Source organism: Haliotis rubra, unplaced genomic scaffold (genome assembly GCF_003918875.1).
Source record: "Haliotis rubra isolate DU_JTF1 unplaced genomic scaffold, ASM391887v1 Scf194, whole genome shotgun sequence".
Lineage (NCBI taxonomy): Eukaryota > Metazoa > Mollusca > Gastropoda > Lepetellida > Haliotidae > Haliotis > Haliotis rubra.
In genome coordinates this window covers 398,949-471,037 of record NW_025765936.1, presented here as the reverse complement: position 1 = coordinate 471,037, position 72,089 = coordinate 398,949, and the positions used below count along the sequence as shown (strand labels likewise).

The 72,089-nt window shown below is 41.0% G+C and overlaps 4 protein-coding genes and 2 long non-coding RNA genes across 6 annotated transcripts in view; all 6 read right to left on the bottom strand.

Moving 5' to 3' along the window:
* Window positions 1–494: 494 nt before the first annotated feature.
* On the bottom strand, window positions 495–6,044 carry LOC124274765. The gene is made up of 3 exons (XR_006898019.1): window positions 6,030–6,044; window positions 2,833–2,836; window positions 495–580 (listed from the first exon to the last, which is right to left on the bottom strand). It is a non-coding gene; the product is annotated as an uncharacterized LOC124274765 (long non-coding RNA).
* Window positions 6,045–6,122: 78 nt separating this feature from the next.
* Window positions 6,123–10,076, bottom strand: LOC124274741 (aminopeptidase N-like). Its single transcript, XM_046710112.1, has 5 exons — window positions 10,051–10,076; window positions 9,184–9,354; window positions 6,807–6,947; window positions 6,517–6,592; window positions 6,123–6,281 (listed from the first exon to the last, which is right to left on the bottom strand). Exons 1-5 carry the CDS (start codon window positions 10,074–10,076, stop codon window positions 6,123–6,125), a joined length of 573 nt encoding a protein of 190 aa, XP_046566068.1.
* Window positions 10,077–10,759: 683 nt separating this feature from the next.
* Window positions 10,760–21,634, bottom strand: LOC124274740 (thyrotropin-releasing hormone-degrading ectoenzyme-like). The gene is given in 16 exon segments (XM_046710111.1): window positions 10,760–10,771; window positions 11,155–11,302; window positions 11,762–11,817; window positions 12,271–12,416; window positions 12,995–13,104; window positions 13,601–13,779; window positions 14,133–14,198; window positions 15,030–15,095; window positions 15,826–15,960; window positions 16,503–16,586; window positions 17,899–18,050; window positions 19,815–19,935; window positions 20,842–20,858; window positions 20,860–20,954; window positions 21,042–21,209; window positions 21,427–21,634. Coding segments are annotated over 16 exon segments (1,617 nt in total). The 5' UTR covers window positions 21,489–21,634.
* An 11,094-nt stretch (window positions 21,635–32,728) lies between these two features.
* LOC124274739 (aminopeptidase N-like) lies at window positions 32,729–54,936 on the bottom strand. The gene is made up of 20 exons (XM_046710110.1): window positions 54,879–54,936; window positions 54,388–54,559; window positions 54,089–54,256; window positions 53,730–53,841; window positions 52,466–52,586; window positions 51,801–51,952; window positions 50,164–50,247; window positions 49,503–49,637; window positions 47,254–47,319; window positions 45,625–45,803; window positions 44,967–45,076; window positions 44,139–44,284; window positions 43,649–43,704; window positions 41,136–41,283; window positions 40,031–40,110; window positions 38,911–39,021; window positions 37,534–37,704; window positions 34,968–35,108; window positions 34,120–34,195; window positions 32,729–32,887 (listed from the first exon to the last, which is right to left on the bottom strand). The coding sequence occupies exons 1-20, from the start codon at window positions 54,934–54,936 to the stop codon at window positions 32,729–32,731; spliced, it is 2,445 nt and encodes an 814-aa protein (XP_046566066.1).
* Window positions 54,937–61,784: 6,848 nt separating this feature from the next.
* Window positions 61,785–62,601, bottom strand: LOC124274763. Its single transcript, XR_006898018.1, has 2 exons — window positions 62,544–62,601; window positions 61,785–62,370 (listed from the first exon to the last, which is right to left on the bottom strand). It is a non-coding gene; the product is annotated as an uncharacterized LOC124274763 (long non-coding RNA).
* A 9,393-nt stretch (window positions 62,602–71,994) lies between these two features.
* LOC124274737 (aminopeptidase N-like) overlaps window positions 71,995–72,089 on the bottom strand; it is a 51,101-nt gene continuing 51,006 nt past the window's right edge. The window contains exon 22 of the mRNA XM_046710109.1: window positions 71,995–72,089. This exon is cut by the window's right edge and continues 1,090 nt beyond it. The gene's annotated coding sequence lies outside the window, so the exon portion shown is untranslated.

Here is a 72,089-nt window from a genome sequence, read left to right as displayed (position 1 = left end):
CATACGTTTTTCACATCTTTTTAAAAGCAATCAAGGAAAACGCATTCCAAAGGTTAATCAATAATATGCATGTTACCCTAGCTATGGATTATGTGCGATAAGCCTGTGACCTTTCAGTATTTATCGATCAAATACAGATTGGATATTTGAGTTTGTGTGGTCATTTGCTGATTTCACAATTCTGTTCTGTGCAAACTGATCCGGTGGTTTCAACTTTGGAATCAACATCACCATTCACTGTTCCGATACCCTTTTCTATAGGTCAGCCACAACTGCTGTCAACAGGCACGTGACAACTGGGACAATCATTAACAGCTAGACTAATACGAAAAATAGCATTTTACTTCGCAGTTAAAGTGGTCTCTAGTTAGAATATTTAAACTTGGTCTGTATGCCAGAGGTCAAGCGGAAACTATTTGCGGGTCCAAAAAGGGATGCCTTTGATTCATCTAGGGCAGGGGCCTTGCTTCATAAAGCGATCGTAGAATCGTCAATGCTTAAGTATAAGGGCTACGATGTTCGTAGCGCTACGACTGTCGTAAGCCTGTGCTAAATTATACGGGTGACGATGTTCGTAGCGCTTCGACTGCAGGAAGCCTGTACTAAAGAATAGGGGTGACGATGTGCGTAGTGCTACGACTGTCATAAGCGATTGTGCTAAAGTATAGAGGTTACGATGTTCTTAGCGCTACGACTGTCAAAGCCTGTGCTAAAATATGTGGACTACGTAGTCCGTAGCGCTACGACTGTCGTAAGCCTGTGCTAAAGTATAGGGTGTTACGATGTACGTAGCGATACGACTGTCGTAAGCCTGTGCTAAAGTATAGGGGTTACGATGTTCGTAGCGCTACGACTGTCGTAAACCTGTGCTAAAGTATAGGGGTTACGATGTCCGTAGCGCTACGACTGTCGTAAGTCTGTGCTATAGTATAGGGGTTACGATGTACGCCTCTTTTAGCAATATTCCAGCAATATCACGGTGGCGGACACCAAAATGGGCTTTACACACTGTGCCCACGTGGGGAATCGAACCCGGGTCTTTGGCGTGACGAGCGAAAGACTTAACCACAAGGCTACCCCACCACCCTCAAAATAAAAATACATAAAGACAATATACTTCCCAACAGAAATACATCGTATGCTATGCATTAAAAATATTCTCATCTAGCTTTCTAGACAACCAACCTTACTGCGATTCTGTCGTCCAACTGCCAAAACACACTAAGAACAATCTTCATACCTCCTGAAACAAATCACGTGATCAAACCGAGGACATACGCATGGTTGAATGACTTGCGTTTTCAAACAGCAACTTAATATCAGGGGGGAATATTTACAAATATAAGCACATATGGGGGTTGGCTTAACGGGTATTTAGGCTGCCATTATAATGAGCGTCGTCTCGGGAGTATTCATTCTGTCTCTCATGTGAAGCACAGTGTTGTGGTCTGCTCCAAGTCAACAACATTCGGTGTAACTATAATTCAGTTATTTCATGCCCGATGTAATACAGGTATGAAGTGTTTACATGGACAGGAGGCTGACAATCACATTCTGGGGTTCGAATCCACAGTCATTGTTGCACGACATTAAAAGTGTTCTACGTTTATGTCTTATGTGTGGAACAAATACTGTTGTGAATGAACTACATGTATTAATGCATTGTCCCATGTACACAGATTTACGTCTTAACTTAGAATGGCCCGGATTATTCAAAACATTGTGAATAGCTAGCATACCTTAGTATAGGAAGGTAACAAATGTATGATTGGGCTGTCCTACTGCAAGCAGCTGCATTGGCCGATACAGATCAAAGGGGTTAGCACCACGAAGCATTAAGTAGAGCACTTACGTCCTAAGTATACACGTTCACGCTGAACTCAGAGTGAGATAAGTCTCACGGGTCTTATCGCCGTGCATGTGTAAGTGCGTTGTCATGTGCACATATTTACGTCTTAACTTAGAATGTCAGGTTCAGTTGGCATGTGATGCATAGGGAATGCTGTCTGATGTCCTCAGGTTCTGCTTTTTACTGTCTAATCAAAATGTTATAAATTATACTACTAAAACCCTCTACTTAATTTTAGGGGCGGTGGATTAGCCTAGAGTTAAAAAGTTGGCTCGTCACACCGAAGACCCGGGTTCGATTTCCCACATGGGTATAATGCGTGAAGCCCATTTCTGGTGTCCCCCGCCGTGATGTTGCTGGAATATTGCTAAAAGCGGCGTAAAACCATACTCACTCACTCACTCTACTCAATTTTAGAGCGAAGAAGATCGTTTTTATATTCATGCATGTTGTACAATTTGTATCCTTTTACTGTCATTTTTCAGTTTGCAATTTAGATTATCTCCTACAGTGTATCATAATTCTTTAAAGATTGACTAGGATTCTTTTTCTCTTTTACTCACATCATGCGTGTGTGTGTGTGTGTGTGTGTGTGTGCGCGCGTGCGTGCGGGCGTGTGCGTGAGTGTGTATTATGTACCCTTGGTGAGACTTAAATAACTGTCTGACTGACTTTCCACAGCGAATGGCTGAGCCTCAGACAACTGTGCTTTCTCTGCTGTCACAGAAGAGATTTGTGGACAAGCAAATCCCTACAGTGGAAAACCAACGCTTTTAATTCGAATTCGGCATTCAAACTGTCGGACATGACTGTCTCCTCTCAAACTCGCATGATAAGGCACAATGGTGGTTCACGAGTCTGCACCGAGATGTCGTTGTTGAAGTTGTTATTACCGTACATGTGTGACACGGCAAAATTTAGAATTACTGTCAGCGTTGTTCAACAACTTGCCTGTTTTTCGCCATATCATTCGCCTGTCAGACCTATCTCACTCCGAGTTCAACGTGGGCTTGTTTACGTAGCACGTAAGTGCTCTACTTATCGTTTAGTGGTGCAACTCCTTTGATCTATATCGGTCAATGCACCTGTTTGCAGTACTACAGCCCATTCATACATTTGTTACCTTCCTACACCCAGGTCTGTGAGCTATTCACACATTTCTGAATAACCCGGGTCAACGTTCGGGTGCCTATTTCGTATGGAGCCTTAGTCGTCATTTAAACACCGTGACACCGAGCCCCAACGAATTGCCTTTGAGACGATACAGCAGCGCTACACATATAGGGGTCCTTCTCACTTCAAGGTGACTAACGGGCTAGTATTGAAACACTCGCTAACCTAAGTTATTTCCCATAGAAGGGACACACAATGTGCTGAAGTGACACATCAAAATCAGAAAGTGTTTGCCTTAAAGCCACTTTCAACATATTTGAGTTATATATTAAGTAAAACAAATAAGGCAACGCATGATAGTGCGAACGTTCCTTTATTTTTGTACAGGTTTCTTTGCAAGCTTTGTATTGAACTGTGGAAAAAATAATGTGAGAATAGATGAGAACCATTGCGACGAAGTATTGTTTCCTTATTTGATTTCCTGAGTATATATCATGGTAAATCCGTGGATGTAGGAGGATTTAAGATGTTAGCCACTTTGAACAATATCCCAGTTATATACTGAGGGACACAAATAAGGGAACAGTGCTAGCTATTCCTTTACTCTTTTCCAGGTTTCATAGTTAGCTTTTTATTGCACTGTAGACGCTTAAGCCCAATAGCCCATATTGCTACAGTGAAATATTGAGGTTCATCCTTCCAATTGACATTAGTCTTGCGTTCGTGAGGGCGGTGGGGTTGTCCAGTGGCTGAAGCGTTCGCGTGTCTCACCGAAGACCCGTGTTCGATTCCCCACATGGGTAAAATGCGTGAAGCCCATTTGTGCTGTCAATGTTGCAAAACAGTTGTGTTGATGTGTTTTTTCACACTAAGAGTATTCTTGAGTAAGTTTTATAACAACAGTTCAAGGAGCTTGCATCTTGAGGTATTGGGCCCGTGAAGATCAGCAGCCAACGCTTGCCACAAAAGGCGACTATGCTTGTCGTAAGAGGCGACTAACGGGATCGGGTGGTCAGGCTCGCTGACTTGGTTGACATATGTCATCGGCTTCCAATTGCTCAGATCGATACTCATGCTGTTGATCACACTGGATTGCCTGGTCCAGACTCGATTATTTACAGACCGCCACCATATAGCTGGAATATTGCTGAGTGCGGCGTAAAACTAAACTCACTCGCTTACTCACTTGAGGTATTGTTACAATGGTAGTGTGATCGGGGATACCCTGTTGAAATAATGGCGTACACCAAAACAGAGCAGTGACAGGATTCTCACAAAAGAATCTCCAGGACTAGATTGTCCAGACCCAGTTATCTACAGCTGGAACATTGTTGAGAGAGGCGTTGAACAACAACCAAAGCAACATGTTTAACCACGTGCATTAAACCATGTTCCAAAATACAGAGCATAGAAGAGAGAGCATTAAACCATGTTCCAAAATACAGAGCATAGAGAGAGAGCATTAAACCATATTCCAAAATACAGAGCGTAGAGGAGAGAGCATTCAACCATGTTCCATGGTATCGAGTTTAGAGGAGACCTTCCAGTGTTTAACACCATGAACATCGATCCATGGGGTATGTTAGCAAGTCAGCGACCACAATACTGACAATGACCATCTGATCCACTGAGCCACCTCCTGCGACGTGGGAAAATATGGAATTGGCTAAGTAACATGTCACTGATTCCTTTTCAGTCAACAAGTGGGGGTTGAGGCTCAGAATTGTTCAGAAATTCCTTCCACTGTTCGTAAGGGGAACCGAGTGCACCTGTTCTGACACGAGAAAACGTGATTGCAACAGCGTTTACTTTTAATCATTTGATTGTCTGGTCTGGACACTGTCAGGTCTTATTACCTCTTCTTTACAGCTCACTTGCTGACAAAGGTCACTCCAAAACAACAATCATATGTAAAAAGAGTTTTTTAATTGCATAAATTACAAGAGCTGCTGCCCAAAAATGTTCTCATTATGATGTGGGTCACTGTTGTCAAAGGAGGACTGAGGAGATTAACAAAGGTTATGTAGCAGGAGGTAGATGAGAAGATTTGTTTGTATGTCTGGCAAATGATCATTGGCGCATTGAACACTGATCGCCTTACAAGTACCAGCCATTTGGCAAGGTTATTGCCACAAAACAGTTCATAGCAACAATGATTTTCACAGAAGATACAGTGGTGTAGGATTTTAGTTCCAATCCTTAAAAGTACATGGTTTTTAAGATCTAACTGAAAATATGTCCATTCTCACTACACTCTCTAAAGCTCATTAAAGCTTTGATCCTTAATGCCTTCAGAAAATATAAGCATGTTCAATAAAGTGTGACATCAAATGTATTTCACGTATATATGAAAGCAATTTCAGAAGATGCATTTTAACGGATTAACTAACAAGTTGCATATGTCTCTAGTTGTGGAGTAAGCAATAAGCAATGACTTTTCAGTATTTATATAAAAATAAAGACTGGATATATTCTTGTGTGGTCATTTAGAGATTTCACAATTCAGATCTGTAGGAACTGATTCCTACTTTGGAATCAACATCACTGATCCGATACCATTTTCAACCACATCAACCGCTGCCATCACGTACCTGGCAACTGGGACGGAAGTCAAGTCACTATTTGAGGGTCGTAGGCTGATGTCTCTAATTCATGTGAATCTCGAGCCAGCTTCACAAAGCGTTTATGATGTTCGTAGGGCTACTAACTGTGCTAAAGTATAGGTGTGACGATGTTCGTAGAGCTACGACTGTCGTTAGCCTGTGCTAAAGTATAGGGGGATACGATGTTCGTAGAGCTACGACTGTCGTGAGCCTGCGCTAAAGTATAGGGGTGACGATGTGCGTAGTGCTACGACTGTCGTTAGCCTGTGCTTAAGTATAGGGGTGGCGATGTGCGTAGCGCTACGACTGTCGTAAGCCTGTGCTAAAGTATAGGGGTTACGATGTGCGTAGCGCTACGGCTGTCGTTAGCCTGTCCTAAAGTATAGGGGTGACGATGTATGGAGCGCTACGACTGTCGTAAGTCTGTTCTTAAGTATAGGGGGTGACGATGTATGTAGCGCTACGACTGTCGTAAGCCTGTCCTAAAGTATAGGGGATACGATGTTCGTAGCGCTACGATCACTAACGACAGCGAAACCTATCACCTAAGTGGTCAGCTACGGTAGATATTCTGCGAAACCCTGTTCTGTGAGCCACTCTTTGATGTCGTCACCGTTGGTCTCCAGCCAATCCAAATTAGCCTGCGTTCCCTTAATGGCCTCCTGAAATGTTGTCTGATACTCCACTGCCATGGTGGTGTTGGCAAATGACTGCAGCTGAAATAAACAACAAAGATACCTTTTACAACAGCACTTGACTTAGGTCATGGGACATTTATAGACTTACAAATGAATCAGACTTGTCGAAAGTTGACCACTGGACATTGTTCCCAGAATTTATTTAGAAATACATTTTTGAAAAATGCATTTGAAATATGTAAGACAATTTCTGAACGTTTTGCCCCATGTACCTATGAAGCTTTCAGCATCAAACGAACTGCTACAAACCTACCTCGTTCAAAAGGTATTCCATGTTATAAGCAGATGCTATACTCCTTATCAGCGAACCTAGTCGGAGTTGGCCGTGTCTTCAATTAAAAGAAATATAATATTAGTTTACTGTAATACACATTTTGTGATATTGCTGGAATATTGACTTTTAGTTTGCTAAACGCGGCATAAAACCCAGCTCACTCACTCACTATTACCGCTGTGATTATGTGGTGGGCTAGAGACTTCATCAGTAAACATGAACTGGGATGTGCCGGATGCCACAGAAGGTGTCCTCAGTGTGGTACTTACTTGTCATGTAGAGTCAGGAAGTTGTTCTTAAGGAAGTTCCAGGTTATATCCCTGGCTGCCGCATTGCCGGAAACGCTGTATATGTTGAAAAACGCATCCGAGGAGTGGAAGGTAGTATTGTCCAATGACATGTCTAGCAGCCTGAAAAGAAACTTGCAAAGATGAACAAACCATCATCGCCGTTGTTGTCATCGTTATCATCATCATCATCATCATCATCATCATCATCATCATCATCATCGACAACAAACCATCGCCGTAGTCAACATCACAATCAACGTCATTATCATCATCATCATCAACAACAACAACAAAATCATCGCCGTCGTCATCATCATCAGCGCCACCACCACCACCATCATCATCATCATCAACAAAAACAACAACACAATCATCATCGTCATCATCAGCAATTACGATAACAACAGCAAAGTCAAATATGTTATGCTTGACTACGTGGACTTTGCAGTTGCAAGAGATTCGCATCATCAACCAGAAACCCGAGTGAGTTGAAATCTCGTAATCAACAAACTTTAGTTAGTGAGTGAGTTGATGTGGTATTATTTCAGCCATATCGTGACGAAAACCAATTTGTCATTTTCAAAAAAAACCTGTCGCCAAAGGACATTAAAACAACTAGAGTATCACAGTTAGAATTGAAACTATGTAATGTTAAAACTAATAGCACTATTCAGATAATAGGTGATATAAAAAAGGCTATAGATCGCAAACAAGTGAATCAACAAACTTGAAAGACTTTGGTCTGATTCATAAACTGTAAATATGTTTGCATACGACTATTTGGTTGTTGTTAAAATTGGATTTTGTTAAAATTGTAAATGATATTGTTATAACTCATGGTTTAAATTATGTGACCTGCATCCCGTCTAGCTTTCTTCCAACATTAAGAGTGAGTGAGTGAGTTAAGTTTTACGCCACACTCAGCTGTATTCGATCTATATGGCGGCTAGGGCTGCGCAATATAACCGGTTTACCGGTATTTACCGGTTCAGACATACATATACGTATTGCGATACGCTGATCGAAAACCGGTATTTTAACATGCGTTCGGAAAACTTCGTAACACTCGGAAATCTTCGGATATTTCCGGTTTTTTTCAAATCTTCCTTTCCTTTTTTTCCTTTTTTGTGCCTAATATTATTTACATTTTTATTTTGTCATGATTAAAACTTTTTATTAAAGCTTAATCCAGCATAATGATTATTGTGTGTTTTTGCTATATAAATCAAGCATTATTCGATTATAGTTTTTTGTTAAAAAAGAACTTCTTGCAATATATTGCAATACATATCGTAATATATGTTTTCGCATCGCAATATATCGCAATATGAAAATTCTCTGCAATACCCAACCCTAATGGCGGCGGTCTGTAAATAATCGAGTCTGGACCAGACAATCCAGTGATCAACAGCATGAGCATCGATCTACGTAACTGTCATACGATGACATGTGTCAACCAAGCCAGCGAGCCAGACCACCCGATCCCGTTAGTGGGCTCTTACTACAAGCATGGGTTACTGAACATCAACTCTAATCCGGATCTTCACGGGTCTCTCCAACATTATGAGGAGCGGTCGGGTGGCCTAGTGGTTAAAGCGTTAGTCTTCACGCCGAAGGCCCGGGTTCGATTCCCAACGTGAGTACAATGGGTGAACCTACTTTCTGGTGTCCCCCGCTATGATATTGCTGGAATATTGCTAAAAGTGGCGTAAAAGCATACCCACTCACTCACCCTTGACTATTTGAGTTTACTGTAAACAATTAACAGCCTCTTGGATAATAGTTATAAACAAGGCGTATGTAAACTCAAAACATATTCGATCCTTTCACCGAAGTACTTGAAATCCAAATGTTTGTCGTATTTTCGCACGCACGCACGCACGCACGCACGCACGCACGCACGCACGCACGCACGCACGCACGCACACACACACACACACCGTTCATGGATGGGGGCACGAGGTTTTTTCAGCAGGTTACAGAAAGGTGAAAGTGGTGACGAATGTGAAAGGGCAACGTATCTGCTTTCAAGTTACGCATGTGCGAGTGCTTATGAATGTGATAAGGGACGCATCATTTATCTTCTTCCAGATTACGGAAATGGAGAGTAGTGTGTGTGTGTGTGTGTGTGTGTGTGTGTGTGTGTGTGTGTGTGTGTGTGTGTGTGTGTGTGTGTGCGTGTGTGTGTACGTGTGTACGTGTGTGCGTGTGCGTGCGTGTGCGTGCGTGCGCGTGTGTGTGATGCCTCTTCTTGCAAGTTACGGAAAAGGCGATTGGAGACAAATGCGATAAGGCGACAAATCTCTTTGCAGGTTACGGAAAGGTGCGAGTGGTGAAGAATGTGTACGACCATCACCTTTGTAAAAGCCACGGCTGTGTCGTACAGGAGAGAGCGTTGAACCAGTAGAAGCTGTCGTCTCCTGTAGGATCCTCGGACTTGTATTGGTTGTAAGCAAAGTTCCATTCTGCCATTCCCCCGTATCGTATAGCGTTACAGGGGACAACTCTCTTGAGGTCAGGGTTGATCCTAAAACAGAGGGAGTGAATTAGTGAATATCTCCTTATTGTTTGTTTGTCTGCTTATCTGTGAGTGAGTTTAGTTTTACGCCGCACTCAGCAATATTCCAGCCATATGGCGGCGGTCTGCAAATAATAGAGTCTGGACCAGACAATCCAGTGATTGAAATTCTGAGCATCGATCCACGCTATCAATGTATGATGGCACACGTAAACTACGTCACCGCTCGATACCGTTAACGAGTGATTGATATTGCGAGCAGAGCCCAGCTGCAGGAACAGACAAATCAGCCATGTCGCACTCTCCGACTTGTTAAGGTATAATACACTTCATGCAAGATTATGGCCTGATAAAAATGTTCATCACATTAGCAGCTTAATGATAAAACCCATGTCATGCCGACATTATTTTATTCTCATCTATTTTAGTAATCTTTTGCTTAGTCTCTACATTCAAATTTCGGGCAAGTGAAATATTTTGTGGAGTAGTAACTTTTTGACATAACTGGCCCGACTGGCTAGCAAAATGTAGAAACGATTTCGCACACTGTTTCATTTATCATAATTCTAAATCCAATTTAACTGCACTGTACCCCCAATACATGATACATGTGTCTGTACCTCTTTGGGCCTGTGGCCTTTATAGCTGAACTCTTTACTCTTCTCATAGACGTTTAATTTATTTCTGTAAAATTGTTAAGTCTACCTGTTATTGACTGGGTCTTTCATCATCTCCCGATACAGCCTCAAAACATCGTCCGCGCATTCCTGCAGTCCATATCCGCAGGCATAGTTGAGACCGCGAGTTATCTGGAATCTGTACACGTGTGTATGTTGATACATAGTGATGAAGAGGTATTGTAACATGAAAATACTCGGAATTGTCAATTTTGAACTCACTTCTCAATTAAACTGCATATCGATTTATCATTGCGGAATAGCGAATACAGTCGACTACAGTTATTATAAACATAAATGGACCTCTATATGTTTTCTTTGTCGAAGCCATTACAACCATTTCAACTAAAATATACATCAATCGACCAGGACAAAATAGTTCCTTTCCATTTCTGTCAGTGCTGGAATGGGTACAATGTGTGAAGACCGGCGTAAAACGTTACTCACTCACTCTTCGACCAATTCAAACCGGAAAACCGCCCAACGTTGCTTAACTTCAAGTAATTTGTGACCTGAGCTCTATGCTGACGATGTGTACATAAACAGGCTACCATTCCATTTGTGGTTGCCATTTATGTGCGCCTATAAGGGGGTTAATTTAATACATATCTCTGACCACGGAGACACGACTGCTACTTACACGTCTATTGGAAGAGTATCAGCTTGTATGTTCATCCTGTAGTGGTTGTAGGTCTTGTTGGCGCTGACCTTCATGAATTCCTGAAATATAAACAGTTTTACATTATTATCTATCAACAATGAGTGAACACAACTGTACTATTACGCTTACGACCCGTGAAGATCCGGGTTAGAACTAATCTTTAAAGCCCAAGGGGCGATCTACGTGATCAGGTGGTTGATACATGTCATGGCATCCCAATAGGCCCCACCCCACCCACCAGACCCACCCCCAAATAACAAACAAACAAACAAACCAAAAATACAACAACAAAACAAGAAAACAAAACTGAAAAAACACTATAAAATTGAAACGGAATATCCCGAATAGATGCTACTTTAATTAAATGTCATTATATCAGTCAACATATCAGTACTCAGATCCGTGGACGGGTAGGGGAACACCTTTGACTTCTCGTCATACCAGTATTATACGGTATTTTAGTACACGTACCATATAGGCGCCGTAGTATTCACTACCTTGCAAAGCTCTGGCGAGGATGTAGGAATGTTGTGACAACGCATGCCAAGAGACATAGTCGACGTCGTTTTTGAGGAAATTCAAAGTACGAATGGCAATCCTCAGCTTCACGACACCGGCTCTGAAAGTTTAAAGAGATATTTATGTACACGTGCAGATTGTTAGGCGGTGGGCGGTCATGCGCCCGTAAGTAGGTCACGGCACTTCGCGAGACCTTAGTACTTCCGGTGACAAACAACATTTCATACCTTTTGGAATTGTCTCTTGGTTGTCAGTTGACTGTAAGGAACGGAGAATCCTTGCAGGAATAACACATGCACATGTTTTATCTAACCATTCCCAAATGAGCAAACTATTACGATTGTCAACAGTTGTGACAACCAAGCATGGCTGTACACTTGGCCCGGTCTAGTAAGGTCATATTTAGCGGTCGCGCAATTTGGAACCAGAATGGGTTCTTGAATATACGCTCGTCATCTGAAATCTGGCACCGGAAGTAAGCTGGGCCCCTTCTCACATATCACAAGTTGGTGCATGCAAAGGGAGCCAGGAACCAACTTAGTACCGGAATGTTACTTACTCTTGAAGTGTCCATGCATCGTTTATGATCTGTGCGCGGGTCGCTGGTGGAAACACCTGGGAATAAGATAATTGTAGAAATGAATTAGTTAGAAAAAAAACCCTGAAAACGAATGCAGCATGAACGATAGAAAGGTCGGAGCATATGCAGAAGAATAGAATACATTTCTCCCTTCCTGAAACATTTTTACAGCCATGAAACATTCTTCCAGCACCGAAACAAACTTCCTTCCCGAAAACATTTTTACAGCCTTTAGATATATATCCTGTCATTCTCCTAACATTCTTCTCAAGGCAACATTCCTACTGCTTTGAAATATTCTTCCAGACCTAATTACTCTTCCACCGCTGGAACTATTCTTCCAGACCTAATTACTCTTCCACCTCTGGAACTATTCTTCCAGACCTAATTACTCTTCCACCTCTGGAACTATTCTTCCAGGCCTCAAACTTTCTTGCTGTTCTCAAACAGTCCTCATGTTCACAGCGAGGTAAGACTGCAGCACATACCGTGTGGTCTGTCTCTAGTTGTTTAATTAGGGCCATCCAGTTTCTCTCCTCGTAGTTAACCCTGTAGAAACCGGACTGCTGCCCATTCACGACAACCCACGAGTTCTCCTGTGAAGGGTTGGGGATAATAGGGTCGCTGATGTCTTCTGTTGAGAAATACAACAAGAACAGTTTACCTCTCTGTATAGATACGATAACCAACGTTCCGGATGATTTGACTGACTAAGTTGTATTTTTTAGCATTATTCCAGCAATATCACGGCCGGGGACACCAGTAATGGGCTTCACACTTTGTACCCATGTGAAGAAACGAGCGGACGCTTTAACCTGTCTCACCTTACCGCCAATGTGCTGGTGTTTCAATGTGAGTTGAATCGTATGCCTACATTGTTGTCGCCTAATGGACAGTCACACCCCAATTGAAAGCCCAGCCCAGCCCAGCCCAGACCAGACCAGTCCAGACCAGAACTTTCCCGGCATTTCATCCGAAAGTGGGAGCCTAACCGGAAGTGACGTTGCAAAAGCTAAAATGAGGATGCTAAAACCGAAATGACGCGGCAAAGCCCGAACTGATGTGAACGATGCTTTCGTAAAGCCTGCCCTTCTCGGCTACCTGCATCGCCACAACTATGAAATATTTTACTACTCAAACCGGAAACGGCTAATGGACACAACTCATGACAAGATAATATGACATCATATATTCAGTATGGAATCTACTTACTCTCTTCTTCTGTCGTAGCCAACCATGCAATGTCGTTGTAGCTGTACACATTGTTGAGGTTGCTGTTGTTCTTGCTGGAGGCGATTGTGATAGGGATTGTCCATTTGTAGCTGTAAAGTAGAACATTCACGTGAGGGAAATATATTTATCTGCACTTGATGGCGGTCAGGAGGATGGTGACATTTGGCGTGAAGGTGTGCAGGTGGGCGGACATATACCCATATGAGTGAGTGAGTGACCGGAGTTCTGACAAACAGCACTGTTACAAATTGTGAGCCAGCGGAATGGAACTTTTCATACATCCAGAACCTATGTTCGGACGAGCCGATGGGGTACCCATGTGGTTAAAGCGATCCAACGCAGATAGCCCAAGTTCGATTCCTCAAAATAGGTACAATGTTTAAATATTGCTAAACGCAGCATAAATCTCAGTCACTATGCTCGTACCGACAACTCTCTTTTCTGGTTTTCTTACACCCAGAGGTATGTCTGCATCAAATACATCACAGTTTGTCTTGCCCAGATTGTTTACTTGTTGATGTAATGGAGTTTGGAATAAACAACATTGAACACAAACAGCTAAACAGAAAATACCACCATATTTACCCAAAGGGAGCGGTGTCCCCGGTAGTGTTGGAGCTCATGTTGTTGAGGAACCGTTCCTGGCGGACATTGATGGTTCCAGGACCTGTGACCTTGACAGTGACCAGAGGATAGTTCATCTGAGTGACCCAGGGTTCAAAGATCTCTGTCATGTTGATAGGGGTGCCTTCAGCTTCAGATTGCTGTGTATTCAAAAGACCAAATACAATATAGAACAAACTTTATGGATAACAACTTCTTTTTATTCGTGAGTGCGACGTTCGATACAGATTCTTGTACCGTTGTCAAGCATAATGGAACATGAAGAAGGGGGAAGTGTATATATACTGGATGTAACAATGTAACAAAGAAAACAACATAATTGGCTAGGCAGAAAGCTGATGAAGCCAGAGAGTAGACAAAGGACAGGTCAACCAAGTCAGTGAGTCTGACCACCCGATCCCGTTAGTCGCCCCTCACGACAAGCATGGGTTGTTGAAGACCAATTCTAATCCGGATCTTCATAATTATCGAAGAGCTTGTTACGCTGACGTACCTCTGTCAGAGCGTTGAATAGGTCCTTATGCTCTGCAACGCCGTACTGATGTCTCTTCAAATACCGCTGAAACAGAAATGAGTAATTTTCTTGTGAAAGAAAAGGGTGGATCATTTCTTGCACCATTTTTGATTGTACGTGTATCATATTGCCAATCCAAACTAACACATAGCCTGGTCGTAAGATGATCGTAACTCCTAGTGAACTACGACTGACGTAAAGTTACGAACGATTGTGTCGCCACAACATTAAATGTGTTCCGAACTGAGATTGGCGACCTTTTCTTCTCGGAACTACGGAACTGCTTATTGTGCGTATGGGAACATGCTGTTTATGTACCTTTATATTTATATTTTACCTGTGTATATGAGTAAACTTGGTGGGGCGGCGGGGAAGGGTAGCCTAGTGGATAAAGTGTTCGCACGTCACACCAAATACCCGATTTCCCATATGGGTACAGTCTGTGAAGTCCAGTTCTGGTGTCCCCTGCCGTGATATTGTTGGAATATTGTATTTATATTTCATCTTGGTGGGTCGGTTAGATTTTTAAAATATTGTTTTTTGAGATGACCCCCGACTCGAAATGCTTTACAGTACTTATACATCATGATAATGTATATGTACTGTGCAGCGTTTCGAGTCGGGGGTAATCTCAATGTTTTATATATATTTTTTAAATCTTTAATCCTCGCAAGGACACAAGGGCCTGTGGGGGCGGGGGGTAGCCTAGTGGTTAAAGAGTTCGTCCAATTCCCCAAAAGGTTCTGGTGTCCCCTGCCGTGATATTGTTGGAATATTGCTAGCAGCGACGTAAAACCATAGTCACTCACTCACTCACTATAAACTTGGTCTCGTTGTTACATTTTAAATCACTCACTCCATTTAAGTCATACTTACATTGAGCCCTCTGATGAAAAGATCGTGTCCCATGACGAAGTGCATCATTCGAACCACACAAGCTCCCTGCAAGTTAAAGAAAAACGTTTTATTTGCAATTTACATAATCAGTAAGTCCGTTGTAGTTCTTTGTATGTATTTGAATGAAAATTAGCATCGTCAGCTTTATGTAATAATATTGGTTAGTATACGACATCAAACAAAATGGCACTTGGGGCTAGTCAAACCAAACCGCACACGCACGCAAACACACAAGAACACACACGATTTATCCAGTAAACTAGGCCCAGAACTCCGATCTACAAAGCTTTCATAACGTTACAACCTCTCTCTATACTAATAAAGTAACTCTATACTTTAGATAGGCTTAAGAATGGTGTAGTGCTACGAACGGTTGTCGCAGATCAAGCACAGTGGCACTTGGGACAAGTCAAAACAAACCGCACACGCACGCTAACACACACGAACACGCTAACGGTGCAAACTAGGTTTATTACGAACACGCCTAAAACGAACTATCTATTGGTCCAGGGTCCCGACCCACAAAGCGTTAGTCACGTTACGACATATCGTAACTACTTCATCATAGGCTTGAGAATAACGGACGCTTTGTGGATCGAGACCCTGGCAACTTGCTGTGTATTTTAGTCGAAACTCGTATTACGAACTATCTTTAGTGATCCCTTAGAGTTCGAGATAACCGTAGCTTACTGTAACTTGATGTGATCTTGAACGCGACGTTAAACCTCACTTCAACCTTCGCATCCTGCTCACTCTCTCACTCACTAACTCGTACCTTGCGGTATGTAATTGTGTCGAAAGAGCGCTCCACTTCAGCGTTACTCTCGACGTCGTTCGTCATTGGGTGCGACGTCTGCATACCGTCTATGTACATCGCAAAATACATCGACTGCACTATAAACTGCTCCATCTGAAGAGAGGAAGAAAATGTTGCAAGCTTGTTGGTTCTTTTGTTTTTGTTTTTACCATACTCATTTTTTCTTTGTTAGTTGTTTAACACCGCACTCAGCAATATTCCAGCTGTATGATGGCGGTCTGTAATTAATCAAGTTTGGACCAGACAATCCAGTGATCAACAGCATGAGCCTCGATCTACACAATTGGGATACGATGACATGTGTTAACCAAGTCAGCGCGTCTGGCCACTCGATCCCGTTAGTCGACTCTTACGACAAGCATTGGTTACTGAAGATCAGTTCTAAACCAGATCTCCATGGGTTTATATTGTAGTTGTATGACAATGGCTTGTACATAATCACGTCTCGACCAGACAGGCCTGTGATGGAAAGTGTCAACAACGAACCAACCACCTGACTTCTATGTGTTCAGCTGTCTTTTACGATCTGCATAGGAGTAATATTCTTACCTTGAATCAGAAAGGGTACAAATTAAAAGGACCAATGTGATTATTGAGAAACTCACCGACCTTCTAGCTGGATAGACTGTGCCCACCACAAACATGTCCCAGAAGGAGGCAAAACCCTCGTTTAGCCAGAGCCAGGACCACCACTTGGGTGACACAATGTTGCCGAACCACTGCAACACACCGACACTTTAATGCTAGTACGATACACGGTGATACACTCTACCTTACCAGTCAACAGTCAGTTATTGCAACATTCAGACAGCAATGTTCAGTTATTGCAACATTCAGATATATTCAAGGATAGCACATGAATAAACACGATACACTATACCGTACCAGTCAACAGTCAGTTATTGCAACATTCAGACAGCAATTTTCTTGCATAGTCCATGAGTAAACACGATACACTATACCTTACCAGTCAACAGTCAGTTATTGCAACATTCAGACGGCAATGTTCTAGTATACCACATGAATAAACACGATACACTCTACCTTACCAGTCAACAGTCAGTTATTGCAACATTCAGACATCATTGTTCAAGTATACCACATGAATAAATACGATACACTATACCTTACCAGTCAGCAGTCAGTTATTGCAACATTCAGACAGCAATGTTCAAGTATACCACATGAATAAACACAATACACTCTACCTTACCAGTCAACAGTCAGTTATTGCAACATTCAGACATCATTGTTCTAGTATACTAGTTAAACAAAACATTGTAGCTCAACCAGTGTGTATATTCTAGCAGTTCTATTTTTATTTGTTGGGTGTTTTCTTTGTGGATTGGGGTTTGGGGCCCAAGTATATTTTTTTTATCTTATTCGCTGATTAATAGATGATGCCCAGAGTTGCACCTGCTCATGATCAGAATATTTTAAAAAATTCAATCCCTGAATCACGAAGCCGCTCAACAGACTTTTAACTCATCATGGATATGGTTTAACACGATTGTCCTCTCCGGAAGATTCCCGATGCCAACTGCCATCGATCCCAACCAAGAGAAGCACGTGCATCTACTTTTTTCCCGCGAGTGGATGAGCTTGCGGTCGTTAGGCCAGATCATTTTTCGCTTTTAGCAATGTCCCAGCAATATCAGGGCGGGGGACACCGCAAATTGGCTACACACTTTGTACCCTTGTGGGGAATCGAACCCTGGTCTTCGGTTTGACTAGCGAACGCTTTAACAACTAGGCTACCCCACCGTCCCCATATTATTGCTGAGAAAATATAGTTGTGTACCAAATTGTATTACGTTATTATCCCTTTTTATCAATTCTCGATTGCTCTGTTCAAAAATTAAAAACGACACATCATCGCAAATGTTGATTGGGCTTGGAAAGCGTTATCATTCACTTTTGACAAACCTGTTATTTCACATTTTCCAAAACATAACGATCTAAACAAATTAAAAAACCCCCATTACAATAAGTTTTTAAAAAGCATTTTAATACTTTCGAGGAAATTGTTACCTGGTGAGATATCTCATGCGAGATCACCTCGGCAACCCAGCTGTCTTGAGACGCGGTGGACACGCCCTCTTCGTAAAGAAGGCGTTCCCTGTACGTGACGAGGCCCCAGTTTTCCATGGCGCCGGACACGAAATTGGGGATGGCGATGTTATCTGTACAGACGCTGTAACTTTTATCGATGCTTGAATACATATATGTGTTATGAATTTTGTAATGTTACATATTGGTCAATAGAAACATGTATGGACAAAACACCTGACAAAAATATATCAAAATATATTTAATACTCAAAACTCAATGATAAGTCAAAACTCATAAATTCAACAGGAATTAGTACATACAAATGAAACAAGACACACAATGAACAAAGACGAAAGTCAGTAAAGATACATAAATACACCAACACACATCTATTCACATACACAGATGCTTAGCGACAAACAACAGCAAGGACACACAAACTCACTAAAACACACAAATACAGAAAGAAGCCAAACATTCTTAATGACACAAATCTATCATGATACACAAATGCAGACAAATGCAGAAAAAGCTGGAATCCATAATAACAACACGTGCACAGAAACAGCAATCCATAAGTCACACATAAGCGCAAAAACGGTAATAATTATGAAAAAAAACCCCAGAAATCCATAATAAAACCAATATGCCCCAAAACAGAAATTCATAGAACAACAAATGCACAGAAACGGTAATTACGCACCAAAACAGAAATCTATAACAGCAATAAAATGCTCCAGAACACAAATCCATGAGACACACATATGCACAAAAACAGAAATCCGTAAGACACATAAATCCAAAAGAGGCGGATGAACAAATGCCCAAAGCAGAAATACACAAACACAAAAATCCTCAAAGACACAGACCCACCCACAAAGACAAATCCTCAAAGACACAGACCCACCCACAAAGACAAATCCTCAAAGACACAGACCCACCCACAAACACAAATCCTCAAAGACACAGAAACACATACCCACAAAGACACAGACCCACCCACAAACACAAATCCTCAAAGACACAGACCCACCCACAAAGACAAATCCTCAAGGACACAAAAAAGCACATAGACACAAAGCGTTACAAACTCACGACAATACCTTCACATGGAATTGACCTCTTTTCGATACGTATCTGAGATAATGACGAAATCCTTTAAGTTGGAAGCAGGTTCCTCAAAAGACTTCACATGTTTAAACTTAGAAAAACGGGGTTACAATCCAATTGTCACTATATATATGAGAATACCAGTTTCTCAACACAAGACGATGAATGTTTGCCTCAAAATAAACCATACGATTTTCAAAAAACGTTAAACTTACTTACGAAAACAATAACAAGCCTGGTGTATCGAGATCATTTAAAAAAAAACGACTAACGACTAAAGGTGAGGTGAAATTGGGTTTTACGTCGTGCTTGAGAATATTTCGCTCATATGACGACGTGCATGCGTGTGTATATGTATGTGCCGCTGCTTGTACTAGCCCAGACTTAAGCTGGTTCTATAATGCTAGGCCACTGAGATACCATGCCGCAGTGAAGCATGAATACCCCACTCAGACACACTTGTTATACTGACTCCGAGCCGACCAGCACTTGTTGTACCCATTAATGCTGAGCGCCAGGCAGGGACCAACAAGTACCATATTTTAACGTCTTTTGGTTTGACGCGGTCGGGGATCGAACCCGCGACCTTCCGCTCTCCGGGCGGACGCTCTAACCACAACACCACGGAGGCGGTCCTAACGACTAAAGAGTTTTGATGTTGACTTATAAAATACTATAGATACCGTACTCAAATGCAACGTCATCATCAACTCACGTAAATCCACATTAAGGACTCTTATTGTTTCTTTATGGAATACATGGCATGAGTGAACTCGTCTACATACCAAGTTTGGTGATGGGATAGTCAGGGTCGAAGGTCTTCTCGTACCAGTCGAACAAATCCATGCCATACTCCTGGGCCCGACCGGCGTGTTGTATTGCATTAGGACGTGCCAGCGTCCGGTACTGCAACGACATAGAATACAGCATCATCATCAGCATTATCAGCAACATCATTGTCGTCGTCAGTATTATCTTCATCCTCATCATCATCTTCATCATCATCATCAACAACAACAACAACAACAACAATCATATCATATCATTATCACTTACGACGTCATCGTCGTTGTCATCACGGTTGTTGCTCCTGTTATTTGCTAGTACTACATACCATTATAATCATGTTTTGTTTCCATCGTCATTGTTGTTGTTATCATCTTCGCCATCATCAACAACGTCCCGATCATCAACATTGTCGTGATAACAAAATTTACATTTCATACTTGCAAAGCGGGTAAATATTTGTAAATTTACAAGAATTTTTCAAGTTAATTCAATTTCTCCTTTTCCTATGTATCCCCGATTTAATTTCTCCGATGTCTCAACTATTTCAGGCATTTCTTCTTCTATTTGCATCACCTCACAAAACCGCAATCGACACTCATCAACGCATGACTAATGTCTATAGGAAGTAGCCCTCAGTATCACACTGTGGCAAAATGGGCTGTTGAGCTTAAGCGTGTACAGTGCAACACAAAGCTTGCTAAGAAACCTTTAAAAGAATACAGGAATCACTCGCACTTCTATGTGTGTTCATAACATACGGTACAAACTGTTTTGTGCTAACCGTGTCTGCCAAGATGCATTAAGGTTGTCGTAATGTCAGAGTAGATATAAACTACGTCTTGACAAACTCTTAAAGGGGTGCTACGACGGATAGTCAAAGGCTGGACACCGGATCCTTAACAGGTTACAGTAGAACTCTCTTCATCACATATTACACGAAGTAATGTTAAAACATCCAGATGCCTGTTTAAAATCCCATCGACGATTGTGTAATTATAAATAGACAAAAACTCGTGACTGTACCGTTATGTTTGAGGTTGTGTTTTTCCAGCTGGTCGAAGTCACAAATGATGAAGGCGAGGAGGTATGTGGACATTACCGGCGTCGTTGCAAAGGTATCAGCTGTATAGTTGCCCCTGTAATGGAAAACATGCAAAAGTTTATGCAAACGTTCAAAACGACGACGTCACGACGGATAATATGCCTATGATAAGAGAGCTCACCTGATCTCATTGGACACGACTTCTGTATTAGACAGTGTCCGGTAGTTCCGTCCAGTGGTCGTCTTCCTGACCAGGGTAATGTCAAAGGTCGCCTTCAGAGCCGGTTCATCAAAGCACGGGAACGCATTCCTCGCATGAGGTGCCTCGAACTGGGTGGATGCTAAGTAACTGTGAGATAAAGAAATATTATCATTACAAATCCCAGGAGGGACAATTGAGATCAACACAACATGAGATCACAAATTATGACATTTTCAAGAATATATATATTACACAGCACTAAAAAACAGGATTCAGCGATAATTTTCAAAGCAATTTTAAATTCTTATTTCACTTATTTGGCAAAAAGAATGACTAAGAACTCAGTTTAGCATTTCTTTCTTACATGGTTTCATTCGTGTCCGTCTTGTAGGAACTGAGATACAGACCCTTCCCGTCGGTTCTCATTTTGGCGTGAAAACTCATCCCGACTACATATGATCTTCCGGGTTGAAGGTCATTATCAAGGTGAAGGACGTAAAATTCCCTGACCTCATCGTAACTTGTGCTGACAATAGACGGACCCCTGTCGCTCTGGTTGTCAATAGGCCGCAGGGATAAAGAATCATTATTGATCATGAGATCTTTCTTGTGCAAGGTCACGTTAGACGCTGCTTGCGTTACATTGATGACGATAGAAACTGTCCCGCTAAAAGTGAATAGAGACGAGTTATCGCCGTATATCTCAGGTTGGAGTTCAAGGACGTAGTGGAAAGGTTTGACAGCTGTAGGGAGGCGGTAGTTGATGACGGGGGCTGGTGTTGTAATTGTTGTGGTTGCTGTAGTTGTCATCGTTGCTGTTGTAGTGGCTGTTGCTGCTGTTGTTTTCTTTGAGCATGCACCACCTGATTGAAGTCATGCAGATATTAGTACCTCCAATGTGGTTATGAACTTCATATTTTTCAAATTCATGTTCCCAGTTTTCAGAAGAAAAATACAATCAGTAACATCTGCAAAATTTCAACAAATATTTATATTATCTTAGAAATACACGTTTTGCTATTAGATAATCTCATAATATTAGCGCAAGATTACATGTCTTTAATCTTTACCTAAACAAAACCAAGAACAACTTACAAACTTTACGATCACCGTATCCTGCTAGCTCCATACAGCGTGCCCGGAGCTCCTCCCGGCCGAGTGGAGGAGTCGCCAGTGTGGGCGTTTCACACTTGCAGACAACCTGACCTGGTGATACCAGGTGCACGACGAGCCCTACCAACACGGCCAGACAGACAGCAAGAAGGACCAGGACGAACGCCGCCCCATGGCTAATGTGAACTCCGCCGCTGCGCTTCTCCCCTGGCATTGCAGCGGTACCGTTGAGATCGGACAGTTTATATTCCCCCCATGGCCGCAGGGTTTTAGCTGGGGACAAACAGCAAAGCCTGATTAAAAAATAGTAAATGTCGAACACTGGTTCGAACACTCGAACACCAACGGATCTTTGTTAAACTTCAGTATGTCTAAATTGTATTAGATATGCTGAAGTACAGTAAGATGATACAAACTACAGATATATCGCACACGGAATAACCGGATAACTTGAACTTTTGTAAGCATAACCAACTCGGATATTTGATCCTACATTTACGGATATGTCGAACTCTTATTAGAATATACACTTCAGATTTCTTTAAAAAAATTGATGATAAAATTTACAATTTTGTAAAATTCATATTTACTTTTAAAAAAATTACATATTTTGTCAAGTTCATCTTTACAAAGTTTGTAAATGTTTGTAAATTAAGAAGGATTTCACCACTACTTCCACTTTCTCCATGAACCCTCTGTTTTGATCTCTCTGATATCAATGTCAGGAGGAGAGTGTAGACTTAACTATTTCAAGCATCTCTTGCTCTGTTTGCGTGGAAATACAAAACCAAGTTGATATCATATTGCAGAAATACATATTGCTTCTTGCAATGTGATTTGACACTGCCTGTGAAATGAACTATGTTATATTATAGTATGGCTAGCATGTTCCACACTACCGTTGCATGTGTGCATTATAGTTGTTATCCCCTAAACCACACGTCACCAGTCACAGTCATCAACATCAGCATACCATACATCGATACAATATATACCAGTCAAGATGTCATTTAAATATATACCTGTCAAGATGTCATGTAAATATATACCTGTCAAGATGTCATGTAAATACATACCAGTCAAGATGTCATTTAAATATATACCTGTCAAGATGTCAACTAAATATATACCAGACAAGAAGTCATGTAAATATACACCAATCAAGAAGTCATGTAACAATATACCAGTCAAGATGTCATGTAAATATATACTATTTAAGAAGTCATGTAAATACATACCAGTCAAGATATCATGTAAATATATACCTGTCAAGATGTCATGTAAATATATACCTGTCAAGATGTCATGTAAATACATACCAGTCAAGATGTCATTTAAATATATACCTGTCAAGATGTCAACTAAATATATACCAGACAAGAAGTCATGTAAATATACACCAATCAAGAAGTCATGTAACAATATACCAGTCAAGATGTCATGTAAATATATACTATTTAAGAAGTCATGTAAATACATACCAGTCAAGATATCATGTAAATATATACCAGTCAAGAAGTCATGTAAATATACACCAATCAAGGAGTCATGTAAATATATACCAGTCAAGAAGTCATGGAAATATATACTAGTCAAGAAGTCATGTAATTATATACCTGTGAAGAAGTCATGTAAATATATACCAGTCAAGAAGACATGTCAATATGTACTAGTGAAAATAACATGTCAATATGTACCAGTCAAGAAGTCATGGAAATATATACCAGTCAAGAAGTCATGGAAATATATACCAGTCAAGAAGTCATGTAATTATATACATGTCAGGAAGTCATGGAAATATATACCAGTCAAGAAGTCATGTAAATATGTACTAGTGAAAATAACATGTAAATATGTACCAGTCAAGAGGTCATGGAAATATGTACTAGTGAAGATAACATGTAAATATACACCAGTCAAGAAGTCATGTAAATAAATAATAGTCAAGAAGTCATGTAAATATATACTAGTCACGAAGCCATGTAAATATATACTAGTCAAGATGTCATGTAAATTGGAAGCGTTCACATAACGTTGAAATGCAGAAATAGACATCGTGGTTCAGGCCATTGAAACCACCTGTTTTCACAACATTCAACGCCATTTCAATGAGGAATGAACCAGTTGCACTGTTTGACAGACACAGAATTGGGTCAAATGTTCTTGCACCTCTGAAAGGGCGACTGGGGTAGTCCTGTAGCTCACGTCATATAGAAGACCAGTTGGATTCTCCAGCCGGATTATTTTTAAAGTTTACACATTTTGAAATTGTCATAAATGACATTTGTTACAAATAAACATCACTTAAAGCAGATTTGTTTCTGACTGGGTATCTCGCCAGAAAGGAACTTCACTCATTGTGCCCATGTAGGGAACTGAACCCGGGTCTTCGGCGTGACGATCCAACGCCTTCACCACTAGGCTACCCCGCCACCCCTTAAAATAAAAATACATACAGACAATATACTTCTCAACCGAAATACATCGTAAGCTATGCATTAAAATATTCTCTTCTAGCCTTCTAGACAACCAACCTTACTGCGATTCTGTCGTCCAACTGCCCAAATACACCACGAACAATCTTCATACCTCCCTATACAACTCACGTGATCAAATCCTGGGCATGCGCATGGTTTTATGACTTGTGCTTTTCAAACAGCAACATAATAACGGGTGAATTTCCTTTAAGACGTTTATACGTCGTGACCAATATATGCGCATATGGGATGGTTTACGGGTATTGAGGCTGTCGGTATGAGGAACGTCGACTCGGGAGCATTCATTCTGTGTCTTGTGTGAAGCACAGTCTCCTGGTCTGCTCCAGGTAAACAACATTCGGTGTAACTATAATGAACCGCAAAAGAAACGTCACACCGAGAGAGGTTTCTTAAAGCACACACTTTTATTCGCTCTGATTAACAATCAAAACGGAGGATTAAGATCAAACTTGACAATTATGGTCAACACATTTTCGGGAATCATATTTAGAGTTCACACAAACAAAATCACCAAACATGGTACCATTGAGATGCCTAAAAGTCAGTATTGTGTGTGAGCTCCATGGGCTTCGATGACGGCGTTGCGTCGTCTGTACATGGAATGAATTAGCCGGTCGATGAAGGCAATAGGCACTTCGGCTCATACTCTGCGAAATGCCTGATCGAGTACAGCCGTAGTTGTCCGCCTTGCTTGGAGGCCATTAAGTCTTCTTTGAATCTCGTCCCAAAGGTGTTTTATTGGACTTAAATCCGGACTGAGTGCAGGCCATTGTAAGGTTTGGATGCCATGTTGTCTTAGGGATTGTGGCCACGAGCTTTGACTTACTGGGAGATGTGATTTCTGTGACGTCCAAAATGTGTCTTATGACTTATGAGTGGGCTGTCACGCCATTTCCTCGTAGCGGGCCGAGATTCTGGAACACCACGGGGCCAACTCTCTGGTTCAGACAGATGATGCTTGGCCCACCCCACGAGTCTCTCTCAACAATACACTCATTGGAAAACCGTTCCCCACGACTCTGAGATCGGCTGTCGAAACACAATATCGGCTTTCATCAGAATAAAGCACAGTTCTCTCGTCACGCCGAGCACCCGGGTTCGACTCCCCACATGGGTATAAAATGTGAAGCTCATTTCTGTCGTCCCCCGCGTGATATTGTTGAATATTGCTAAAAGCGGTGTAAAACTAAACTCACTCACTCACTCGCTAACTACATACTGTGTACCCTTGGTGAGATTTAAACTGACTGACTTTTCACAGTGAATGGCGAAATGCTCTGTCGTCAAAGAAAAGATCTGAGGAAAAGCAAGTATAAATGTTAGCCATCCCCAAAGTCGGGATCATCCCTACAGTCGAAAGGCAACGCAAATAATTCGTGAAGGTCCGGGTTAGAATTGATCTTCAGTAACCCATGCTTGTCGTAAGTGGTGACTAACGGGATCGGGTGGTCAGGCTCGCTGACTTGGTTGACACATGTCATCGTATCACAGCTGTGTAGATCGATGCTCATGCCGTTGATCACACGGTTGCCTGGCCCGGACTCTGTTATTTACAGACCGCCGCCATATAGCAGGAATATATTGCTGAGTGCAGCGTAAAACTAAACTCACTCACTTACTCGTGAGTCTGCACCACGATGTCGCTGTTGAAGTTATTACCGTGCATGCGTGACACAGCAATATTTTGACACTGACATTTGTATATTATTACACATATATTAACTGTCAGTGTTGTGAAACAACTTGCCTGATTTTCGCCATCTCATTCACCTGTCAGACCTGAGTTCAACGTGGGTTTGTTTACGAGGCACGTAAATGCTCTACTTATCCCATATTGAAGCAAATCCTTTGATCTGTATCGGCCAATGTGCCTGCTTGCAGTAGGACAGCCCATTCATACATTTGTTACCTTCCTATACTCAGGCCTGCTAGCTATTCACACCGTTTTGAATAATCCGGGTCAATGTTCGGGTGTCTATTTCGTATGCGACGTAATCGTCATTTAACCACCCTGCCACCCGACACACACAATTTGCCTTCGAGAACACGCCTGTGCTGTCCTACACGAGTTGGTGGCCTCTCTTTCCCCATTGATACAATATGCTATTAAACTGACATTCAGAGACTCATTCGTCGGCTTTGAGAAGACACAGTAGCGCTATACATATAGGAGACCTCTCTCACTTCAAGGGGACTAACAGGCAAGTATCGAGACACTCGCTAACCTTAGTTCCCAATAGAAGGTACAGACAAAGTACACGTGTGATACAGCAAAATCAGAATGTGCCTGCTTTAAAACCACATTGAGCTGTATTTTAGTTACACACTGAGGGAAATAATAAGGCCACAGTGTAAAATTGAGGGGCACCCTCAGGGTTTTACACAGACTTTTATAAATGGGAGTCAATGTGACTCACAATATTTATTTTTGGGAGTCATTTTCAATATTTGGGAGTAATGAAAATTTAATATTTCTTTGTGTTAATCATTCTCAGTATGTAACTGTGTATGTCACACCACCAAATGAAACTACAGCATTGTTCAATTCAAACAGCCAGGATTACTGTCTCCTCTGAGTTCTCTGGAACAATCTGACAGCTCTGTAAAAGTCAAACTATCATCGAACAATATCATTTTTTGCTTATAAAATCGATTTTATTGAACTGAATGGTGAGGGCCAGCCATAACACTTGCATCAAGCTTGACTCATATGATAATATTTTGAGAGTCATTTACAAAATTGTTGCGTCAAATACGCAGGAATTGCGCGTTATGTAAAACCCTGACCCTTCCCATAGACACGACTCTCGCGTTCGTGAGGGCAGTGGGGTAGCCTCGTGGTTAAAGCGTTCACTCGTCACGCCAAAAAACCCGGGTTCGATTCCCCATGGGTATAAAATGTGAAGCCCATTTCTTGTGTCAATGTTAGAAAACATTTGGGTTGATAGTGTTTTTTCACACTACGAGTATTCTTGGGTAAGTTTTATAGCAACAGTTCATGCACCTTGCATCCTAAGGTATTGTTACAATGGTAGTGTGATCAGAGGAACCCTGTTGAAATACTTGCGAACACCAAAACAGAGCAGTGATAGGACTTCTCACAAAAGAGTCAACGCAACCAACATTCTTGACCACATGAGTGAATGAGTGAGTGAGTTTAGTTTTTTTAGCAATATTCCAGCAATGTCAGTTATGCCTTGTGATGGTCAAGCAGGACATTATTGTAAGGACCCTTGACTGTTTTCACAATGACGTATTGTGATGATACACTTCCAGAAATACATCTACTGCTACTTCCACAAAGGGGAAAGGTCTATGAGTAAGTGAGGTGTTTGTAGTTTAGGCAATATCGTTTAGCAATACATATATTCCAGCAATATCACGGCAGGGACACCAGAAATGGGCTTCACACTTTGTACCCATATGGGGAATCGAACCCGGATCTGAAGCGTGACGAGCGAAAGCTTCAACCACCAGGCGCCCCAAATCGGATCTCTACGGTGTATCATATGGGTTTTGACCAAATGTAAAATAAGTTTGTGTCCCAGTGTCTAGGATTGGGGTTCGTAGCTGAAAGAGGTTTATGTCTCGTGATATGTATGGATGGCAGCGTGGAATGTAACATATATTAAACAGAAAGAATATATACAGTGCCTCATAGGAATGTGTGAGAACATATTGTTATTCCTTGGTTAAGCATATTGACCAAACAAAGCATGTATGAATTATTATCCTCCTCTCACGCATGCGCGCCCACTTGAAGTCTGTCAACATCATCTAGAACATTTCGTCGACTTGCTTCCATCAAATTAATTTTGAAACTGAAACACCATTCAATCGACTGCGGTATTGTGACTGCTTCTCTTAGTTAATATTATATTTTAATATAGATAATATCAATACAAATGCATATGTCACAATGTCATCGTATTATCCAAATTGGATGCTGATGGTGCCAATGACTAGATTGTCAAGACCCAGTTATCGACAGACTGTCCCTGCAGCTGGAACATTGTTGAGAGAGGCGTTGAACAACAACCAAAGGCGCATGTTTAACCACGTGCATTAAACCATGTTCCAAAATACAGAGGCGACGTGATGGACCGAGTGCAGCCGTTCTGGCACAAGAACACGTGATTACAACAGCACGTATGCTTAATCATTGGATTGTCTGGTCTGGACACTGTCTGGTCTTATTACCTCTTCTTTACACCTCATTTACTGACAAAGGTCACTCCAACAACAATCATATATAAAAAAGAGTTTATTACTTACATAAATTACAACTCCTTTCCAGGAGCTGCTGGCAAACATTTTTCTCATTATTAAGTCACTGTTGTCAAAGGTGGACGAGGAGTTTAACAGAGGTTATAGGTCACATAAACCCTAGGGGGTACATATACATAAATCACCAACTGGCATCGTTATAAATGAAACCCCGTCATTAAAACTACTCATTTCGACCTTTAATTGACTTAAATCGACCTTTTTGACAACAGTGCACAATTCTCACCCGCGAACGAAATTTCAACCAATCAGAGCGGCGCGCCTCTGTGACGTCATATGAGGAATAGCTTTGAGAGCCGATGCAGAATTCATCTACATTTTAGGGGGTAAATTATCGTGTTTACAGGCTTGTATAAACCTGAAATCGTGACAATTGTTGTGGAAAATGAAAGCTATATGTTCTCACAATCTACTGTCATTTAATTTTGTCTCCTGCTTTGCCTAGTTTCCGAGTTACAACTTGTTTTCATAGACGATTCTGTCAAAATCGATTGGTGTCGTTAGGCCCTATTTGTATAATGACTGATCCAAATTGATCCCATTTCTGTGTTGTTTTACCTCGATATTTAATCATGTCATGTAAAAATCTGTTTGTATTCTCAAAACAGTGTCGGCCCATAAGTTTTCACATGCAATACAGCAATTAATACTCCCTCGTTGTAACCCGTGTTAGGTGGTATAAACCTACACATGTTATTTGTCATCATTCACTTGATGGTCAGTTAATGAATTTATAACAGGTATAATTAGTGGTAACACACTTAGATTACCCGACAAAGGTTCCCATTTGGCATTTCTTGTGTCTGGAGTAAATATTCAACATTATAAACATCGATCAAAGGATTAACCGATAACACGCTGATTGATTAATTACTTTTATCTTACACAGGGGAATTGTCAAAAGGTAGTGTTTATGTATGTAGATTTACTAATCTATACTGAATACACTCTGTCGTGTCGGTGTCTGCGTAAAAAACAACGTCCTTCTTTCATAGGATTAACCGGCAATACACGTACATTGATTGATTGCCCATTATTGGCTAACTAAATTACTGTTTTTAAAGAAAGGCGGACATTATGCAATTAGTTGCCAGGTGTGCTATCTTGGGTGACCAATGAGACTATACACCAATACCTGAAAAGATTTATCACTTTTTCGTATATTAAACTGTTAAAAGACACATCATTTGGAACAGTTTTGTGGATATTGATGGATACATTCCTCGAACAAGGTAATGGCCTGATATTGTTCCTATAACTTTAATCAGTTTTAATTTTAATATTTGCATTTTGTTTTTATTCATTTGTCGTAGCATTCAACAGAATCATTGTTTTCGCCGTGACGTGTAATGAGACAGACAACATGCACTAGGGTGTGTGTGCGAATTATGATTCACATTGGCAAACTATAAAATGTCTAGATATTACAGTTCTGTTATAAATTCACTATACGTATCAGCAGATCGTCAGCTTTTTATTTAGTTTCAAAATGCATACAAGTGTGATAATAAACTAATTAGGATTATAAGACCAAATATAAAGACGCACATTGACTAGTATCTACATACTGGTGAGTGGACATTAAACATGGGAATGTAGCAAGAAATTTATCGCGCAGTATTGTGACTTCGACCCCCACCTCGCTTCCGTGGAAGAAATCGTTATGTTATAAGTTGTGTCATGCAAAATCCGTTTGGTTATGATTCCAATACATATTTAACAACGAGTAGAAAGTAGTCTTGATTTTCTAACTTGATGAAAAAAACCTATAATCTCATTAATTCTAACAGATTTTTTTATTTTTAAAATGGCGGCGACTCTGTCGGGAACATCCGCCAGTCTGAGGATAAATGGTATTTAGGTTTGTTTTCACCGAGTTATTAAAATCAAAAACTACTTTTTTACTGGTAGTAAATATGTATTTTATTGATGGCCAATAGGATTTTGCATGACATAGCGTATATCATAACAATTTCTCTCGTGGCAGCGAGGTGGGTGTCAATATAATACTACTTACAATATTATTGTTACTTCGACCACAACCTCACTTCCGAGGAAGAAATCGTTATGTTACAAGTTGTGTCATAGAAAATCTTTATGGTCATCAATCATATGCATATTTTACTACAACTAGTAAGTAGTTTTGATTCTTTAACTTCCGTGAAGCGATCTGAACACAAGTAAGATATCGTTTCAGGCTTCCACAACGCTCGCTTCGCACTCACAAACATAACCCATTTAGCACGAACTGCGGGGTCCTGTGGAAATCTGTGCATGGGGACACCATCGCCCGACCTCTAGAAGCAATTGACGACAAAGCAACGATTCGGCATGTCGTCCTTGATGTCGAGAAATCATCAAAATGATGAGCGTGCTACACATTTTCTATACAACTAACTGAAAATCGTTCCTCATATGACGTCACTGCAGTGCTCTGGCGACAGAGTTACGTAGCCTGTCTGTGGTTTCGTTGGCGGGCGAGAGGGAAGCAGGCGACTTTTTGGCCACTTTTAATCGCTCGGTATTAATTAACCACAAGTTTTTTAAAGAATAAATTTGGTGTTCCGCATAAGACTAACCACAAATCTTTCATATGTAATGGTTAAAAGAGTAACAAAAAACAAAGTGGTTCTTTATGTAGCAGGAAGATGAGAAGATTTGTTTGTATGTCTGGCAAATGATCATTGGCGCATTGAACATTGATCACCCTACATATACCAGTCATTTGTCAAGGTTATTGCCACAAAACAGTTCATAGTAACAATGATTTTCACAGAAGATACAATGGTTTAGGCTTTTGGTTTCGAGTCTAGCTGAAAATACATCCATTCTCACTACACTCTCTACAACTCAACACAGAATTGATCCCTAATGCCTTCCGAATATATCAGCATGTTCAATAAAGTGTGACATCAAATGTATTTCACGTATATATGAAAGCAATTTCAGAAGATGCATTTTAACGGATTAACTAACAAGTTGCACATTTCTCCAGCTGTGGAATATGTACAATAAGCCGGTGACTTTTCTGTATCTTGTGTGGTCATTTAGAGATTTCACAATTCAGATCTGTAGGAGCTGATTCCTATTCTGAAATCAACATCACTGATCCGATACCATTTTCCACAGTTCAGCCACATCAACCGCTGCCAACTGTGAAGAAGTCAAGTCAATATCTGACTGATGTCTCTAATTCACGTGAATCTCGGCCCAACTTCACAAAGCGATTATAATGATCGTAGCGCTACTTCTGTCGTAAGCCTGCGCTAAAGTAAAGGAGTTACGATGTTCGTAGAGCTACGACTGTCGTAAGCCTGTGCTAAGGTATAGGGGTTACGATGTTCGTAGTGCAACGACTGTCGTAAACCTGTGCAAAAGCATAGGGGTTACGATGTTCGTAGGGCTACGACTGTCGTAAGCCTGCGCTAGAATATGGGGTTACGATGCACGTAGCGCTACGACTGTCGTAAGCCTGTGCTAAAATATAGGGTTACGATGTTCGTAGCGCTACGACTGTCGTAAGCCTGTGCTAAAGTATAGGGGTTACGATGTTCGTAGCGCTACGACTGTCATAAGCCTGACAGTGTGCTAAAGTAAAGCGGTTACTATGTGCGTAGCGCTACAACTGTCGTAAGCCTGTGCTAAAGTATAGGGTTACGATGTTCTTAGCGCTACGACTGTCGTAAACCTGCGCTAAAGTATAGGGGTTACGATTTGCGTAGCACTGCGATCACTAACGGCAGCGAAACCTATCGCCTAAGTGATCAATTACGGCAGGTATTCTGCGAAACCCTGTTCTGTGAGCCACTCTTTGATGTCGTCACCATTGGTCTCCAGCCAATCCAAATTAGCCTGCGTTGCCTTAATGGCCTCCTGAAATGTAGTCTGATACTCCTCTGCTATGGTGGTGTTGGCAAATGACTGTAGCTGAAATAAGAAACATAGATACTGTTTACAACAGCACTTAAATTAGGTCATGGGACATTTATAGACTTACAAATGAATCAGATTCATCCAGACTAAAATTTGTCAACAGCCTGTAAAAGTTTTTCTGTTCAAGCATCAAAGGCTATGCAATCTGTATCCAGTTATTGAAAAAAACTGCTTGTACCATCTTTGATTGTAAGATTTTACCGATTCCTTTATGTGGGTCCGAAATTTGGGGAACTAAATATTTTCACTCTATAGAAAAGGTTCATGCATCATATTTTAAATGCTTCCTAAATTTGGGAAAGTATGCTTCAAATAGGGCTGTATCAGGGGAAACTGGGCGTTGCAATATATTTGTACTCACCAGATTAAGAGTAATAAAATTGTGGATGAAATTATTAAAAATGGATTCTTATAGGTACCCTAGGCAAAGCTATTTTCCCCTAAAGCTACAAGATGATATTGGCAAGCTTAATTGGGCATCAGAGGTTAGACAGTTACTTTTTTCGACTGGAGTTTCTCATGTGTGGATTTCACAAACGGTTGGAAATGAATGTAATTTTTTATATGTTTTTAAGCAACATCTTCAGGACATTTTCTTCCAAGAATGGTCTATGTCTATAAATAATTGAAGTTTTTTAGAAGACTATTCTTCTCAAAAATCTTTGCTAGAACCGGAGTTTTATATTATGAATCTACAAGACAAAACGTTAATACGGGCGTTGTGTCAATTTAGAATTGGCTTTCATGATTTTAGAATTCACTATTTACGCAAACCCAATAGAGCTTTCAGTGATACAAATGAATCTATCTGTAAAAATTGTACAGGTTATATTGAAAGTGAATTGTTCACGTATTATTTGTGTGTACCAAGTATTCAGATTTACGAAGTAAGTATTTATCATTTATATCAGCATCTGTAAGAGATAAACAAATATTGTCCAGTCTGTTAAATTCTAAAAATATTGATATTATCAAATCTATAATATTATTTGAATGCAAGAAATGTCACCACCACCACGTGCATTTAATCATAGCAAGTGTATTTGTACTATAGGCCTTTAGTCCCGAAATACTGAATAAAAATGAATCTGAATCAGATTTGTGGAAAGTTGACCACTGAACGATGCTCAGAATTATTTAGAAATATATATGTACTTCCAAACATTAAAGATTAGCCCCATGTACCTATGAAGCTTTGAGCATCAAACGTACTAGTACACACCTACCTCGTTCAAAAGGTATCCCATGTTATAAGCAGATGCTATACTCCTTATCAGTGAACCTAGTCGGAAACGGCCGTGTCTTCAATGAAAAGAAATATAATATTAGTTTACTGTAATACACAGTTTTGTGACACACATGTAGACATATAGATACAGTGTCAGCTCAAAGATGATTGAGAGTCGAGGTACACAAAAAACAGGTGGGACATACTGATCATTAATACGGTCACAATAAAGACTTATCTGGGATTCGAACCCGCGATCAACTCGGGAATTCGTCACAGTGACGGGAATTCGTCAGAGGTGAAGGATCCGGGTTACAGTTGATCTTCAGCAACCTGAACTAAAGGCATCGTGTGGTCAGGCTTGCTGACATGGTTGATACATGTCATCGTATCCCAATTGCGTAGATCGATGCTCATGCTGTTGATCAGTGGATTGTCTGGTCGAGACTCGGATTATTTACAATGATGCGACGATAAGCAACAAATAACAACAACAACATTTTCAAATTTGACGCATCACTGACAAAACTTACGTTCGATGTTATTACCTTTTATGGGGCGGTGAGGTAGACTAGAAGGTTAAAGCATTCGCTCGTTACACCGAAGGCCCTGGTTCGATTCCCACATGGGTACAATGTGTGAAGCCCATTTCTGGTGTCCTCCGTCGTGATATTGCTGGAATATTGCTAAACGCAGCATAAAACCCAGCTCACTCACTCATTATTACCACCGTGATTCTTTTTCCTATGTTCCCATGATTATTAGTTGGGCAAGTGACTATATCAATATATACATGAGCTGGGATGTGCCGGATGCCACAGAAGGTTTACTCAGTGTGGTACTTACTTGTCATGTAGAGTCAGGAAGTTGTTCTTAAGGAAGTTCCAGGTTATATCCCTGGCTGCCGCATTGCCGGAAACGATGTATATGATGAAAAACGCATCCAGAGAGCGGAAGGTAGTATTGTCCAATGACATGTCTAGCAACCTGAAAAGAAACTTGTAAAGATGGACAAACCATCATCGCCGTTGTCATCGTTATCATCAACGTCGTCGTCGTCGCTATCATTATCATCATCATCGACAACAAAATGTTCGCAGTCGTCATCATCATCAACGACATCATCAACAACAAAACCATCGTTGTAGTCAACATCATCATCAACGCCATTATCATCATCATAATCATCATCATCATCAACAACAACAACAAAATCATCGCCGTCGTCATCATCATCAGCGCCAACACCACCACCACCATCATCATCATCATCATCATCATCAACAAGAACACAAACATCATCATCGTCATCATCAACAACAACAGCAAAGTTAAATATGTTATGCTTGACTGTGTGGACTTGCAAGAGGTTCGCATCATCAACCAGAAACCCGATTGAGTTGAAATCTCGTAATCAACAAACTTTAGTTAGTAAGTTGATGCGGTAATATTTCAGCTATATCGTGACGAAAACCAATTTGTCATTGATAAGGAATGCGTGTAAACTAAAAAAAAGGACATTAAAACAACTAGAGTGTCACAGTTCGAATTGAAACTATGTAATGTTAAAACTAATAGCACTATTCAGATAATACGTGATATAAAAAAGGCTATAGATCGCCAACAAGTGAGTCAAGAAACTTGAAAGACATTGGTCTGATTCATAAACTGTAAATATGTTTGTATACTACTATTTAGTTGTTTTTAAAATATGGCTTTTGCTTAAATTGTAAATGATATTGTTATAACTCATGGTTTAAATTATATGACCTGCATCCCGTCTAGCTTCTTTTTGAGTTTACTGTACTCAATTAGCAGCATCTGGGATAACAGTTATAAGGTTATATTTATATAAGGTTATATTTACACAGAAGAAATAGTTCAATAAATACTTTATTGATTCAGGAGAAAAACACATATTTATTGACTATTATGAAATTTGAAAGTAATTTTAGTTTGAACATATTTTATTATTATTTATGAAAATGAATTGGGATTGGTGAAGTATTACTGCTCATGTTAACACCGCTCCCATGCATCATAAAATATAAAGCGAAATGGAGGATGTGACGTCATCGATATTGATAAATATATTTTTAAATACATATAAATATATACAGATTACATCAAATGCAACTATTCTCTAAGTAGTCATAATTAGAGACTTACAGTTGTGTGTGTCTAACAAGCTATTTTAGGAATATAAATCAATCACGAGAAAGTTGTTGAGTAAATTTAAGCATTTCCCTGAGAAAATTTGAGGCGCTGTATCTTGATGATATAATCGTGGACGGATTCAAATATATTCTGGTTTACACAAGGAGTAAATTCTTTGTTTCCGTTCAAAATATCATCCAGGTTATAACGGGTAGTTGATATCCACAAGAGCAACGCACACTGTTTATTAAATGTCTGTTATACTTATCGGCGACTGGGTCGCTAGATGCGAGCCTGAGGCGGCAGTGAACGATTTGACAAAAACAAGAGCCATAATTAAGATCAATATAAATCTTTTTTCGGTTTTTGTAATTAGGTTTTAAAATTCTTTGAGACTGCATGACTCTTTGGAATTTGGCGGGGCATTCTATAAATTTATTGTGTCGGGTAGAAAGGGTTGGCATGAGAGGCAGTTCGACTGGAAAAAATTCTTGTATTTCAGAGTTATTTCTTTACTATAGCTTGTAGTTTCGGAGACGGAGTAAATCTGAGTAGGTAAATTAATTTCTCTTTGATCACGAAGTTACCTACACAAAGTGTTTAATTATTAAAGACATTTACATGAGTATGTTAATCAATTTATCTTATAAAGTTTCATGAAGTAACCTCCACAAGATTCAGTTACATAGCAAATCAGTAATTAGCTAGGGTGAATCCATTCTATCAGACAGGGGAGTATGGTGTGTTTTCGTTGTTAATTACCTTCTCCACTGTCTCATAACTGGGAGTCTCACAACTGGGAGTTATCACAACTGGGAGTAGACCGTTTGCACGAGTTTTTTTGCAGGTTACGGGACAGGTGCGGAGTGGTGACGAATGTTATAGGGGAACGCATCTGCATGCAAGTTACGCAAGTGCGATTGCTTACGAATTTGATAAAGGACGCATCATCTATCTTCTTCCAGGTTACGGAAAGGCAGAGAGTAGTGTGTGTGTGTATGTGTGCGTGCCCGCGTGAGTGCGTGTGTGTGATGCGTCTTCTTGCAAGTTACGGCAAAGGCGATTGGAGACAAATGCGAAAAGGGAGCAAATCTCTTTGCAGGTTACGGAAAGGTGCGAGTGGTGAAGAATGCGATAGGGGACGAATCTGCTTGCAGATTACAGACGTGCGATTGTAGACAAATGCGATAAGGCGACAAATCTCTTTGCGGGTTACGGCAAGGTGCGAGTGGTGAAGAATGCGTACGGCCATCACCTTTGTAAAAGCCACGGCTGTGTCGTGCAGGAGAGAGCGTTGAACCATTCGAAGCTGTCATCTCCTGCAGTATCCTCGGCCTTGTATCGGTTGTAAGCATAGTTCCATTCTGCCATTCCCCCGTATCGTATAGCGTTACAGGGCACAAATCTCATGAGGTCGGGGTTGATCCTAAAACAGAGAGAGTGAATTAGTGAATATCTCCTTATTGTTTGTTTGTCTGTTTATCAGTGAGTGAGTGAGTTTAGTTTTACGCCGCACTCAGCAATATTCCAGCCATATGGCGGCGGTCTGCAAATAGTAGAGTCTGGACCAGACAATCCAGTGATTGACAGTCTGAGCATCAATCCACGCTATCGGTGTATGATGGCACACGTCAACTACGTCACCGCTCGATGCTGTTATTCACCCTAACGAATGACTGATATTGTGAGCAGATCCCCACTGCAGGAACAGACAAATCACATATGTCACAGAATCTGATCATCAGTGTGCGAAATAGTTTCCAAATTTTTCAAGCCAGTCGGGATAGCCATGCCTGAAAGTTACTAGCCCACAGAATAATTCACTTGTCCGAAATTCAAATGTTGACACGGATTTCATCATTAAGCTGCTGATATGATGAACATGTTTATCAAGCCATAATCGTGCATTATTCAAAAGTATATTATAACTTAACAAGTCGGAGAGAGTGAAATATGAAATGCAATCTAAGTATCACCGATTGTGGTAGTTTAGCGACTTCAGCGTACACGTTGTGCGGAAAGCACCCAGTTCGATGCCCACTCACTCAGAGGCCTTTGCTGGAATTGTTCTTCTCGCATCGTAAATCATTCCACTGGCTCGATTGCCTGTGGCTAGTAAAAATCCAGTCGGACCAGTAAATCTCCACAGTCACTGGCCTGACTGGCTAGTGAATTTTCATGGGGTCATTTTGTACATATATCACTCTCTCCGACTTGTTAAGTTATAATACACTTTTAAATCATGCAAGATTATGGCCTGATAAAAATGTTCATCATATTAGTAGCTTAATGACGAAGCCCGTGTCATGCCGACATTATTTTATTCTCATCTATTTTTGTAATCTTTTGCTTAGTTCTACATTCAAATTTCGGGCAAGTGAAATATTTTGTGGGTTGGTAACTTTCAGGCATAACTGGCCCGACTGGGTAGCAAAATGTAGAAACGATTTCGCACACTGTTAAATCTATCATAATTCTAAATCCAATTTAACTGCACTGTCCACCTCTTAAATCTGCACCCCCAATACCTGATACATGTGTATGTACCTCTTTGGGCCTGTGGCCTTTATAGCTGAACTCTTTACTCTTCTCATAGACGTTTAATTTATTTCTGTAAAATTGTTCAGACTACCTGTTATTGACTGGGTCCGTCATCATCTCCCGATACAGCCTCAGAGCATCGTCCGCGCATTCCTGGAGTCCATATTCGCAGGCATAGTTGACACCGCGAGTTATCTGGAATCTGTACACGTGTGTATGTTGATATATAGTGATGAAGAGATATTGTAACATGAAAATACTCGGAATTGTCAATTTTGAACTCACTTCTCAATTAAACTGCATATCGATTAATCATTGCGGAATAGCGAATACAGTCGACTGCAGTTATTATAAACATAAATGGACCTCTATATGTTTTCTTTGTCGAAGCCATTACAACCATTTCAACTAAAATATACATCAATCGACCAGGACAAAATAGTTCCTTTCCATTTCTGTCAGTGCTGGAATGGGTACAATGTGTGAAGACCGGCGTAAAACGTTACTCACTCACTCTTCGACCAATTCAAACCGGAAAACCGCCCAACGTTGCTTAACTTCAAGTAATTTGTGACCTGAGCTCTATGCTGACGATGTGTACATAAACAGGCTACCATTCCATTTGTGGTTACCATTATGTTCCAATTATGTGAGGCAAACATTTTGGACAGATAATGTTAACTAATGTTCCCTTGACCTTGACCTACAATAAAACTACAAGATTAAATAACGATACTTCTGATACTGTATGGATTAACGAGTTTGCTTGGTCAGCTGGCGGAGGAGAGGGGCAATTATACTCATTACAATTCTGGGACAAATATCAGGTTGTTGACATCGCATGTACTGAAGGTGAGCGAATGGTGACCTTTGGCCTGTTCATATAACTGTAATTCCTGGCTGATGGAAAATATTGTAAGTATTGTCAACTGGGTTTCAACTGCACTACAACACCTAAAATTCAAGTGAGTGAATATCGTTTTACGCCGCTTTTAGCAATATTTCATCAATGTCACGGCGGGGGACACTAGAAATGGTCTTCACACATTGTACCTATGTTGGGAATCGAACCCGGGTCTTCGGCTGTACTAGAGAACGCTTTAACCACTAAGCCACCCCACCGAGCCCTTTAAATTCAAGAAACAATATGCTCCTATAAAGGGGTTAATTCAATACATATTTCTGACCACGGAGACACAGCTGCTACTTACACGTCTATTGGAAGAGTATCAGCTTGTATGTTCATCCTGTAGTGGTTGTAGGTCTTGTTGGCGCTGACCTTCATGAATTCCTGAAATATAAACAGTTTTACATTATTATCTATCAACAATGAGTGAACACAACTGTACTATTACGCTTAATAAAGCTACGATCCGTGAAGATCCGGGTAGAACTAATCTTCAGTAACCCATGCTTGTCGTAAGAGGCGACTGACGTGATCGAGGTATGTCAACGTAACAAGCTCTTCGATAATTATGAAGATCCGGGTTAGAATTGGTCTTCAACAACCCATGCTTGTCGTGAGGGGCGACTAACGGGATCGGGTGGTCAGGCTCGCTGACTTGGTTGACACATGCCATGGTATCCCAATCCCTCCTCCTCCTCTCCCCCCCAAAAAAAAACAAACAAAACAACAACAACAACAACAAACAAACAAACCCCCAAAACTGGCCATCGCATTGCAGGAAGCGTGGGGGAAAACTCCATAGGAGAGACTTCTTCGAGACGGTGCCGAACAGTAATTGCTGCCAATGCTGGTCATACGAGGTACTAATGTGTTGGGGAACTCTTTGTCTGTAGACGTGTGAATTTTCACCTCTTTACCATTGAAATTACATGTAATAATTGCTCTTTAGCTAACGCAATCAATTCTTCTGGGATAGCACATGCGTTTCATTTGTTTAATAGTGTAACATGGACTTGTATGTTTGTGTTGACTTGGCGTCGTCACTATAGGGCTGAAGTAATGCCGATTTCACGTTATATTATCACTCACTCACCATAGTTTGTTCGGGGACTGACGTCACCATTCTTATCCCTCCTATGAGAAACGTTGAACAGATTCACTCTCGCTCGTGTGTGTAGTTCTATTGCACGACAATTTTTAGAGTAAGCCTGGGTAGACTCAAACAGAAGCTACTATGGTGGTCCAGTTTATGGTTCACTATAAAATTAACACGGAATATCCTGAATAGATGCTACGTTAATTAAATGTAATTATATCAGTCAACATATTAGTACTCAGATCAGTGGACGGGTAGGGGAACACCTTTGACTTCTCGTCATACGAGAATTATACGGTATTTTAGAACTTACCATATAGGCGCCGTAGTATTCACTACCTTGCAAAGCACTGGCGAGGATGTTGGAATGTTGTGACAACGCATGCCAAGAGACATAGTCGACGTCGTTTTTGAGGAAATTCAAAGTACGAATGGCAATCCTCAGCTTCACGACACCGGCTCTGAAAGTTTGAAGAGATATTTATGTACACGTGCAGATTGTTAGGCGGTGGTCGGTCATGATACAGGGCCCGTAAGTAGGTCACGGCACTTCGCGAGACCTTAGTACTTCCGGTGACAAACAACGTTTCATACCTTTTGGAATGCTCTCATGGTTGTCAGTTGACTGTAAGGAACGGAGAATCCTTGCAGGAATAACACATGCTTTGTCTAACCATTCCCAAATGAGCAAACTATTACGACTGTCAACAGCTGTGACAGCCAAGCATGGCTGTACACTTGGTCCGGTCTAGTAGGGTCATATTTAGCGGTCGCGCAATTTGGAACCAGAAGTGGTTCTTGAATATACGCTCGTCATCTGAAATCTGGCACCGGAAGTAAGCTGGGCCCCGTCTCACATATCACAAGTTGGTGCACGCAAAGGGAGCCAGGAACCAACTTAGTACCGGAAGTAGCGCCTCGCGAGACTTACAGGACCTATACTTACATGTATGCCGCGACCATATGGTAGTATATACACGATGCTCTAGAACAAGAGTGAACACATTCATGTATTGACCACCCAATGACCACCACATACCCAGGTAAGGAGTGACCATCCTATCAGCACCTAACGAGTGGTCATCAAATCATCATGTCAGAAGTAACCACCCCATTCCCAGGTAAACAATGACCCATTCCCAGGTAAACAATGACCCATTCCCAGGTAAACAATGACCCATTCCCAGGTTAAAACAATAACCCATTCCCTAGGTAAACAATAACCCATTCCCAGGTAAACAATGACCCATTCCCAGGTAAACAATGACCCATTCCCAGGTAAACAATGACCCATTCCCAGGTAAACAATGACCCATTCCCAGTTAACAATGACCCATTCACAGGTAAACAATGACCCATTCACAGGTAAACAATGACCCATTCCTAGGTATACAATGACCCATTCTCAGGTAAACAATGACCCATACCCAGGTAAACAATGACCCATTCCCAGGTAAATAATGACCCATTCCCAGGTAAACAATGACCCATTCCCAGGTAAACAATGACCCATACCAAGGTAAACAATGACCCATTCACAAGTAAACAATGACCCATATCCAGGTAAACAATAACCCATTCCCAGGTAAACAATGACCCATTCCCAGGTAAACAATGACCCATTCCCAGGTAAACAATGACCCATTCCCAGTTAACAATGACCCATTCACAGGTAAACAATGACCCATTGCCAGGTAAACAATGACCCATTCCCAGGTATACAATGACCCATTCTCAGGTAAACAATGACCAATACCCAGGTAAACAATGACCCATTCCCAGGTAAACAATGACCCATTCCCAGGTAAACAATGACCCATACCAAGGTAAACAATGACCCATTCACAAGTAAACAATGACCCATATCCAGGTAAACAATAACCCATTCCCAGGTAAACAATGACCCATTCCCAGGTAAACAATGACCCATTCCCAGGTAAACAATGACCCATTCCCAGGTAAACAATGACCCATTCCCAGTTAACAATGACCCATTCACAGGTAAACAATGACCCATTCACAGGTAAACAATGACCCATTCTCAGGTAAACAATGACCCATTACCCAGGTAAACAATGACCCATACCCAGGTAAACAATGACCCATTCCCAGGTAAACAATGACCCATTCCCAGATAAACAATGACCCATTCCCAGGTAAACAATGACCCATTCCCAGGTAAACAATGACCCATTCCCAGGTAAACAATGACCCATACCCAGGTAAACAATGACCCATTGCCAGGTAAACAATGACCCATACCCAGGTAAGGTGTGACCATCCAATCGCCCCGTAACAAGTGGCCATACCCAGGTATGAGGATTGAACATACTGGTTGGTTTGTTGTTTAAAGGCCACACTGAGCCATATTCCACCATTATGGCGGCGGTCTGTAAATAATCGAGTCTGGACCAGACAATCCAGTGATCGACTGCATAGCATAGGAATTTCTTCATAAACACATTTTAAGCCACCAAAATCCAAAGGTATGCCACTTCAATGGGAAACAGCAATAACGCAGCAATATTGCAGCGGTCTGTACTAGACAATCCAGCCATCAACAGCATGAGCATCGATCTACGCATGTGTCAACCAAGTCAACGATGACATGTGTCACCCAAGCCAGCGAGCCTGACCACCCGATCCCGTTAGTCGCCTCTTATGACAAGCATGGGGGGTGATTAATTCTAACCCGCTGTCAACAGGTAAGGAGTCACCATCCCATCCAAAGGTAAGGAGTGACCATCCTACCACCATTTAAGGAGCATCAAATCCCTAAGTACAGATTTACCGTCCCTCCAGTTCCGTCAAATGATAGTTACTTACTCTTGAAGTGTCCATGCATCGTTTATGATCTGTGCGCGGGTCGCTGGTGGAAACACCTGGGAATAAGATAAATTATAGTAGAAATGAATTAGTTGGAAAAAAAGCTGATAACGAATGCAGCATGAACGATAGAAAGGTCGGAGCATATGCAGAAGAGTAGAATACATTCCCCTCCTCCCTGAAACATTCTTCAGGGTCTGGAGCATTCTTACGGCCCTGAAACATGTTTACAGCCATGAAACATTCTTCCAGCGCCGAAACAAACTTCCTGTCCTAAAACATTTTTACAGCCTTTAGATATATATCCTGTCCTGAAACATGCTTCCCGTCTACAACATTCTTATCGCCCTCTGACATTCTTACTGCCTTGAAATATTCTTCCAGACCTAATTACTCTTCCATCTCTGGAACTATTCTTCCAGGCCTCAAACTTTCTTGCTGTTCTCAAACAGTCCTCATGTTCACAGCGAGGAAAGACTGCAGCACATACCGTGTGGTCTGTCTCTAGTTGTTTAATTAGGGCCATCCAGTTTCTCTCCTCGTAATTAACCCTGTAGAAACCGGACTGCTGTCCATTCACGACGACCCACGCGTTCTCCTGTGAAGGGTCGGGGATAATTGGGTCGCTGATGTCTTCTGTTGAGAAATACAACGGAAGAGTTATTTTCCCCCTCTCTGTACAGATACGATGACCAACGTTCCGGATTATTTGAAATGTACTCTGTTTCACCTTCCTGCCAATGTGCTGGTGTTTCAATGCGAGTTGAATCGAATGCCTACATTGTTGTCGCCTAATGGAGCATCACACCCAATTGAAAGCCCAGCCCAGCCCAGCCCAGCCCGGACCGGACCGGACCGGACCGGACCTCGTGACCATTCCCAGTAAGTATTGACCAAACGACACCACAACATGCCAGCTTCAATTAGAGTTACATGTTTTCCAGTTTGAAGAATACCACGAACATGGTTACGGATCTGACAACTATATTTCTAAACTTTCACGTCATTTCATCCGAAAGTGGCAGCCTAACCGGAAGTGACGTTGCAAAAGCTAAAATGAGGATGCTAAAACCGAAATGACGCGACAAAGCCCGAACTGATGTGAACGATGCTTTCGTAAAGCCTGCCTTTCCCGGCATACCTGCATCGCCACAACTATGAAGTTATATTTTATTTCTACCACTAACGCTTTCTACGCTTTCTACGCTTCGAGAGAATATATCCAGGAATATTTTACTACTCAAACCGGAAACGGTTAAGGGACACAACTCATGACCAGATAATATGACATCATATATTCAGTATGGATTCTACTTACTCTCTTCTTCTGTCGTAGCCAACCATGCAATGTCGTTGTAGCTGTACACATTGTTGAGGTTGCTGTTGTTCTTGCTGGAGGCGATTGTGATAGGGATTGTCCATTTGTAGCTGTAAAGTAGAGCATTCACGTGAGGGAAACATATTAGTCTTCACTTGATGGATCCTGAAACGTGCCCCCCAGGCAGGCGGTCAGGAGGATGATGACGTTTGGCGTGTACGTGGGCATGATAGTGGGCGTGAAGGTGTGCAGGTGGGCGGACATATAAATCCTATGAGTGAGTGAGTGACCGGAGTTCTGACAAGCAGCACTGTTACAATCTGTGAGACAGCGGAATGGAACTTTTCAAACATCCCAAAACCTATGTTCGGACGAGCCGCTGGGGTACCCATGTGGTTAAAGCGATCCCACGCAGATAGCCCAGGTTCGATTCCTCAAAATAGGTACAATGTTTAAATGTTGCTAAACGCAGTATAAATCTCAGTCACTATGCTCGGACCGACAACTCTCTTTTCTGGTTTTCTTACACCCAGAGGTACGTCTACATCATATGCAGTTTGACTTGCCCAGATTAGACGGTTTACTTGTTGATGTAATGGAGTTTGGAATAAACAACATTGAACAATAAACAGTTAACAGAAAATACCACCATATTTACCCAAAGGGAGCGGTGTCCCCGGTAGTGTTGGAGCTCATATTGTTGAGGAAACGTTCCTGGCGGACGTTGATGGTTCCAGGACCTGTGACCTTGACAGTGACCAGAGGATAGTTCATCTGAGTGACCCAGGGTTCAAAGATCTCTGTCATGTTGATAGGGGTGCCTTCAGCTACAGATTGCTGTGGATTAAAAAGATCCAATGCATTATATATTTGATAAGTCATGATATTTTGGCGATTCACTTTATGTGGCCCGCCTCCGTGGTGTGCGGGTTCGATGCCCGGCCGCGTCATACCAAAAGACATTAAAATATGGTACTTGTTGGCCCCTGTCTGGCACACGGCATAAATGGGTACAACAAGGACTGGTTGTATAATGTTGAGTCAGTATAATGTGTCTGACTGGGGTATTCATGCTTCACTGCGGCATGGTATCTCAGTGGGCTAGCACTATAAAACCAGCTTCAGACTGGGCTAGTACAAGCAGCCACACATACACACGCATGCATGTCGTCATATGAGTGAAATATACGTACGTGCGACGTTAAACCCAAATTCACCTCACCTCACCTCACCTCACCTCACCTCAACTCAACTCAACTCAACTCAACTCAACTCAACTCAACTCAACTCAACTCAACTCAACTCAACTCAACTCAACTTACCTCACCTCACCTCACCTCACCTCACCTTGGACATGCGAGTGAAGGATTGTGGAGTGGATAATATAGGTAGTCAATTTTCGGTTGTCAGAAAGATACTAACACCAAGTCAGTATTACAGAATGGAAATGGTGGATTTACGAGCTTGCCTGAGTGATACAGAAAATCAACTTGGGGATGTACAGATAGATTTGAAACAGCTATGTGGAACTTAACGCAAAATCTGCCGCAAGTCAGTGTGACAGGACTTAGGATGTAGTAGTGCTACTTTCAGATCACGTCATTTCGTGGTGTTTGCTGTAGTGGAAACTGTTTCTAAGTGTGTAGTTCTGCTAAACTAGCACCCGTGAAGATCCGGGTTAGAATTGCTCTTCCGTTACCCACGCTTTTCATAAGAGGCGACTAACGGGATCGGGTGATCGGTCTCGATGACTTGCTTGACACATGTCATCGTATCCCTATTGCGCAGATCGATGTTCATGCTGTGGATCCCTGGATTGTTTGGTCCAGATCCGATTATTTACAGACCGCCGCCATATAGCTGGAATATTTGTGAGTGCAGAGTAAAACTAAACTCACTCACTCACTAAACTAGCCTCTTCATGTGTACAGCGATGAGAATGCTTCCATTTTGACACGTGGTCGTAAAATCATTGGAAACCACACATACCCCACGTCATCAAACCTTATTATCTGCCTTGTTTCATATTGAACCTTTCATGTCAAGAAATCTAATCAACGTGTCCATGTTTGATTGTCACTGTTCGGATATGTGGCTGGTGAGCATCTATCTGCGCCAGACAATCCAGTGATCAACATAATGGGCATCAATCTACGCAATTGGGCTACGGTGACATGTCAACCAAGTCAGTAAGTCTGTCCACCCGATCCCGTTAGTCGCCCCTCACGACAAGCATGGGTTGTTGAAGACCAATTCTAACCCGGATCTTCATAATTATCTGACGTACCTCTGTCAGAGCGTCGAACAGGTCCTTTTGCTCTGCAACGCCGTACTGATGTCTCTTCAAATATCGCTGAAACAGAAATTAGTCATTTTGTTGTGAAAGAAAAATGTAAAATTTGTTCTATCATTTCTTGCACCATATTTGATTGTACGGTGTATCATATAGCCAATCCAAACTAACACATCTAGCCCTAATCGTAAGATGATCGTAACTCCTAGTGAACTACGACTGACGTAAAGTTACGAACGATTGTGTCACCAAAACATTAAATGTGTTCCGAACTGAGATTGACGACCTTTCTTCTCGGAACTACAGGTCTTGCGTATGCCTACATAGACTTACGTGCAAGTTTACGTCCATTTACGTGTTGTTCTTTAAGTGTGTTTGTGTGAACTGAAGAATGTGTGAACAAGGGATCTTTTTCATTTTAAAGAGATCATCCTTCTGTGAGCAAGTTAGTGACCAAACGTGAATATTGCATCTCATTTAATGTAGTGTAAATGTGTTTTATATTAACAAAATCAGCTGGTCAAACTCCCAAACAGGTCTAAGTCAGCATTTTCGATACATTTACCCTTATTGACATACTTACTGTGCATATGGAAAAAAATGTTGTTTATGTACCTTTGTATGTATATCTAACCTGTGTATATGGGTAATCTTGATGGGGCTGTCACAGGCCCTCGTGTCCTTGCGAGGATTAAAGATTTAAAAGATATTGTTTTTGAGATGACCCCCAACTCGAAATGACTGACTGACTGACTGAGTTTAGTTTTACGCCGCTTTTAGCAATATTCCAGCAATATCACGGCGGGGGACACCAGAAATGGGCTTAACACATTGTGCCCATGTGGGGAATCGAACCCGGGCCTTCGGCGTGACGAGCCAACGCTTTAACCACTAGGCTACCCCACCGCCCCCCCAACTCGAAATGCTTCACAGTACTTATACATCATGATAATGTATATGTACTGTGAAGCGTTTCGAGTCGGGGGTAATCTAAATTTCTTATATATATTTTTTAAATCTTTAATGCTCGCAAGGTCACAAGGGCCTGTGGGGTCGGTGGGGTAGCCTAGTGGTTAAAGTGTTCGCCCGATTCCCCACATGGTTCTGGTGTCCCCTCCCGTGATATTGTTGGAATGTTGCTAGCAGCGACGTAAAACCATAGTCACTTACTCACTCACTGTAAACTTGGTCTCGTCGCTGTATGACTGAAATGGCGTAGATGACGTCGTTACATTTTAACTCACTCACTCCATTTAAGTCATACTTACATTGAGCCCTCTGATGAAAAGGTCGTGTCCCATGACGAAGTGCATCATTCGAACCACGCAAGCCCCCTAAAAGTTGAAGGAAACGTATGTATTTAGACTAAAACATACACATTCGTCAAATCAGACAGACTGACAGGCTTTATTAGTTCAAACCATAATTAGGGGCGGTGGGGTTGCCTTGTGGTTAAAGCGTCCGCTCATCACACCAAAGACCAAGGTTCGATTCCCTACAAGGGTATAATGTGTGAAGTCCATTTCTGTTGGCCCCCGCCGAGATATTGATGGAATATTGTTAAAAGCGGCGTAAAACCAAACTCACTCACTCACTCATTCACTTAAGCCATAATTGACCTCTGGCTGTAGCAGAGAGTCAATGGTTATATTTCTAGCGATTTGTTATGGCCATTGAAGATAAAGTTCAGAGACAACTACTTGGCGAGCATAATTAACAATTGTCATGACTTTTGTTTCATATCTTCAGCGTTAAGTTTCTTGGCATGCTTTCACTTTGATATAATTGAATGAAAATTAGCATTGTCAGCTTTATGTAATAATATCGGTTAGTATACGACATCTTAACTGTTTGTAACAAAGGCAGATGAAACAAAATGACACTTGGGGTTAGTCAAACCAAACCGCACACGCACGCAAACACACACGCACGCGTCGATATATCCAGTAAACTAGGCCCAGGATTCCGATCCACAAAGCGTTAGTCACGTTACCACCTATCTCTATAACGTAACTCTATTCTATTGTATAGGCTTAAGAATAACGTAGTTCTACGGACGCTTTGTGGATCGAGCCCCTGGCAACTTGCTGTGTATTTTAGTCGAAACTCGTATAACGAACTATCTTTAGTGATCCCTTTGAGTTCGAGATAACCGTAGTTTACTTTAACTTGATGTGATCTTGAACGCGACGTTAAACCCCACTTCAACCTTCTCACCCTGCTCACTCATTACTAACTCATACCTTGCTGTATGTAATTGTGTCGAAAGAGCGCTCCACTTCAGCGTTACTCTCGACGTCGTTCGTCATTGGGTGCGACGTCTGCATACCGTCTCTGTACATCGCAATATACATCGACTGCACTATGAACAGCTCCATCTGAAGAGAGGAAGAAGATGTTGCAACCTTGTTGATTCTTTTGTTTTTGTTTTCACAACACTCATTTATTATTTGTTAGTTGTTTTACGCCGCACTCAGCATTATTCCAGCTATATGACGGCGGTCTGTAATTAATCCAGTCTAATTAAAACAGCATGAGCATAGATCTACACAATTGGGGTACGATGACATGTGTCAATTATGTCAGCGAGTCTGGCCACCCGATCCCGTTAGTCGACTCTTACGACAACCATTGGTTACTGAAGATCAGTTCTAACCCAGATCTTTACGGGTTATATTGTAGTTGTATGACAATGGATTGTACATAATCACGTCTCGACCAGACAAGCGTGTGATGGAGAGTGTCAAAAACGAGCCGACCACCTGACTTCTATATGTTCAGCTTTCTTTTACGATCTGCATAGGGGTAATATTCTTACCTTGAATCAGAAAGTGTTTTAACTGAAAGGACCAATGTGATTATTTAGATACTCACCGACCTTCTAGCTGGATAGATTGTGCCCACCACAAAGGAGCCCCAGAAAGAGGCAAAGGCCTCTTTTAGCCAGAGCCAGGACCACCACTTGGGTGACACAATATTGCCGAACCACTGCAACACACAGACACTTTAATGCTAGTATGTCACACCGTGACACACCTTACACTACACCTTACCTGTCAACAGTGAGTTATTGCAACATTCAGACATCATTGTTCTAGTATACTCCATGAATAAACACGATACACTATACCTTACCAGTCAACAGTCAGTTATTGCAACATTCAGACATCATTGTTCAAGTATACCACATGAATAAACACGATGCACGATACCTTACCAGTCAACAGTCAGTTATTGCAACATTCAGACATCATTGTTCTTGTATACTCCATGAACAAACACGATACACTATACCTTACCAGTCAACAGTCAGTTATTGCAACATTCGGACATCATTGTTCAAGTATAGTCCATGAATAAACACAATACACTATACCTTACCAGTCAACAGTCAGTTATTGCAACATTCGGACATCATTGTTCAAGTATACTCCATGAACAAACACGATACACTACACCTTACCAGTCAACAGTCAGTTATTGCAATATTCGGACATCATTGTTCAAGTATACTCCATGAATAAACACGATACACTATACCTTACCAGTCAACAGTCAGTTATTGCAACATTCAGACAGCAATGTTCTTGTATACTCCATGAATAAACACGGTACACTATACCTTACCAGTCAACAGTCAGTTATTGCAACATTCAGACAGCAATGTTCTTGTATACTCCATGAATAAACACGGTACACTCTACCTTACCAGTCAACAGTCAGTTATTGCAACATTCAGACATCATTGTTCTTGTATACTTGTTAAACAAACATTGAACCTCAACCAGTGTGTTTATTCTAGCAGTTTTATTTTTATTTGCTGGGGTGTTTTTGTGGATTGGGATTTGGGGCCCAAGGATATTTCTATCTTATTCGCTGATTGATAGATGATGCCCAGAGTTGCACCTGCTCAGAATATTTTTTAAAATTCAATCCCTGATGACGAAGCCGCTCAATAGACTTTTCACTCATCATGGATATGGTTTAACACGATTGTCCTCTCCGGAAGACTCCCGATACCAACTGCCATCGACGCCAACCGAGAGCAGCACGTGCATCTACATTTTTCCACGAGTGGATGAGCTTGCCGTCGTTAGGGCAGATCATTTTTCGTTAGAGTGAGATCAGTTTTACGCCGCTTTTAGCAATATTCCAACAATATCAGGGCGGGGGACACCACAAATGGGCTTCACACATTATACCCCTTTGGGGAATCGAACCCTGGTCTTCGGTTTGACTAGCAAACGCTTTAACCTCTAGGCTACCCCACCGTTCCCACATCATTGCTGAGAAAATATAATTGTGTACCACATTGTATTACGTTATTAGCCTTTTTATCAATTCTTGATTGCTCGGTTCAAAAATTCAAAACGACACATCATCGCAAATGTTAATTGGGCTTTAAAGTATCGTTATTATTCACTTTTGACAGACCTGTTCTTTTACATTTTCCAAAGCATATGCATCTAAACAAATTCACAAAGAAAACCATTAAAATAAGTTTTAAAAAAGAATTGTAATACTTTCGAGGAATTTGTTACCTGGTGAGATATCTCGTGCGAGATCACTTCGGCAACCCAGCTGTCTTGAGACGCTGTTGACACGCCCTCTTCGTAAAGAAGGCGTTCCCTGTAGGTGATGAGGCCCCAGTTTTCCATGGCGCCGAACACGAGATTGGGGATGGCGATGTTGTCTGCACAGACGCTGTTACTTTTATAGACGCTTAAATACATATATGTATTGTGAATTTTGTAATGTTACATATTGGGGAATAGCAACTTGTATAGGTAAAACACCTGACACAAATATATAAAAATATATGTAATATTCTTAAATCAAAAGACTTTAAATATTTAAAATTAGAAAAACTGGGTTAAAATACAAAATGTCACTTCAAAAGCGATTTCTATTTGTCAATATCAGAATGCCAGTTTTTCAACGCAAGAAGATGAATGACTGCCTCAAAATAAACTCTACGATATTCAAAAACGTTAAACTGACTACGAGAACAATAACATGCCTGGTGTATCGAGATCCTTTTCCAAAAACAACGACTAATACTAAAGAGTTTTGATCTTGACTTACCAAAATACTATCGATACCGTACCCAAATGCAACGTTATCAGCGCCTCACGTAAATCCACATTAAGGACTTGCTTATTGTTTCTTTAAGGAATACATGGCCTGAGTGAACTCGTCTACATACCAAGTTTGGTGATGGGATAGTCAGGGTCGAAGGTCTTCTCGAACCAGTCGAACAAATCCATGCCATACTTCTGGGCCCGACCGGCGTGTTGTATAGCATTAGGACGTGCCAGCGTCCGGTACTGCAACGACATAGAATACAGCATCATCATCAGCATTATCATTAACATCATTGTCGTCGTCAGCATTATCATCACCCTCATCATCATCATCATCATCATCATCATCATCATCATCATCATCATCATCATTAACATCAACAACAACAACAACAATCACATCATCATCACTGACGACGTCATCGTCGTTGTCATCACGATTGTTGCTGTTGTTATTTGCTAGTACAACATACCTGGTAAATATTTGTAAATTTAGAAGGATTTACAAGTTATTCCAGTTTCTTCTTTTCCCATGTACCCCGATTTAATCTCTCCGATGTCAGGAGGAATGTACAGACTTAATTATTTCAAGCATTTAACTTTGCGTCAACTCACAAAACCGAGATAAACGACCATTAAGCTTACAAACTACCTAACTATCAACTGAGATGTTACACATAAGTATATGTTAACACACCGTGCGATCAGTTTTAATACATATACGGCATACTCTTCACTAGGATTGGTACTAGTGTGTGAACCACGTCAGTGAGCCTAATCACCCGATCCCGTTACTCGCATCTAACGAAAAGCATGGGTTGCTGAAGACAAATTGTACCCGGATCTTCACGTTGAGATAATCACAGAGAACCATTACTAACGCACCATGCTAAGGACTTACGTTTCGTCCCTTGCCCCCATCCTCACCCCCCTTGGGCTGTTGAAGACCGATTCTAACCCAGATCTTCACGGTCGCATTTTAACTATCTTAGGAAGTAGCCCTCAGTATCACACTGTGGCAAAATGGGCTGTTGAGCTTAAGCGTGTACAGTGCAACACAAAGCTTGCTATGAAACCTTGAAAAGAATACAGGAATCACTCGCCCTTTATGTGTGTTCATAACATACGGTACAAACTGTTTTGTGTTACCGTGTCTGCCAAGATATATCAAGGTTGTCGTAATGGCAGTGTAGATGTAAACTACGTCTTGACTCTTAAAGGGGTGCTACGACGGATAGTCAAAGGCTGGACACCGGATCCTTAACAGGTTACAGTAGAACTCTCCTCATCACACATTACACTAAGTAAGTGTTAAAACTTCAAGATGCCTGTTGAAAATCCCATTGACGTTTGTGTAATTATAAATAGACAAAACTCTGACTGTACCGTTATGTTTGAGGTTTTGTTTTCCAGCTGGTCGAAGTCACAAATGATGAAGGCGAGGAGGTATGTGGACATTACCGGCGTCGTTGCAAAGGTATCAGCTGTATAGTTGCCCCTGTAATGGACAACATGCAAATGTTCATGCAAACGTTCAAAACGATGACGTCACGACGAATTATGTACCCATGGCAGGAGAGCTAACTGACTGTTAAGGTCCAGTTTCCACTGCAGATCCTGCAATCGACTGAAATCGCCATAACAGTCGCCACGCTGCTGTTGAAATGGATGTCGACCTCGTTACGCGATTTTGACTGGACTATACATAGAGTATGCACCTATACCACCTCGCTACACCCCCTCACCTGATCTCATTGGACAAGACTTCGGTATTAGACAGTGTCCGGTAGTTCCGTCCAGTGGTCGTCTTCCTGACCAGAGTAATGTCAAAGGTCGCCTTCAGAGCCGGTTCATCAAAGCAGGGGAACGCTTTCCTCGCATGAGATGGCGAGAACTGGGTGGATGCTAAGTAACTGTGAGATAAAGAAATATTATCAATCCAAATCTCAGGAAGTACAATTGAGATCACCACAACATGAGATCACAAATTATGACATTTTCAAGAATATTTGCAATATATATATGATGACGATAGAAACTGTACAAGGTGAATATATCAGGTTGGAGTTCAAGGACGTAGTGGAAAGGTTTGACAGCTGTAGGGAGGCGGTAGTTGATGACGGGGGCTGGTGTTGTAATTGTTGTGGTTGCTGTAGTTGTCATCGTTGCTGTTGTAGTGGCTGTTGCTGCTGTTGTTTTCTTTGAGCATGCACCACCTGATTGAAATCATGCAGATATTAATACCTCCAATATGGCAATTAACTTCATATTTCTTCATGTTTCCAGTTTTCAGAAGAAGAAGAAAACACTACACACAAAATTACTGAGTAATCAGTAACATTTGCAAAATTCATTTTCAACAAATATTCCCATTTTGTTAAAAGTACACATTCTGTTATTAGATAATCTCATATTCTTAGCCTAAGATTACTGGTGATACCAGGTGCACAACGAGCCCTACCAACACGGCAAGACAGACAGCAAGAAGGACCAAGACGAACGCCGCCCCATGGCTAATGTGAACTCCGCCGCTACGCTTCTCCTCTGGCATTGCAGCGGTACCGTTGAGATCGGACAGTTTATATTCCCCCATGGCCGCAGGGTTTTAGCTGGGGACAAACAACAAAGCCTGATTAAAAATAGTAAATGTCGAACACTGGCTCGAACACTCGAACGCCAGAGGACCTGTGCTAAACTTCAATGTGTGTAAATTGTATTAGATATGCTGAAGTACAGTAAGATGATACAAACTACAAATATATCACAAACGGGATAACAGGATAAATTGAACTTTTGTAAACAAAACCATCTCGGATATTTGATCCTACACTTACGGCTATGTGGAACTCTTGTTAGAATATACACTTCAGATTACTTGAATTTTTTTTTTTAAATTGATGATAAAATTTACAATCCTGTAAAGTTCATATTTACTCATCTTCACAAAGTTTGTAAATGTTTGTAAATTACGAAGGATTTTACTACTACTTTCACCTTTTCCACGAACCCTCTCTTTTGATCTCTCTGATATCAATGTGAGAAGGAGTGTGTAGACTTAACTATTTCAAGCATCTCTTGTTCTATTTGCGTGCATGTGACGTTAAATATTAACTCACTCACTCACTATTTGCGTGGAAACACAAAACCAAGTTTATATTATTTTGCAGAAATACATATTGCATCTTGCATGTGAGACATTTATACATGAGAAGAAATGAACTGCAGAAATAAGAATATTTTAATACAATCCATTTATGAGCGATATTAACGCAACTGAAGCTGACGAGTAAAGAAATAACAGAAATATATATTGTCCGTCAATATTTTTTTAAAGTCGGGATAATTTGTAATGTGATTGTTTGCCCTGTGATCCAGTAGTAAGGAGATCTATAAATATGTGTAACTTTACTTTGTCGGCATCTTTCTGGTTCTATGTTTCAGAATTGACACTGACTGCGAAAAAAAGTATGTTATATTATAGTATGGCTAGCATCCTCCACACTACCGTTGCATGTAGGTATTAGTTGTCATCCCCTAAACCACACGTCACCAGCCATAGTCATTCATCATCAGCATACCATACATCGATACAATATACACCAGTCAAGATGTCATGTAAATATACACCAGTCAAGATGTCATGTAAATATATACCTGTCAAGATGTCATGTAAATATATACCAGTCAAGATGTTATGTAAATATACACCAGTCAAGATGTCATGTAAATATATACCAGTCAAGATGTCATGTAAATATACACCAGTCAAGATGTCATGTAAATATACACCAGTCAAGATGTCATGTAAATATATACCAGTCAAGATGTCATGTAAATATACACCAGTCAAGATGTTATGTAAATATACATTAGTCAAGATGTCATGTAAATATATACCAGTCAAGATGTTATGTAAATATACACCAGTCAAGATGTCATGTAAATATATACCAGTCAAGATGTCATGTAAATATACACCAGTCAAGATGTCATGTAAATATACACCAGTCAAGATGTCATGTAAATATATACCAGTCAAGATGTCATGTAAATATACACCAGTCAAGATGTTATGTAAATATACATTAGTCAAGATGTCATGTAAATATACACCAGTCAAGATGTTATGTAAATATACACCAGTCAAGATGTCATGTAAATATACACCAGTCAAGATGTTATGTAAATATACATTAGTCAAGATGTCATGTAAATATATACCAGTCAAGATGTTATGTAAATATACACCAGTCAAGATGTCATGTAAATATATACCAGTCAAGATGTCATGTAAATATACACCAGTCAAGATGTTATGTAAATATACACCAGTCAAGATGTCATGTAAATATATACCAGTCAAGATGTCATGTAAATATACACCAGTCAAGATGTCATGTAAATATACACCAGTCAAGATGTCATGTAAATATATACCAGTCAAGATGTCATGTAAATATACACCAGTCAAGATGTTATGTAAATATACATTAGTCAAGATGTTATGTAAATATATACCATTCAAGATGTCATGTAAATATATACCAGTCAAGATGTCATGTAAATATATACCAGTCAAGATGTTATGTAAATATACATTAGTCAAGATGTTATGTAAATATATACCATTCAAGATGTCATGTAAATATATACCAGTCAAGATGTCATGTAAATATATACCAGTCAAGATGTCATGTAAATATACACCAGTCCAGACGTAATGTCAATATATACCAGTCACGATGTCTTGTAAATATACATCAGTCAATGGATTAGACAATGTTTTAATATCGTTGTCAATATATACCATTCACGATATCATGTAAATATACACCTGTCAAGATGTCATGTAAATATACACCAGTCAAGATGTCATGTAAATATATACCAGTCAAGATGTCATGTAAATATATACCAGTCAAGATGTCATGTAAATATACACCAGTCAAGATGTAATGTAAATATATACCAGTCAAGAAGTCATGTAAATACATACCAGTCAAGAAGTCATGTAAACATACACCAGTCAGGAAGTCATGTAAATATACACCAGTCAGGAAGTCATGTAAATGTATACCAGTAAAGATGTCATGTACATATATACCAGTCAAGATGTCATGTAATTATATACCAGTCAAGATGTCATGTAATACGAATCATTCACAATGGCATCTCTCTCTCTCTCTCTCTCTCTCTCTCTCTCTCTCTCTCTCTCTCTCTCTCTCTCTCTCTCTCTCTCTCTCTCTCTCTCTCTCTCTCTCTCTCTCCCGGGTCTTCGGCGTGACGAGCGAAAGACTTAACCACAAGGCTACCCCACCACCCCTCAGAACAAAAATACATAGAGACACTATACTTCTCAACCAAAATACATCGTAAGCTATGCATTAAAATATTCTCTTCTAGCTCTCTAGACAACCAACCTTACTGCGATTCTGTCGTCCAACTGCCCAAGCACACCACGATCAATCTTCATGCCTCCCTATACAACTCACGTGATCAAACCGTGGGCATCGGGGGAATATCTCCTTTATAAAGCGTGTTCATTGCGACCAATATATGCGCATATGGGGTGGTTTAACGGGTATTGAGGCTGTCGGTATGAGGAACGTCGTCTCGGTAGTATTCATTCTGTGTCTTGTGTGAAGCACAGTCTCGTGGTCTGCTCCAGGTAAACAACATTCAGTGTAACTATAATGAACCGCAAAAGAAACGTCACACCGAGAGAGGTTCCTTAAAGCACACACTTTTATTCGCTCTAATTAACAATCAAAACGGAGGATTGAGATAAAACTTGACAATTATGGTCAACACATTTTCGGGAATCACATTTAGAGTTCACACAAACAAAATCACCAAAAATGGTATCATTGAGATGCCTAAAAGTCAGTATTGTGTGTGAGCTCATTGGGCTTCGATGACGGCGTTGCATCGTCTGTATATGGAATGAATTAGCCGGTCGATGAAGGCTATAGGCACTTGGGTCCATACTCTGCGAAATGCCTGATCGAGTACAGCCACAGTTGTCGGCCTTGCTTGGAGGCCATTCAGTCTTCTTTGAATCTCGTCCCAAAGGTGTTCTATTGGACTTAAATCCGGACTGAGTGCAGGTCATTGTAAGGTTTGGATGCCGTGTTGTCTTTGGAAGTGTGACCACGAGTTTTGACTTACTGGAAGATGTGAACTCTGTGACGCCCAAAATGTGATACAAAGTGGGGTCTTATGACTTATGAGTGGGCTGTCACGCCATTTCCTCGTCGTGGACCGAGATTCTGGAACACCACGGGGCCAACTCTCTGGTTCAGACAGACTGCACCCAACACCACTATGCTTGGACCACCCCACGAGTCTCTCTCAACAATGCACTCATTGGAAAAACGTTCCCCACGTCTCTGCGATCGGCTGTCGAAACACAATATCGGCTTTCATCAGAATAAAGCACAGTTCTCTCGTCACGCCGAATACCCGGGTTCGATTCCCCACATGGCTGTAAAATGTGAAGCCCATTTCTGGTGTCCCCCGCCGTGATATTGCTGGAATATTGCTAAAAGCAGTGTAAAACTAAACTTACTCACTCACTCGCTAACTATATACTGTGTACCCTTGGTGAGGTTTAAACCGACTGACTTTCCCCAGTGAATGGCGAAATGCTCTGTCGTCAAAGAAAAGATCTGAGGACAAGCAATTATAAACGTTAGCCATCCCTACAGTGGAAAGGCAACGCAAAGAAATCGAATTCAGCATTCAATGTGTCGAACTTGCCAGTCTCATCACAGCGAAACGTAATTGCTCGCATGATAAGTAACAATGGTGCGTCGTGACACAAAGTGAAGTCGTGGCGGTGCTTCGTGACTCTGTACATCCGTGGAGATCCGGTTTAGAATTGATCTTCAGTAACCCATGCTTGTCGTAAGAGGCGACTGACGGGATCGGAGGGTCAGGCTCGCTGGCTTGGTTGACACATATCACCGTATCCAAACTGCGTAGTGATCGATGCTCATGCTGTTGACCACACGGTTGCCTGACCCAGATTCTATCATTTACATACCGCCGCCATATAGAAGGAATATTGCTATATGGTGTGCTGCGTAAAACTAAACTCACTCACTCACGAAGTCGCACCATGCCTGTACCCCGATGTCGTTGTTGAAGTTGTTATTACCGTGCACGTGTGACACAGCAATATTTAGACTCTAGTTGTATATTATTACTGAAATGTTTACTGTCAGTGTTGATCAACGACTTGCCTGTTTTTCGCCACATCATTCGCCTGTCAGACCTATCTCACTCCGAGTTCAACGTGGGCTTGTTTACGTAGCACGTAAGTGCTCTACTTATCGTTTAGTGGTGCAACTCCTTTGATCTATATCGGTCAATGCACCTGCTTGCTGCACAACAGCCCATTCGTACATTTGTTGCCTTCCTGTAATCAGGTCTGCTAGCTATTCACACCTTTTTAATAATCCGGGTCAACGTTCGTGCGTCTATTTCGTATGCGGCGTAATCGTAATTTAAATACCCTGCCACCGAGCCCCAACAAATAGGCTTTGAGAAGATACAGTACGCTACACATAAAGGAGTCCTCTCTCTCTCTTCAAGGTGGCTAGTATTGAGACACTCGCTAACCTAGGTTCCCCATAGAAGTGACACACAATGCACTGAAGTGACACACCAAAATCAGAAAGTGTTTGCTTTAAAGCCACTTTCAACATATTTGAGTTTTATATTAAGTAAAACAAATAAGGCAACGCATGAGAGTGTCCAGGATTCTTAGCAAGCATTGAATTGCACTGTGGGAAAAATAATCTGAGAAGAGATAAGAACCATTGCGATGAAGTATTGTTTCCTTGTTTGTTTGAATGAGTATATATCACGGTATACCCGTTAAACGTGGGAGGATATTGAACAATATTCCAGTTATATACTCAGGGATACAAATAAGGGAACAGTGCGAGTGATTCCTTTACTTTTAGAAATTGTACTTCACTCTCAAAGTTTAAATCCAGCATAATAACATCATTTAACTCAGCTCCACTGTATTTTTCTTACGGTATTAGAAAATTTAACATAATACATACTCAACTACGTCATGAAGCTAGTAGATTAAGTTACGATCTGTACAGAGTAGGGCTAATCACTGATCCATCCTGCGCATGTGGAAACCCATGCGAAAATGCTCATCACTACTTCTTAGAATGTTCTTTATACAATCAACACAGAAAGATCATGCTTAAAGCTATTCAAGATGTATGTGGTAGTAATTCTGTGATTACGTTATCTGTTATTTTAAACGGCATTGCAGATCTGACGAATCATAAAAATGAAATTATATTAAAAAATGTACATAAATATATATGCAAATCTAAACGATTCCAGTAGTCTTCTCTCTATACACATTTTGTATTATAGCATTTCCCCCTGTTATCTTTCAGTCTTTCTCTGTCTCTGTTTCTTATAATTGCTTGTGATGTAATTAGTTATTGCAAATATCTTCGGAGAGGGGTTTAATAAGTTGAAAGAACTTGCCCCCGATCCTTTTCACATTATGAATAAAATATGTTTAAACTAAAGGGAACAGTGCGAGTGATTCCTTTACTCGTATCCAGGTTTCACGCTTAAGCTCAACAACCGATTTTGTCAGAATGTAATAGTGAGGGGCATCTTTCCCAGTGACATTAGTCTTGCGTTCGTGAGGGCGGTGGGGTAGTCTAGTGGTTAAAGCGTTCACTCGTCACGCCGAAGACCCGGGTTCGATTCCCCACATGGGTACAATGTGTGAAGCCCATTTCTTGTATCAATGTTACAAAACAGTTGTGTCGATAGTGTTTTTTCACACTAAGAGTATTCGTGAGTAAGTTTTATAGCAACAGTTCAAGCAGCTTGCATCTTGAGGCATTGTTATAGTGGGAGTGTGATCAGAGGAACCCTGTTGAAATACTGGCGAATACCAAAACAGAGCAGTGATAGGACTTCTCACAAAAGAGTCAACGCAACCAACATTCTTGACCACATGAGTGAATGAGTGAGTGAGTTTAGTTTTTCGCCGCTTTGAGCAATATTCCAGCAATATCAGTTATGTCTTGTGATTGAAAAATCAAAGTCAAGCAGGACATTATTATAAGGACCCTTGACTGTTTTCACAATGGTTCTGTGATTCCTTTTCAGGCAACAAGTAGGAGTTGAGGCTTAGAACTGTTCCCAAATTCCTTCCACTGTCCGGAAGAGGCGACGTGATGGACTGAGTGCAGCCATTCTGGCACAAGAAAACGTGATTACAACAGCACGCATGCTTAATCATTGGATTGTCTGGTTCGGACATTGTCTGGTCTACTTTCCACTTACTTACGTTTCTGCTGATTTACTGATCCAAAATTATATGGAAGGAAATAATAACTTACTTTAGTAAAATAACCTCGCTGACAAATCAACCTGCACACCATTCATATATTAAAAGAGTTTATTATCAGACATTAATTAAAACTCCATCACTGGACCTGCCGGAAGAAATTGATCTCATTATCAAGGCTTGTGTTAAGTAGCAGAAAGTAGAAGAGAGATTTTTATGTATGTCCGGCAAATTATCAAGAAAAAACGACTTCAGTTCAATAACCCAACTGTCAAAGATCACTCCAACACCAGTCATACATGGAAAAAGTGTATTATCAGACATTTATAAAAATAAGGAATGTTAACAACTCTCCTTTACTTGAAGTAGAAGAGAGGATGTTGTTTGTATGTCCGGTAAATGATCATTGGCGCATTGAACATTGATTGCCTTACATGTAACAGCCATCAATTTTGTCAAGGGTTATTGTTCAGGTGTTTTACAGAAGACACAATAAGAATGTTTCTTTTCAGTATTTGTGATATTCGTAGAGCTACGATCGCTGTGTGAAACATGCATCAGGAATTTATGTTTTATGCCTATGCTAAAGTATAGGGGTTACGATGTGCGTAGCGCTACGACTGTCGTAAGCCTGTGCTAAAGTATAGGGGTTACTATGTGCGTAGCGCTACGACTGTCGTAAAGCTGTTCTAAAGACAGGGGTTACTATGTGCGTAGCGCTACGTCTGTCGTAAGCCTGTGCTAAAGTATAGGAGTTACGATGTTCGTAGCGCTACGACTGTCAATGTAAGCCTGTGCTTAAAGTATAGCTATGTTCGTAGTGATGTCGTCACAGCGATAGCAGGACTGTCGTAAACCTGTGCAAAAGTATAGGGGTTACGATGTTCGTAGCGCTACCACTGTCGTAAGCCTGTGCTGCCTACCACTGTCGTAAGCCTGTGCAAAAGTATAGACTGTCGTAAGCCTGTGCTAAAGATAGGGGTTACTAGTAGCGCTACGACTGCCGTAAGCCTGTGCTAAGGTATAGGTGTTACGATGTTCGTAGTGCTACGACTGTCGTGCTAAAAGCCTGTGCTAAAAAGTATAGGGGTTACGATGTTCGTAGCGCTACGACTGTCGTAAGCCTGTGCTAAAAAAGTTATAGGGTTAACTATGATGTTCGTAGCGCTACCACTGCTAAGCCTGTGCTAAAGTATAGGGTTACTATCGTCTAAACTGTCGTAAGCTAAAGATAGGGTTACTATGTTCGTAGTGCTACGACTGTCGTAAGCCTGTGCTAAAGTATAGAGGTTACGATGTTCGTAGCGCTACGACTGTCAATCGTAAGCCTGTGCTAAAGTATAGATTCACGATTCTCGTAGCGCTACGACTGTCGTAAGCCTGTGCAAAAGTATAGAGTTTACGATGTTCGTAGCGCTACGACTGTCGTAAGCCCTGTGCTAAAGATAGGAGGTTACTATGTGCGTAGTACTACGACTGTCGTAAGCCTGTGCTAAAGTATAGGATGTTACGATGTGCGTAGCGCTACGACTGTCCTACGCCAATGCTAAAAAAGTATATACGACTGTCGTAAACCTCTGCAAGTACGAATCGGGATAAGCGACTGCCCTGAGCCAAGGCTAAAGTATAGACTGTTGCAAGCCTGTGCTAAAGTATAGGTGTTACGATGTTCGTAGCACTACGACTGTCCTGAGCCAAGGCTAAAGTATAGACTGTTGCAAGTTGTAAGTGAAGGGATTACGATGTTCTTAGCGATACAACTGGCGTAAGCCTGTCCTAAAGTTTAGGGGTTACGAAGTTCGTAGCGCTACGATCGCTTTGTGAAACATGCATCAGGTATTCGGCCTAACGGCAGAGAAACCTATCACCTAGGTGGTCAATTACGGCAGGTAGTCTGCGAAACCCAGTTCGGTGAGCCAATCTTTGATGTCGTCACCGTGTTTCTCCAACCAATCCAAATTATTCCGTGTCGTCTTAATGGCTTGTTGAAATGTGGTCTGAAACTCCTCTGCCATGGTGGTGTTTGCCAACGACTGCAGCTGAAAGATGCACCCAAGATGAGTTTGACAACAGCACTTAAATTCCTGGGACATTTATCTATTTGCAAATGAATCAGATCTGTGGGAAGTTGTTCTCTGGACGTTGCTCAGAATTAATTAAAAATACATTTTGGTACAATGTATTTGAAATAACTATGTACTTCCAAACATTATTTCAATTTCTGAAATGTAAAACAAATTTACCCAAGAGGCATTGTAGCATCAAACGAACTAATACAAACCTACCTCGCTCAAAAGGTATCCTGTGTTATAACCGGATGTCATATATCCTATCAGCCCAGATAGTTGGGCTTGACTGAATCTTCAAGGAAAAGAAAATATATTATATATATATATATATAGATACAGTGTTATCTCAATGAGGGTGGACAGCCCAGGTACACATGAAAGGTGAGGGGCATGCTGATCAATATTACGGTCGCAATAAAGACGAATATAGAATTCGAAACCATTATCCACAGCAACTAGGACACAGCACTGAGCCTGGCGTCCCTCAGATGACTGGGATCCGGGTTAACTTTGATCTTCAGCAACCCTTTCCTTCCGTAACAGGCTACTAACGAGATCGGGTGTCAGACTCGCTGAGTTGGTTGACAAATGTCATCTCATTGCAGTTGTGGAGATAGATGCTGATGATGTCAGTTCACTGTATTGTCTGGTCCATACTCCATTATTTACAGACCGCATTCGTTACACTGCTATACTGAGTCTAACAAACCATAGTAAAGGTCGCGTCAGCTAACGTTTTGGACTGATCAATCAGAACACGGCTTACCAAATCGCGAAAGTTAACTTTGGCACATACCGTTTGAACCTTTACTTCAAAAACTCGAACGATCCCGAATGTTATTTTCCGCACGATCGCTGACGAGTGATAGACATGGAGGACGCAATGAGTAAACGGTCGCTGAACATAGCGTTCTCAATATTCAAGGATGTCATCTTGCGGAAATATAAGCTGATAGTAATTACCATGTCATTAGAAACCCCTAAGCGTATATATACCCAACGGTTCTATGCAAATATATATCCCGGGCAAGATGTCATGTAAATATATACCAGGCAAGAGGTCATGTAAATATATACCATTCTATCTCGAAGCCAGGTAAATATATACCAGCCAAGATGCCATGTAACTATATACCAGTCAAGATGTCATGTAAATATATACCTGTCAAGAAGTCATGTAAATATATACCATTCACGAAGCCACGCAAATATATATCGGGCAAGATGTAATGTACGTATATACCAGTCAATATGTCATGTAAATATATACCTGTCAAGAAGTCATGTAAATATATACCATTCACGAAGACACGTAAATATATATCTGGCAAGATGTAATGTACATATATACCAGTCAAGATGTAATGCAAATATATACCAATCAAGAAGTCATGTGAATATACACAGTCAAGATGCCGTGTCAATATACATCAGTCAAGATTCTGTGCAAATATATACCAGTCAAGATGTCATGCAAATATATACCAGTCAAGAAGTCATGTAAATAGACACAGTCAAGATGTCATGAATATATACATCAGTCAAGATTCTGTGCAAATATATACCAGTCAAGAAGTCATGTAAATATACACAGTCAAGATGTCATGAATATATACATCAGTCATGATTCTGTGCAAATATATACCTGTCAAGATGTCATGTAAATATATACCATTCACGAAGCCACGTAAATATATATCGGGCAAGATGTAATGTACATATATACCAGGCAAGAAGTCATGTAAATATACAGTCAAGATGTCATGTAAATATACATCAGTCAAGATTCTGTGCAAATATATACCAGTCAAGATGTCATGTAAATATATACCTGTCAAGATGTCATGTAAATATATACCATTCACGAAGCCACGTAAATATATATCGGGCAAGATGTCATGTAAATATACATCAGTCAAGATTCTGTGCAAATATATACCAGTCAAGATGTCATGCAAATATATACCAGTCAAGAAGTCATGTAAATATACACAGTCAAGATGTCATGTCAATATACATCAGTCAAGATTCTGTGCAAATATATACCAGTCAATTGCAAGATGTCATGTAAATATATACCTGTCAAGATGTCATGTAAATATATACCTGTCAAGATGTAATGCAAATATATACCAGTCAAGAAGCCATGTAAATATATACCAGTCAAGATGTAATGCAAATATATACCAGTCAAGATGTCATGTAAATATATACCAGTCAAGATGTCATGTAAATATATACCAGTCAAGAAGTCATGGAAATATATACCAGTCAAGATGTCTTGTAAATATACATCAGTCAATGGATTAGACAATGTTTTAATATCGTTGTAAAATGGCGGGACCGAATTCTATACCGGATTAGACTGGTGCCGGTGTTGGCAGGTTTCGCTGTGAATATATACCAGTGAAGAAGTCATGCAAATAAATACCAGTCAAGATGTCATGTAAATATATACAAGTCGAGATGTAATGTTAGCATGTATCGGTCAAGATGCCATGTTAATGTATATCTTTTAGAATGTTATGTGAACCAGTCAAAATGACATGTAAATATACTCATGCCAATAATGGTTGTCACCCCTTCAATTGTTATGAGTATCTGGAGAGGTGTGGGGTCGGAGGGTGCCAAACAAGGGTGTGGGGTAACGATGTCAAGATGGGATGCACAACCATTGTTGGCATCACTTATATGTACAAACATACAGGTGTATTGTGAATATATGCCAAACAAGATGTCTTGGAAACGATGCAAAGATGTCAACCCGGAAATGCTGAAACGTCAACACATCACTTATACACCTGTAAAAAAGTTAAGCATCTCTCCCTTTTCTATTTGTAAAATGTTTATTTGCATTGTTTGACAGGCCCAGAATTGGGTCATATCTTCTTGCTCCTCTAAAAGCCCGACTAGGGTAGCCCTGTAAGTAAAGTGGTTTCTTGGCATACAGAAGACCAGTTTGAGTCTACAGTCGGATCATTTTATAAAGTTTACACATTTTGAAATAGTCATGAAAGGCTTGTTACAAAACAAACATCACCTCAACCAGGCTTGTTTGTAATGTCTTGCCGTACTCAGTGAGTGAGTGAGTGATTGAGTGAGTGAGAGAGGTTTTACGCCGCTTTTAGCACTATTCCAGCAATATCACGACGGGGGGACACCAGTAATGGGCTTCACCACTGCCCCCACCGTACTGAGGCGTCTATCAAATTTCAGACAGGAGTATACTGGTTGAGTGAGTGAGTAAAATTTGTCACATCGCAGTATTTCAGCCATATCGTGTCTGTGAATGTTGTAAATTCCAGTTCATCGCATCTTATTATCAAATGAGCAGGAACATCATCTCTATGGCCATATGTGTAGGCATGAAACAGATTAATTAAAAATGCCCTTTTTCAAAGACTGTATATGTGTTTTCGTGCAGGGTATCTGAAAGAACTGGAATACACGCATGGAAACACATGCACCCATACATCCGCTCAAGCAAGGCTATATACACGCGCATACGAAAACATATATACACGGACACACGTGAGTAAGTGAGTTCAGTTTTACGCCGCCTTTAGCAATATTCCAGCAATATATAACGGCGGGGGACACCAGAAATGGGTTTCACACATTGGGGAATCGAACCCTGGTCTTTGGCGTGACGAGGGCACGCTTTTAACCACTAGGCTACACCACCGCCCCCCTGAAAATAAAAATACATAGAGACAATACTTCTCAACCGAAATATATCGTAAGCTATGCATTAAAATTTTCTCTTCTAGCTTTCTAGATAACCAACCTTACTGCGACCCTGTCGTCCAACTGCCGAAACAGACTACAAACAGGATCGGGTGGTCAGGCTCGCTGACTTGGTTGACACACGTCATCGGTTCCCAATTGTGCAGATCGATGCTCATGCTGTTGATCACTTGATTGTCACGTCCAGACTCGATTATTTACAGACAGCCGCCATATAGCTGAAATATTGCTGAGTGCGGCGTAAAAGTAATCTCACTCACTCATGTTAGCCACTGTGAGCAATATTCCAGGTATATACTGAGGGACACAAATAAGGGAACACATGATGGTGCGGGTGATTCCTGTATTCTGTTCCAGGTTTCATAGCAAGCTTTGTGTTACACTGTACGCGCTTAGGCTCAACAGCCCATCTTGCCACGGTGTGATATTGAGGGCTTCCTCCTATATAGTCCCAACACATTTAGAGTAAATTTAGGCTTGCCACGTTTTTAATCGTAGAATATGTGTGCTTTTAATTTATGGCTAGATTTCTCTTCTGTCGCCAATGGTTGAAGGGATGGTGTAAATCCAACTAGGGTCCATGCAGGTAGCAAAAGTAATGTAAGTCCCCATGGTCCCTGGTATGGTGATCTACCTTCAGTTATTGGCGATTTATAGCCCATTTTTATACTGTATTGTTTTTCCCCTATAGTTAAAACGTTTTAGATTTAATTACTAGTTTTACAGACATATCTGTGATATTCTAGTTGTTTTACTGTCCTTCGTCGGCATGTTTTTATCATATACATATATTTCATTTCAATATCAAATGTTCTCGTCACGATATGGCTGAAATATTGCCGATGTGACGTTAAATATTAACTCACTCACTCACTCTTCCTATAGACATTAGTCATGCGTTCATGAATGTTGACCGCCTCTATTGTGAGAAGCCGTATCACTGCTCTGTACTCTTAGTTGGTGTTTTCCGTGATTTCAGTTGGGTACCTCTGGTTACACTATGTTTCAACGTCTTTTCGTACAAGCAATCGAAAACCTTTTTACCAGAAATAGCTTGACATCCATTACAAAGAGAGTTTAAACGTTACCCGTGGGTTAAATTAGTCTCCAGCAACCCATGCTGGCGCAAGAGGCCACTACAGGGTTCGGGTGGTCAGGCTCGCTGACTTGGTTGACACATGTCAACTTTGAACTGGTATCCCGTCCCTGATAATACAGAAAATACCGCTGTGATATTTCGGTACAGGTGCACTGTGGTATTGATGTCTGCAAATCTCGTACATCAATACGTTAATTTGGAAGCAGCATGGTTTTTTTGCTTCACATATTAATATCTGATTCAGAGTAATAAACCCGAATTCGCCAGAAAAAAATATAATCAAACAAGTCTGTTATATTACCGGTGTTATCCAAAACTGGCAGTCTCAGATGACGTAATTAGGGAGGTGTTTTAATCCACTGCCAGAAATGGGACATACGGAAATTGCACTGCCAGATTTGGGACAACTACCGTCACTAATTAAGACTAATTGGTCTGTGTGAAAATGAAATGTTTTAATTAATCCTTATTTAATCCATTGCTACCTACCTGATTAATTGCTACTTGGGCAGGTTAATCCTTTGCTCATCTAATGATTATGAACACAGTGTGTTGGTCTTTGGACAGGATATGGTGTATATGGTTGTGAACACACTTTGTTTTGTATTATAAATTCATTACACTGGGAGTCAGGAAATGTTTTGTTTTTGTATGTTAATCGCATTTCTTTGGTACATCTCTTTGGAGAGAAGGAAATATGACTGGCATGACTACGTGTTAGTCACTGTTTTGGTCACATATAAGAATTATGATGGCAGAGAAAGGTGAAATTTTAGATGGAAGGAAAGTAGGTGGGGATTTGATCCTGGATGGTTACAGATATACACGCAGGAAGGAAAACAAAAATGGTTCAGTTCCCTGAATCAGGGATTGAGTCAACCGATTTAATTAGCCTACTCAAGTTCAATTAGCAATTTATTACCTATCAATTAAGCGGTGTAAACAGCACACTGCCAGAAATGGGACTTATTACGGAAATCGCAATGCCAGAAATGGGACAACGCGCTAAACCAATTAAAAGGTGTGATAATCTCACTACCAGAAATGGGACTAAATCGTATCACCATTGTGGACATGCTGTGCTTGTGCGCGGTGTTGTTATAATTAAGGGATTAATTATGGCATCAACAGGGTCTTCACCCACTGCTTCGAGACGTGGGGAGGTGGAGTAGCCTAGTGGTTAAAGCGTTCGCTAGTCACACCGAAGACCCGGGTTCGATTCCCCACATGGGTAGAATGTGTGAAGCCCATTTCTGGTGTACCCCACCGTGATATTGCTGGGGTATTGCTAAAAGCGGCGTAAAACCAGACTCCCTCGCTCACTCCGAGACGTTATCCAAAAGGCTCCTGTCCTGTGACTGTATCCCAACAGGGATAACTCCAACATACTTAAAGTGAACTTTGATGTGTATACTTCACAACTTTTAAAGACAATTGGGCATGTTCTCCTCAAAAGGACCCCCAAGAACCCCAAACAATGCTTGTGTCTTCCAGGTTACAACGTTAACACCTTTCTAAACATTTGTTGCTGTTTTTAACTCCCCACTCCTGTATTCCACCCATATATGTCTGGTGCAGACAACCCAGTGGCTGACATCATGAGCATCTGTATACGCTTTTAATGTTTTAATGTTTTTGGTAAACGTGTGGAGGACATATGAAGTGGATCATCAGTTGAAACACTTGTTTCCCACGAACAAGGATACAAACACGAATGTTACACTGAAATATGATGATGCACGTACATATGTATAAATCAGATTTGTAGTGAGAGTGAGTGAGTGAGTGAGTCTTCCGCTGCTTTTAGCAATATTTCAGCATTATCACGGCGGCGGACACGAGAAAAATGGCTTCACACATTGTACCCATCGAACCCAGATCTTCGGAGTGACGAGCGAACGCTTTAACCACTAGGCTACACCACCTCCCCCAAATCAGATTTGTAAAGTGTATCGTATGGATTGTGTACAAATGCAAAATGTGTGTACCAGTGGGCCATTCTTCAGAATAGCCTAGGATTGGGGGATTCGTAGCTGAAAGGGGTTATGTTTTATATATTAATGGATGGCAGCGTGAAATGTAACACACATTGAACAGAAAGAATATATACCGTGCCGCATTGGAATGCGAGAAAACATATAGTCATCCCAAGGTGATAGTTCAGCATATGACCCGTTAAGATCCGGGTTAGAATTGGTCTTCAGCAACCCATGCGTGTTGTAAGAGGTGACTAACGGGATCGGGTGGTCAGGTTCGCCGACTTGTCTGACACGTTGAATAGACACAGCACAGGAACTAGGTACATGTTGCAGTTGTGATCGTTTCATCGTCTAACACCTGTGTGAAGGTTAAAACATCGTATCCCAATTGAGTAGATGGATGCTCAAGCTGTTGATCTATGGATTGTCTCCTACAGGCTAGATTATTTACAGACCGCCGCCATATAGCTGGAATATTGCTGAATGCGGCGTAAAACTAAACTCACTCACTCACTCACTCACTGAATGCGGCGTTAAACAACAACTAAACCAAAGTTAAGCATATTGACCAATAAAAGCCAACAGATGCAATTTCAAAACATGTCATCGTATCCAAATTGCGCAGACCGATTTTCATGGTGGCAATGACTAAATGGTTTTGTTCAAACACGATTATCAACAGACTGCAGTCATATAGCCGGAACATTGCTGGGTGGGGCGTCAGACAACCAACGAAGCCACATGTTTAAAAACATGCATTAAACCAGGAGCGGTGAGGTAGTCTAGTGGTTAAAGCGTCCGCTAGTCACATCGAAGACCCGGGTTCGATTCCCCACATGGACAGAACGTGTGAAGCCCATTTCTGGTGTACCCCGCCGTGATATTGCTTGGGTATTGCTAAAAGCTCACTCACTCACTCATTAAACCATGTTCCAAAATACAGAGTGTAGAACAGAAATTTCAGTCTTTAACATCACTTCCACGGGGTACCTCCACAAGCCACTGACTATTTGATCCATTGAGTCACCCGTGGGAAATTTGGAATTTGGAAAAGTAAAATGTCATTGATTCCTTATGAGTCAACAGCTTAGAAAATTAAAACTCTTCCCAAATTCCTTCCACGGTTCGTACGAGGCGACGTTATGGACCGAGTGCACCGGTTCTGGCACAAGAAAACGTGATTACAACGGCACCTATATTTAATCACTGGATTATCTGGTTCGGACATCGTCTGGTCTAACTTACTTGCTTCACTGCTGATTTACTGATCCAAAATTATACCGAAGGAAATAATAACCTACTTCAGGTTAATAACCTCGCTGACAAAGCCAACTGCAATACCATTTACATATTTATAGAGTTTATTATCAAACATCAATTGAAACTCCATCACTGGACCAGCCGGAAAAAAATGTTCTCATTATCAAGTAGTTCACTGTCCTCAATGACAGACTGTGGAGGTAAAAAATGGTTAAGCTGAAGGAAGTAGAAGAGAGACTGCCAGGTAAA

What these genes read in the sequence shown, in the direction of transcription:
- LOC124274739 (XM_046710110.1), bottom strand. Translation starts at nt 54,936, where the DNA reads ATGGGGGAATATAAACTGTCCGATCTCAACGGTACCGCTGCAATGCCA. An exon ending in ACAAAACCTCAAACATAACG is followed by an intron (nt 52,587 to 53,729) that starts GTACAGTCAGAG and finishes ATGTCGTTGCAG; the next exon opens with TACCGGACGCTGGCACGTCC. An exon ending in AACTAGAGACAGACCACACG is followed by an intron (nt 43,705 to 44,138) that starts GTATGTGCTGCA and finishes TCTTATTCCCAG; the next exon opens with GTGTTTCCACCAGCGACCCG.
- LOC124274741 (XM_046710112.1), bottom strand. Translation starts at nt 10,076, where the DNA reads ATGATGAAAGACCCAGTCAATAACAG. An exon ending in AAAGACCCAGTCAATAACAG is followed by an intron (nt 9,355 to 10,050) that starts GTAGACTTAACA and finishes CCTCTGTTTTAG; the next exon opens with GATCAACCCTGACCTCAAGA. An exon ending in TGGAATACCTTTTGAACGAG is followed by an intron (nt 6,282 to 6,516) that starts GTAGGTTTGTAG and finishes TGTTTATTTCAG; the next exon opens with CTGCAGTCATTTGCCAACAC.